At 33.8% G+C, this 57,220-nt stretch overlaps 1 protein-coding gene and 1 pseudogene across 1 annotated transcript; both read left to right on the top strand.

Moving 5' to 3' along the window:
• The first annotated feature begins 14,256 nt into the window (after positions 1-14,256).
• Positions 14,257-18,375, top strand: LOC107869810 (annotated as a pseudogene).
• Positions 18,376-24,350: 5,975 nt separating this feature from the next.
• On the top strand, positions 24,351-43,992 carry LOC107869094 (calmodulin-lysine N-methyltransferase-like). Its single transcript, XM_047411537.1, has 6 exons — positions 24,351-24,685; positions 25,617-25,812; positions 27,411-27,490; positions 42,815-42,875; positions 43,164-43,279; positions 43,898-43,992. The coding sequence occupies exons 1-6, from the start codon at positions 24,601-24,603 to the stop codon at positions 43,990-43,992; spliced, it is 633 nt and encodes a 210-aa protein (XP_047267493.1). The 5' UTR covers positions 24,351-24,600.
• The last annotated feature ends 13,228 nt before the right edge of the window (positions 43,993-57,220 follow it).

The following is a 57,220-nucleotide window of genomic DNA, read 5'->3' as shown; positions in this document are numbered from 1 at the left end:
CTTATGATGAGAGAGATACTAAAGAAGTATTAACTTAGTTGAGTAGCAACAAGCTTATATGTGTTAAAACCTTACTAAATGTTGTTCGATAACCAAGGTAACTATTATAGGATTCAAAATTTATATAAAAAAATTTCATTATATTTATTCATTTAACTATAAGTTAATTAATTTTTTGATACAAATATTTTATATAAATTAAAATAATTTTTATTTTTTAAAAAAAAATAATTTAAATTAAAAGAAAAAATTTCGAAAAAATTATTTTTTTAAAAATGATGTGGACCTCTAATATGCCGCCACGTGGCAAAGTGATTTTCTAAAAACCAGCGGTTAAAAGTAATGGCATAGATGAGCCAGTTTTGTAACGGCAATGACATGAATGAGCCCAACTTTTAACGGATGGCATAAATGAGTCATTTCTGATAGTTCAACAGCATATTTGAGCTTTTTCCCAGTAGGTTATGTGGTCTTTAGTACGTATATACTAACCCGGTGCTGGCTTAATCTTATTGTTGAAGTATTAGTATATATATATATATAAAAAAACTATTTGGGAGAGAAATAAAAATATATTTTTTAGTTAAAAAATAGTTACTAAAAGGAAAACAATTGATGCTGACGTGGCATAACATGTGGCGTCCACCTCACTCAAATGTCACACCATGTAACACTTAACTTGCCATGATGGAAAGGTGTTAAAATAAAGGATATTTTTAATTACTTTGATAACTGCAAGGGTAAATTTGATCCCATAATTTTACTAGGGACAAACTTGACCAATATATCAAAGTAGAGGGGTATTTTTAACCCTTTTCCCTTATTGTTACTAGTTTATTGGAACGTGAGTTGCATGTTTATTTTGAAATACATAATACAAATTTTTATTATAAATGATAATTTTAGATATATACGTACTGTCAATTATTCATATTCGAAAGAATATTTTTCTTAATCATTTTTAGGTAACGAACATATATAGTAACTTACATGCATAACAAGATTTGTATTCCTTACATTTAAAGTGGGTGTTTTGAGTAATTTAAATTGAGGAATTGTCATAAATTTTTAATGTTTTAAGCAACTTAATATTTAAATCAAATCCTATTGAGAATGATCTACAAATTCTTAATTTTATGTCAGAACACTTTTGCTTGCCTTATGTTGTTAACTCTTTCGTTCTAAACTCTATAAGCTAATGTATAACAATATCTTTTATACACCAACATGAGTGGTGGTGCAGTGGATGGGGCTGCTCCACCATTAATCAGAGGTCGAAGGTTATTCATCCCGCACCACTCCTAAATTAGACAAACACAATAACACATTCAATATTAGTTAATAAATAACTATATGAACAACTTATTTCATACACTACTATGAGATGATTATATTACATGCAATAAATTAAAGATATAAATAAAAGAAAATTAAAATTATAATAGTTGGAGTTGATAGTTAATGCATAAAAGGAGCTTCAAAAATTGAAAGCACTCAACAAAGCTAATAAGACCTAAGATGATGTCTTCATCTCATCAAATCATCAAACGTATACTAAGAATTAGAACTAATGAAATAATACCGTAGGGAAAAAAAAAAAAATTATCAATTTTTTCCATAACTCATATGATTTTTTGTACCCGAATTGAGAGTAGTCGACCTTTCACAGATAATTGTAAGGATTTCAAAATAGTTTGATCAAATTAGACAATCCATATTTATATCTATAATCTATATCTATAATTTATAATCTATAATCTATCTATATCTATAATCTATAATATATATCTATAATATATATATAATATATTAAAAGTGTGAAGAGCCTTATAAATGTTGTTTGAACTTTTGTACTTCATTAAAAGTCTTTGCTTTAGACAGAATCATTTTTTTACTATTTTTTCCTAATATTTATGAGTTGAAAATTAATTAAATATATTTATGATAAAACTTTTCTTTATTAGAAGGTCATCAGAATTAATTACAACTAATACTTTTTTCATTAGTTTAAGAATTCTAAATCAACTAAATTTGATTTTAAGAAGATTTGAAAAATCTAGAAATAAATATAAAAGCGTTAGACTAACAAAATTTTAAGAAGTATAAAATTTTAAAGTTTTACCTACGTAATAAGAATGTAATTAATGATTTTGTAAATATTTGATTTTAAAAACAAGAAAAAAAATTAAATATATATAAAAAGGAAAATAATTGTACCACAAATATGGCTTAAATTGATGAGTCTCTCTAAGATTCTGGCAGTAAGGGAAAGTGGTAATGCACAACAAACGCAAAAGTGATGATTCATCAACCACTTGAAACTTCTGATGGTAAAACATATATGTGCTTATACTAAAATATATATTTATGTTTACATTATTATATTAAAGTGTGAAGGATCTTTGAAAAGTGATTGGAACTTTTTACACTTCATTAAAAATTTCCGCAATAGACAAAATCATTTAATTTTAAATAATCAAACATTACACGTGCGATTAAACTAATGTTAAAAAAAAGGGTCCATCAATATTAATTCTACTTCTTATTTCTTGCCATATATTGTAGAAATATACATTAATTGTAATACCTCTTTCAATATATTTTAAAACTTCTTAATTTTTTTTAATTATTAAATATTAAATAATAATTTACTTAAGAAAAATAGTAAAAAGATCAAATAGTACTAACCTAAAAAACATTTTTTTTGAAAGTTCACCTACCATTTTTTTTTTGTATTAGAAAATAAGTCGCAATATTTTTTTATCTCTTTTTTTCTTTTTTTAGGAGTCTTAACCTATTCTATGTAAAATAATTTGATAAATTTTACTAAATATTTAGAACTTTATATTAGATAAGATTTTTTATATAATGATTCCTTTTTAAATTGGATCTTCTTTAAAAAATATTATCATAAATTTAGAAATTCAACTAAAAGTAGAAAACCTTTTTTATTTAATCTTTTTATATTTATTATAGTCAATATTTAATAATATGAATTGATGAAGAAAAAAGGTAAAAAATTGATTTTGTCTATTACGAAGTTTTTAATAAAGGGCGAAAAATTCAAACAATATTTCTAAGGGTCTAAAATTTTAACTATTAGAATAATTTTAACTTTGTTATAAAATTATATATAAGTAATCAATAATATAACAAAGTGGAAGAAATTGTAGTCTTCTCGTTCCATATCTTTGTACTAAGGTTATTTATAGTAGCAAAAAATACAAGATATATTCCACCTTAAGAGGAGGAGTATTACTTGGCAAGAAGCCAAAGCAAAGGAAGCCACATGGCTTACACATGACATCCATATATCTTAACACTCCCCCTTGGATGTTGATCTTGGGTGTATTTATACGCCTAAGCACCATAACTTATTCATATTTTAGCTAAGTATAGAGAACAAAGTGCCTAGTTTCTTATGTTTTTACTCTACTTCTATGTAATTGAGCTAATCGATGTGATTAGCATGATTTCAGGTATTAATGAGGTAGATGAAGACATTGTGGGACTATGGAATGCGGATGGCATATGAAACAAGAGAGAGTAGCAATCTGGACCAAATGTGGCACCTAAAAACTATGTCCAAGACTAGTTTGTCATTTATAATTAGTTCAGGGACTTAGAAGGCAATTATGAGAGAAAAGATTATTAAAAGGCTTAATGCTGAATTTTTATTAATTATTTATTATTCTGTATTATTTTGAGAGAGGAGAGAGGCAGCTTGCACCAAGGGAAACACGCCATTCATCTTCTCCACCAAGATTGTTCTAGTTTTTGGTATGATGAATATTTCTATTGTGATTTCCGTTTTACCCATGAGTAACTAAGTTTATTAGTTAGGGTTATGAAAGCCTTGTAGCATACAATCTATTACTTTGAGTTTTGAATTCATTATGCATTGATTTATTTTCATCATACTCTCTTCATTTATCTTGAATTCTCATGGTTGCAAACATAGAGGATATGCCTCAAAACGCAACTTGTTCGAAAGAAAGGTTGTTGTTCGAAAAAGAGAGTAATGACAATAAAATAGGATTACCAATCCCTATTTCATAAGTTAATGCCTTAGCAGGATTAACTACTTGGAGATTTCGTATTGTTTTTGGTAAACGTTTTTTATTCGAGAGAACTAAAGTGAATTAGTCCTTGATGGTTGAGAAACACTAGGATTATGTTATTAAATATAATATGTTTCTCTGTAAATACGATGAATGTGTGAATTCGTAAAGCCCATAGTTAGAAAGTATTGAAAACTATAAGGTGGACATAACCCTAGCTTGCTATTTCTCTGAATTTGAATACTGCTACACATATTTCATCTTGTTAAACTAAAACCATTAATTTGTGAACTAAATCAAATCCCCCTATTTATTTTACGGAAACGAATGATTAAAAGTCAACTAATCTGCATACAACTTAATTAACACCATATTTCCTGTGGGATTCGACCTCAACCTAGTTGGGTTATATATTTGACAATGACCGCTTACTCTCTCGTAAGAGAGGTGTAATTTGGGCGTATCAGATGTCCATGGAAAGAAAAATCTATTGAATACGCATTTGAGTGTTGTCTCATTAAGAACCTTATCAGGAAAAATCTAGTGGGATAAAAACTTTGGTTAAGGAAAAAAGAGTACAACGCGTATTCTTACTTCCCCTGATGAAGACCCTGATTCAACTGGTTCAGTCTTCGCATTCCAATATTATGTACCATTTTTTTGAGAGTTGAAGTTGGTAACGACTTGGTGCAAAAATCTGTTGGATTGTTACTTGAACGGATTTGTTGTACATCAATATCGTTATTTTTCTGGAGATCATGTGTGAAGAATAATTTTGGCGAGATGTGTTTCGTTCTATCTCCCTTTATAAAGCCTCTTTTTAGTTGAGCTATGCATGATGCATTGTCTTCAAATATGACTGTGGGTATTTTGATAACAAACTTCAAGCCACATTTCTCTTTGATGGAATGTATCACTGATCTCGGCCATATGAATTCTCTACTTGCCTCATGAATAACTATTATCTCAATATGACTTGAAGAAGTAGCAATGATAGACTCCTTGTAGATTGCCATAACATAGCAGTACCTCCGTATGTAAATACATTGCTTGTTTGAGATCTTGCTTTATGTGGTTCAGATAAATAACCTCCAGCTGCATAACTTACAAGATCTAAACTATCTTTATTAGTATAAAATAGACTCATATCAATAGGCCTCTTTAGATATCACAATATATGCTTACCTCCGTTTCAATGTCTACATGAAAGAAAACTATACCTGGCTAGCAAATTAGCAGAATGGGATATATGAAGCCTTGTGCTATTAGCAAAATGCATAAGTGTATCAATAACATTGAGATATAGTACTTCAGGACCAAAATCTCTTCACCCTCTTCTGGATGTCGGAATGAATCTTTACTCACTTCAAGTGATCGAACAATCATTAGATTATTTAATGAATGTGCTTTGTCAGTGTAAAATTGTTTCAAGACATTCTCAGTATAGGCAGATTGGTGGATAAAGATCCCGTCTGCTACATGTTCAATCTGCAGAGCAAGACAAAACTTTGTCTTTCCAAGATCTTTCATTTCAAATTCTTTCTTTAGATATTCAATTGCCTTTTGGACCTCTTCTGGAGTTCCAATGAGATTTATGTCATCCACATCAACAACGAGTATAACAAACTCTGATGCCATTTTCTTAATGAAAATATAAGGACAAATGACATCATTTATGTAACCCTCATTTATCAAGTACTCACTAAGGCGATTTAGCGTATACGCCCTGATTGTTTTAGATCGTATAACGATCTTTGTAATCCGATTGAAAATAATTTTCGAGATTTTGAACTCTATGCTTCAGGCATCTTTAATCCTTTTGGGATTTTTATGTAAATTTTATTATCAAGTGAACCATTCAATACATCTTCTAGTGTCAGGACTGCAGGCCAAATAAACCTTATGCTTACCAAGAAACATATTTCACTTCATGATTATTTCTACGTTAGCACGCTTAAATAAACATAGAATTCAGATACTCATAATATTATACATTATTGCGTGCTATTGTACTAAAGATATCGTTGACGATATATTATTTCTTTCGGTTCACATAATGACATTACTTATTGAGATCTCATCACTTTATTATTTTCTGGTAACTGAACCTCTTCTGGAGGTTTCATGAAGTGTTAGTTGTCGCTCTTCAAGAGCATATTGCCCCTTTATTATGATCATTTGCTCCATTTTCTTTTCAAGGATTGCTTTATTTGGAATCGATTGATCTACCATGCTTCATGCATGCTATAGACTCTGTCCTTCAGGGACTTATAGTAGGAGCATCTGCAGCTAAATATAAAATCAATTTTGATTCAGCAAATGCTTCTTGCACTTGACTAGAATTATCTTTTAAATGACGATCGTACTAACGATAATTCTCAACATATTTCTTAGCTACTTATTATCTCCTCCTTATGTTAGAAAAACTAATATATACTCCAATCGACTTTGGAGAATCCATATTTGTGAATCATGGTATATCTATTAATTACATACCGCACCTCTAAAAGCTATTAGATGGAAAATATATGGTTCCTGACCCTGAACCAATTGAGAGGGAAGAATTGATCATAATTTATTGGTCTAATGCATACAAGAACTATTGCATGAAATATATATTTCAAACCAATACTTTTTTATCTTTGTCTTTGCTCTCATAAGCAATGATTTAGATATATTATATGAGGCATTCAAAGCTAAACCAACTTGAATATAACCAACATTATCAAGATCAATTGTCTTGACTACATTATCTAAAAATTATGCTCTTGACTTAATTTAATTGAGAAGGCAACTTTATGAATGTCAAACTGCAGGTTGATAATAAACGTACATGTGACCATCTTATGGATGCATCATATTAAATGACGGGTGAATGGGCCCTTATTCACCTTTTACGTTTTTCAGAATTTAGAAAATTCAGTCCCAACATAAGCTGGTTCAATTAACTTATCATGAGAACAAGTAATATTTCTTGAAGAATATTCTACTTCTTCATTATATATCTAAAACTCAATATGCTCATCTTCAGAATGACAAAATCATTCACACAATAAATAGAATTATTTAAACTAGTAAACTCCAAATTTATTATGGCATGAATTATTTACTAGAGCAAAAGGTCTACTACTTCAAGAGTAGTTTGCAATACTTTACTATTGCACAATCTTACTACTTCGGAAGTAAATATCAGATTTACTACTTCAGGAGTAAATATCGGATTTACTACTTCAGGAGTAAATTTCAAGATTATATTATTTCAGGAGTAGATTTAAGATAAATTTCAAACTTACTACTTCGGGAGTAAATTTCAGAATAATTCATTCTACTCCTTCTGAATGTGATTTTCACAGTCAAGTGCACATTTATATATCTTACTAAATATCACATTCACCTCAGGGAATGGATCTGTAATTGTAACATTTATAAAAAATTCTCATTCCTTGAGAATGAAGGATAATTAACAATTTATCAAAAGTTTTCATTCTCTGAGAATGAAATATAATTATTACAACGTGCCTTTAGCATATCAAATTATGATACCTTAGGACTTCTGTCAATATTTTGCTACTTCAGAAGCAAATTGAGGTATACATATAATTATTACAACGTGCCTTAAGCATATCAAACCATGATACCTTAGGACTAATGTCAATATTTTGCTACTTCAGAAGCAAATTGAGGTATACATATAGCTGTAGAGAATTTTCTCTATCATATCTTTAATTTCAGATTTACTACTTCAGGAGTAAATTTTTGATTTTCTACTTCACGAGTATTCATATATTCTTCAAGATGAAAATATAAACAAAGTAAACATTATAGTATTACTAGCACATAATGTATTACACAAACTTTATTTATTTACAAGACTAGTGAGATACTATTAACAGAAATGTAAACTAATATAACTTAACAGGGAAGTAAAGCAATCGGACTATTTCATATTCATCATTTACAAGATGATTAATATATCCTTCGGGGATTGTAAGGAAATCTGAGGCATCTAAATTCGTGGGCTCAACATTATCTTCAGAGATAAAGTTTGCCTCAACGTCATTATCTTTTTCCTTAAGGGACGCCTGATGGAGTTTTACTAGATGCTTTGGCATACGACAGATACGTGATCAGTGCCAATTTCCTCCACATCTATAAAATTTGTTTTTAGTGTTCGTCCTTGGCGGCGTTTCAGGAACTTCACCCTTCTTTTTACACTGCTGGTGTTGCGGGTCATTGTTTAGTGCAAGGCGATCACCCAAATTAAAATATCTATCACGACCACGACTGGGGCCAGGACTTCTTTCACTCCTGGTTTGATGAAAATGTGCAGCATTCACTTCAGGAAATGAAGCAGTACCAGGAAGTCGACTTTTATGATTTCTCATTAAAAGATCATTATGTTGTTTAGCAACAAGAAGATGAGAAATTAATTCAGAATATTTCTTGAATCCCATTTCTCGATATTGCTGCCATAAGAGCATACTCGATGCGAAAAAAGTAGAGAATGTTTTCTCTAACATGTCGTGATCAGTTATATTTTCTCCTCATAAATTCAACTGCGATTTAATTCTAAACATCTCAGAATTATAATCAGTTATATTTTTAAAGTGTTGTAACCTCAAATGAGTCCACTCACAATGTGCCTGTGGAAGGACGACCATCTTCAGGTGGTCGTATCTTTCTTTTAAATTATTTCACAATATAAGTGAATTCTTAATTGTGAGGTATTTCATTTTTAAACCATCGTCAAGATGATGATGGAAAAATATCATGGCCTTGGTATGGTCCTGATTTGATGGTGACCCACCGCATCCAAATGTATTTCGACATTCAGTGTCCAGGACATGTAAGTTTTGTCCGATATATCTAGAGCAGTAAATTCATATTTGAATATATTTGATATTATTTAAGAAAAATAAATACTTACCTTTATTATCTGTATTTACTCGAAATGGTAGAAAATCATGTTGATAACGTCTTATAAAATTATATATAAGTAATCAATAATATAACAAAGTGGAAGAAATTGTAGTCTTCTCATTCTATTTCTTTGTAAACTAAGGCTATTTATAGTGGCCAAAAATACAAAATATATTCCACCTTAAGAGGCGGCGTATTACTTGGCAAGAAGCCAAAGCAAAGGAAGCCACATGGCTTACACATGGTATCCATATATCTTAACAAACTTGTTATAATTTATTTCTGCTACTTTGATCAATCTGACTTTTTTGATGTATCTACTATTTTTTAACCAATCAAGAACGCGATCTATTAATTAATAAAGTGTTTTAAAAATCATGACATTTTATGTATAAATCTCAAACAATATAGATACTATAAAATATAGAGAATTTCTATATTTAAAGAATACCAACGCGAACCAACAGCTTTATTTTTTATTTTAATATTTTATTATTATTTTATTTATATTTATATTTTCTTATTTCATAAAATAAATCCTTTTATTTTTTTGTATGCAATCACTCCGCAAAATGCTTATTTTTTTTTTTTTTAAAAAAATTCATTTAATACAAAGTTATTTTTTCCCCAAATTTTTAAATAACATAATTGCAAACAATTATTATATAGTCTTAATATTAATTGAAAATTCAAATAAAATTAAAATTATTAATTAAATATAATTAAATAAATATTACATCATGACAAAATTTATTTTAATTTTCACATAAATATTTAATTTTCAAGATTATTACGTTGCCCCCATAAATGCTCTATTAATGCATTACGAAGTTCAAAATAAACATTTTTATCCTTAATTTTTTTATGTCTAGCTAAAAATTTGTTCAAATTTTAAAAATAAAGAAAATATTAATATACTATTAAAAAGAAAAAATATTAATATAATAAAGATATTACATTAAAAAATAATTATAAATATTAGTAATTTAATTAATGATCTTATATAATTTATAATATATAAAATTAAAATGCTATATAATATATATAATAATCAAAAAGTAAATAGAAGGATGGACAACCTCCAAATTTGAAGAAACAATGAAACACTATTCGTTGAAATAAAGGGCAGCTGGGGATGGACAACCTCTGAATATAGAGTTTCAAGTATAATTTAAAGGGTGGTGGGAGATTGTCTAAGCGAAGTCTTTTATTTGAATCCTTGATAGATAAAATTACCTAATACTTATTAGGGGTGGGTGTTTGATACTTCGATTTGATTTTTTTATTTTAATTTTTTTAATTTTCGATTTTGAAATTATAAGAACTGAAAATCAAATCGAATTTGTTCGGTTCGGTTCGATTTATATAATTTTCGATTCGGTTTTATTATGATTTAATAATTTCAATTTTTTGGTTTTTGGCTTGTTTAATAGGCTACATTATATTTATAAATTGGGCTACTGGACAGCAAGTATAAAACTAATAAGTAATAACACTAGTTTACAAATTGAAGGAATGGAGATGATTAAATATATACAGAAAAGGAAATATGTACATGAATAAATCAGTGTAATATCTGTAAGTGACTAATGTCTAATTTCACTCCAAGTAAAGCCTTGAAGAAGTAAACAAACAGAGTTCTCTTACTTATTGCTTTGGACAGTAATCCTGCAAATATCATTTGACCGCTAGTATCACTCTAGAACCATTAAACCGCAACAGTTAACTGTGAAACAAAAACAAATAACAATTATATATTCAACAGCAAGCCATCATGCGTAAAACAACTTTAACACTTAACATATTATTATTATATATATATATATATATATATATATATATATATATATCATATAATTAAATATATAACACTTGACATTTATTCAACTCTTAAAAGTTAAATATATATTATTATATTATATATATTATATAATTAAAAAAAGTATATTAAAATTTTTAGTTTAAATCAAAAAATCGAATTATGTGAATTTAAAACCCGTAGCCTGAATCGAAATACCGAATTTAAAAAAACAAAAAACAAATTCGAACTGAAAAATCGAATTCGAAAAATCAAACTGATTCAGTTTAATTTGGTATTTTAATTTTTTGATATTTATGCTCACCTCTAATACTTGATGCTACTAGAAAATAATAAATATTTTATAAAATTAATTAAAATGCACATAAATTGAATTGATGAGAACATCATAATTAAAAAAAAAAAGAAAACTATATTTTTTTGTTTGATTTCATTAGTGGTGGACATCAAAGTGACTCACCCATCCTCTGACGCTTTATTGACATTCTCCCACGTTGCTTCTACTATAAAAAGTGGAACAAATAAAATATTTGTTTAAGTTACTCTTTTGATTCGTTCATACTCTTGTTGTTAACATTTTACTCAATTTGACTATTTGTTTTATTTCGGTGGACAGAATTATTAGATATTTATTTTTTATAAAAAGTGATAGATATTTCATGAAATTAATTAACGTGCATTCAAGCTGATATATCATGATTATAGAAGAAGAAGAAGTGGGAATAGTGTTAAAGTATGTGTTTATGCATTCAAGGATACTATGATCTAGTAATCAATGAAGAAAGTTGAGTATCATAACGTTTCAAATTTAAATTTCGATAAAGACAAAATGTTAAGGAATTGTTTGATTGGAAAATAAATTTTCGACAATTATAGTGGGATAAAAATAATACTATAATCTTTAAAAAATAAATCATAAGATGAGTTATCCCATACATTTTACCCTTGGAGTGCTTTGTTTTATCCTGGTATCAATATGATGGGAGCTGATAAATATTGCGTAAACTTAGTCAAAGGACACACAAATTATCCCGATATCCCTATTACTTTCTCCGTTTTATTTTAATTGGTCCCTTTTCTAAAAATATTTGTTTGAATTTAATTGTTCCTTTGATGAAATTAAGAGGATTTTAATCTGTTCTTTCAATAATACCCTCAATATTAAATAACTAAACAAGTTGTATATATTCTAATTTATATTTTAAAAGCATAATTAATAACGTTAATTTGATAAAATAGATCTCTAATAAATATTTTTCTTAATAAATGTACCAACTGGACCAACTATTATAAAACGGAGAGACTATAAAAAAAACAGGGGGTTGTGTGTGTGTTAAAACAGGTTAATCATATGTGGAAGAACACCAAAATGTATATGCACCAGCATGTAGCCCAAGTTCATTTTTCTTTTGTTTAGTACTACGATGTTTGTTTTCAAGTTGACAATTTAAGGATTTCATATGGTTGTGTAGCTTAAACAATCTAACATAAATAATCTTAGTAATTATTCAGGAACGTGGAACTACATGATTTTCACATCAATCTAATTACAATAATTTATGGAAGAATACATACCTGAATTCTTCATGGTTTTAGCGGAAGCACATCAAGAACAGAACGTATTGTTTCTCTCTCTTAACCTTATTTTACAAAATAAAATAAAGCACATCAAGAACAGAACGTATTGTTTCTCTCTCTTAACCTTATTTTACAAAATAAAATATGATGGAGCTTATTCTTGTTTTGACAGAGAGAGACCCCTTTTATAATAGGAAATAGTCAGTTATGTTTTCACGTTCCATCAACGTGATTAGTGGATATAATAATTATCCACTAACAGTCATTAATTATCCTATTAAGAGTCAGTAATTATCCTACTAACAGATTAATCAGTAGTTTAATCCTACTAGGTAACTTGGTTTTTGGATTTAACTTATTCAATAATTATTAAACCAACAAATAAATTAATTATGTCGGTCATAGAAAATTTACGTTCTCCCACTTGGCACACACAATGTTAATTTAATGGTTTAATAATTTAATGGCTTCCGCTCTTGTTTATCTGACTCTTCTCTTTTTGTGCAGCAAACTTCTAAGCACACAACATATGTTCTTGTCTATGTGGATGACCTTATTCTAACTGGCAGCAATTGTGATTTCATCACTGCATTTATTCGTTCTCTTGATCAACAGTTTTCTCTCAAAGATCTTGGTTCCTTAAATTATTTTCTTGGTATTGAAGTATCTCCAACGTCAAATGAGATCATTTTATCTCAAGACAGGTATATTTGAGACTTACTTCGTCGAACTAACATGGTTGATGCAAAGCCTATCTCTAGTCCGGCTGAACCTGGATCAAGACTTACTCTTTTTGGTGATCCCCTGCCTGGTGCACTTCAATATGTTACTATCACTAGGCCAGAAATATCCTATGCAGTCAATTGAGTATGCCAATTTATGCAAGCACCCACCACTGTTCATTGGTCAGCTGTCAAACGCATACTTCGATATCTAAAAGGATCCATCCATGATGGCCTCTTACTACGTCCTATGTCTGATTCTAGCCTCGTAGCCTTTTCGGATGCTGGTTGGATCTCGGACATTGATGATACTCGCTCCCAACATGGTTTTGCATTATTTTATGGAGGTAACCTGATCAGTTGGTCTTCTCGCAAACAAAAGGCTGTAGCCCGCTCAAGCACTGAAGCTAAGTATCGTGCTTTAGCTTTTGCAACTACTGAATTAATTTGGGTTCAGCAACTGCTCAGTGAGCTACGTGCTCCTCTCACTGCACCCCCTATTGTCCTTTGTGATAATCTTAGTGCACAGTTTTTTTCTCGAAATCCTGTCATCCATCAACGGTCGAAGCATATTCGTCTTGATTATCATTTTGTACGGGAGATGGTTGAAGATCAATCGTTAGTGGTTCGCTATGTTTCATCTCAAAATCAACTTGCAGATATATTTACTAAAGCAATTGGCACGAATCGGTTCCTCAATTTTCGATCCAAGCTCATGGTTCGATCACGAACATGATCTTGCAGGGGGCTATTGGAGTTTATTTTGAATTTGAATTGTTGTAGCTTTTTCTGTAACAAAAAGATTATCTTTCCTGTAAAAATAGGCATTAGATAAGACTCTTATAGTTATCTTCATCATGTACAAAATTTGTATAAAAAGAGATGTAACCAGCAGAGTAATAAAAAAAGCACTTACGTTCAAACCTTCTGGTGTGCTCAACTTTTCTATAACCTCCAACCAGTAATAATATATTGGCAGATTCTGTTCGAACTTAGCACATACGTTCGATCAGACTGCCATCATTTTTAATAGATTGGGAGCGTTCAAAGACTCAAATGAAGGTGAAAGTGTTATGTTTTTTTTTTTTTCTTATTCACGTTGAATCTGAATCTTAATACAAAATATTGAAGAATATATAGTGGATAGAGGTGAAACATGATTGACCATGAAGAAATCTCAGCTCCACTTAGTAAGCATTCACAAATTTTCTCCTTTTCCGCTCCCGTTTTATCGTAGATTTTGAAGTTGAAATTTGAGTTTTTCGAAAGTTGTGATTTTTGGAATTTGAAGTTGTGTTTGGACGTGCATCTTGCTTTGGAAAAATTTGAAGTTTTGATTTGATCCAATTTGAAGATAAATTTCAAAATGTATAGTCAAATGTTAGCTTAAATCCTCATGAAAAATCTTCTTATATCGATAGAGACCAATCCAATTTTTTGAGTTTATGGGTTCTAGATGAATTTTTTTAATGCAAATATGTAACATTGATCAAAGTTTTCAAGTTCTGTCGAACTAGTAACTAAAACTCTAGGCAGAATCGATTCAGGATTTAACTTTGATGGATATGAATCTATTACACTTTTGATAATTATGAATTCAAAGTTGATGATTCAGTTGAATAATCCATTGAGATGAATGCTTCATAGATATTATGTGATTTACTTTTTTCCCGAAATATATGCATAGCGAAAGCTTAGTACACTGAGCTACTATGTACATATATATGCATTTTTACTTGCTTACAACTTTGGATCTTTCTATGAAAATGTTGCAGTTGATAAGCAGAAGGAGAAATATTCACACTATAGTGATGATGTTTCGAGCAGTTCTCAGTCAGAAAATTCACCAATCGAACAAGTATCACTTACAGTTCCGATCATCAATGATCCAACACTTCCAGTAGTAACATTCAGAATGTGGATACTTGGAACACTAGCTTGTATTCTCCTTTCATTTCTCAACCAGTTCTTTTGGTTTCGTCGAGAGCCTCTTTCAATCAGTTCAATCTCAGCTCAAATTGCGGTAGTACCTCTAGGTCACCTCATGTCTATGATGATCACAAATAGAGTATTCTTTAAAGGAGGGAAGTTTGAATTTACGATGAATCCAGGAACGTTTAATGTGAAAGAGCATGTATTGATTACGATTTTCGCGAATTCAGGCGCTGGGAATCCTTACACGTTTCACATTGTTAGTGCGGTGAAGGTTTTTTATAAGAGAAATGTGACTTTTTGGGTTTCGTTGATTGTTGTCTTGACGACTCAGATATTGGCCTTTGGATGGGCCGGGCTTTTTCGGAAGTATTTGGTGGAGCCCGCCGCTATGTGGTGGCCCCACAATCTTGTTCAAGTTTCTCTTTTCAGGTACTTTACTATCCAGGTATCATAAGAACATGTCACGGTATTGAAAACTTTGGTTCGATAATTCTCATTTTTGGTTTTTAAAATGCTATACTATTATCATAACAAATTGATTCGGTATGGTTTGGTATCTTAAGGTTCAATCTCGGTATTTTGCAGTACGATAAATAACCATACCTTGTTCAGCTTCAACATTACTCCGGCTTTTCATAGAGCATCTGAATTATAGTATCATCCTCAGTCTAATGCGTTATACAAGTAGAAATATTGAAAAGAAAGTACAAACATGCAATTCTCTTTGTTAATCAATTACACAAAAGAGATATTTCTATCAAGATATGGTAATCAAAATTCCAATTTCATAAATGTTGTTTAGTGGTTGTTGTGATTAGTATGCTTACTGAGGTTTTCGCTTCTAAATGGCAGGGCGCTTCATGAAAAAGAAGAGAGAGCCAAGAATGAATTGACGCGAAACCAGTTCTTCCTCATTGCATTTTTATGTAGCTTTGCTTACTATGTCTTTCCAGGTTACCTTTTCCCGATGCTAAGTTCCCTTTCATGGCTATGTTGGATATTCCCAACTTCTGTCCTTGCTCAACAGTTGGGTTCGGGGCTTCATGGTCTTGGTATCGGTGCCATTGGACTCGATTGGTCTAGTATATCCTCTTATCTCGGAAGCCCACTAGCTAGTCCATGGTTCGCTACTGCAAACATTGCTGTTGGATATTTTCTCATAATGTATGTTGTTACACCTTTTATGTACTGGTCTAATGCGTACAAAGCCAAGACCTTTCCAATATTCTCAGACGGCCTCTTCACTCCAGATGGTCAAAAGTACAACATCTCAGCTATTATCGATCCAAATTTCCATATTGATTTCAATGCATATGACCGTGAGGGCCCTCTCTACCTCAGCACTTTCTTTTCAATGACATGCATTCAGCTTTGCTTGCCTCAGTGCCACAGTCGTTCATGTCTTCCTCTTCCATGGACGGTAAGTTGCAATCTTGGACAATTGATAATATTTGCAAGTTGAATGCCTATTTATGTGTATCTCTTTGTCTATATTCTATTCGATGTATCTGAGTCTAGACTCTGTGTCTATGTCTACAATATTATAATGTGCTTTTGGTGAAACTCGCTTCATATTAGTTTATAGGTTGTTATACACTTTAGAGCTAATATAACTCCAGATTTTTGCCAAAGATATAACGGAATATTGGTATTTTTGTCGATATAGTAATCTTTATGCTGAAATATCAAAAAGGATCAGATAAGTTATATAACTTGTAAGCAACATTCCAATCAAAAAGTAATTTCTACTAGTTTTAGCTTTGGTACATGCGGCAGCAAATATCAACTCATCGAGTTTTGAAATGTAGAGATAAATGGCAGCTGAGCAAGTCGGCTTTCCAAGAGAAGAAAATGGATATACACACAAAACTCATGAGAAAATACAAGCCTGTTCCTGAGTGGTGGTTCTTAAGCATTCTTCTTGTAAATATTGCTGCAACAGTATTTATATGTGAATATTACAAATCGCAGCTCCAATTACCATGGTGGGGTGTCTTGCTGGCGTGTGGTCTTGCTTTCTTTTTCACCCTTCCGGTTGGAGTCATCACTGCTACTACAAACCAACTAATGTGCTATATTCTATTTAATAGCTGTTTCAATCATCCATAGCTTTTGTTGATCGAGTCCTACCCTATTATTTATTCCTTTTTTGGTAACCAAGTTTATTCCGTTACTGATACGGATATGTTGCCATACATAAGCTGAGACTAGTATTGTATTAGTATCTGTCTTGTACATTCTAGTTGATTTTGGATTTGGCATAATCTAGATGTAAGCATCGTGATTTTGCATTTGAAGATATACAAAGCTATCTTCGCTATTCAAACACCACATGAATTCATTGTGGTTCTAACCTTCCATTGTCTTTTTGGACAGACTCCTGGTTTGAATGTGATAACGGAGTACATAATAGGGTACTTGTATCCCGGTTATCCAGTAGCTAACATGTGCTTTAAGGTGTACGGATACATCAGCATGAAGCAGGGATTAACCTTTTTACAAGACTTAAAGCTTGGACATTACTTGAAGATTCCTCCTAGAGCTATGTTTATGGCTCAGGTTGGCTTTTCTTTTCCTTCTTCCATCTGTAAATCCGTACATGTTGGCACGTGAAACTATCTCGGGTGCCTGGTTGACTGAATAGTCCTACAAGTTGTAATCGTTGTGCTTTGAACTCTTTAATCAGGTTGTTGGAACGTTGATATCGGCTTTAGTGCATCTTGGAACAGCATGGTGGCTCATAGAAACTGTCCCAAATATTTGTGACAGAGCTTTGCTTCCTCCTGGCAGCCCGTGGACCTGCCCAGGCGATCACGTATTTTATGATGCCTCAGTCATCTGGGGTTTGATTGGTCCGAAAAGAATTTTTGGAAACCTTGGGCATTACTCTGCCCTAAACTGGGCCTTCTTATTTGGAGCTATAGCTCCTGTCATTGTTTGGATCGCGCACAAGAGTTTTCCTAACCAGCAGTGGATCAGGTTAATCACAGTGCCTGTGTTATTAGCTGGAATAATACAGACGCCACCAGCTACTTCTGTAAACTACAACAATTGGATCATCATAGCTTTTCTTTCTGGATTTGTTGTTTATAGATACAATCGGAAATTGTGGAGTCATCACAATTATGTTTTATCTGGGGCGTTAGATGCTGGATTAGCGTTTATGGGAGTATTATTGTATTTATGCTTGGGAATGGAGCATGTTAGGCTTGACTGGTGGGGAAGTGATGCAGATCGATGCCCATTGGCTAAATGTCCGACTGCTGAGGGGGTTGTGGTTAAAGGATGCCCAGTTTTTTAAGTGATCAGTGAAAAGATGTGCGTGCACTTATTCGAGTTGTTTGATCATTCTTTCAGTGTATTATGTTTAGATTTTTGATGCAGATGCCTACGTTTCTCTTTATTGAAAGGGAATAGTACAACATGGATGGACACAACAGTTCGATGACTTACATATACTTTTCAAGAAGAGCCATCATCATGGACCAGTTTCTGGGATGTGTATCCTCTATCCTCAAAACTCGGTAAACATGAGACGCGCACGTGGCTCCCTTGTTGTGTTGATTGTCATTTCTCGAACTGCATTTCAGGCTTATTCTGGTGCAAATGTTTGGTATTCTTGAGTGAACTTGTCCTAATATTCGTGGGATTCGTTTATCATTTGAAAGGAGCTTGAAATGCCAAAGGCCTATTAGGAATGGTGTGGATCAAATCGTAGTGCAGTGATTCAGGAAAATGCCATGTAAATTTGTTTCAGTTGCTCGGACTCGAAGTGTTGCTGCACCCGTGTCTAGGCATCCAAAAATGCACTTCTTTTGAAGGATCTAGGATCCGACACGCACCGAATGACATTTTTAAAGAGTCCGAGCAACATAGATCGGTAGAGCATTGTAAAATGTGCCAATGAAAGAGCGATTCTTCTTGTCATTCTATTTTGGTCGTCTTTGTACAAGTGCTAGTAACTACAGACATTTCACCACCTTTCAGACTTTCTAATAAATCTTTTTTTTCCTTTAGACATCGTGATCCGGTCATTTCCCAGATCCCCACATAACGAGAGTTTTAGTGAATCAGACAAGTTTTTAAAATAATTATGGTAGCCTGACCTGTTTGTGCAGACTTGAATAAAATTTGACAAAATACCTGCTACCTTCCACCAACATAGATACTGATAACTTCGCAGGCTTAGAAAATGAAAAAAAGTCATCTAATATTTTTGCCTTTGCTAATATGACTTTCTTAATGTTCTCTCATCTGTAGTAAGTAATTGAGCAAAGCAATTTACAATGAGTTAGCTTAACTTATTTCTTTTTTTTTTACTTGAAATAAAGTTTAACAAGGTAAAAATAGGCGTTTGACCATGAAAATTAAAGAAAAATTTACTTTATTTGAAATTTTCAAAGTTGAAATTGGAGTAATGAACCATAGTTATTGCAATAAATATTTGGAATTTGTTAAGAAACAAGCTTTTGGATGTCTTCCTCCTCTTTGATTTCAACTTTGTACCAATAGCAATTGTCAATTTTGTACAAAAGTAGCAATTGTCAACTTTGTACAAAAGTTGTTGTAGGCAAAAATTGCCTATATAAGGATACAATATTTTCACTTTGAAGAAATAATACAACAAGATATATACAAAACAATACATAATATACTCTTTGCTATTTCTTTTCTTTGTTTCTTCCGTTATTTTATAACAGAATTTAAATTTATTTTTTTTTAAAAACACATTCTTTTTTTTTTTTAACAGATTAAAAAAGTAAGCAATACAAACAAATTGAAACGGCTACAAGCTACATATTTTAAACTGAATTTTAAATCAGTGTGATGTTCTCTAATTTTTACTCCCTCTATACCATATTAGTTGCCCATGATCAAAAATAGTTGTTCCATTTTATTGTCCACCTTACTAAATCAAAAGAGACTTAATTGGATTTTTATCATATTATTCTAACAATTTAAAAAAAAAATGTGAAAGCACCTATTTGTAAACTTTCAAAAAAGTTTTTAAGGGTAAATTAGTAAAACTATCTTTTTATTTATTATAATTTCGTAAGATGCGTGTAAAAAAAAAAAAAACAACTAATACGAGACCGATAACTAGAAAGCAGTGTTTTAAACGTCAGTCCCGAGCTCGCCTTGAGGCTTGCCCCCAGGCGAGGCATAGTCAAAAAACGCTCTGAGGCGTTGTGGGAAGGAGAAAGCATCGAAAGGCGAACGCCTCAAAATTTGAGGTGCTCCCCTAAACATTAGAGTGTTCGCCTGTGAGATGCAAATTAGGCGTAAGCCTAGAAAGTTTACAAAGTAGAATGATTTTATTTATTGTTTTGCGAAAACATCAAAAGGTGAACGCCTCAAAATTTGAGGTGCTCCCCTAAACATTGAAGCATTTGAGGTTCAAATTAGGCATAAGCCTAGAAAGTTTACGAAGTCAAATAATTTTTTTTCTTATTAAATCTCTAATTTAAACTTAATACTAAAATATATGGTTGGCAAATACTTATATACTCATCAAAAATAAAAGAAAACAACTTAAAAGTCACACTTTCAAACGTATTTATTGGTGGTGTCAACGACGATGCTATTCAAGAAGATACTCGGTGCACTTTCTTCATCGTAATTCTTTTTTTTTTTTAAGTTCTTTTCAAGTTGCATAGTGATGAGCTTTTAAGTAATCTACTTTTTATTTTACTCTCTTTTAAAATACAATATATGTATATGAGTGCATAAATATATTGATCGACTAATGGGTAGGTGAGGGTTGATTAATTATGTACTATTTTTTTATACAAACTTGTGTTTTTGAGGACATATAATAGTTTATTATATGAAAGATAACGTCATCTATTAGTTGTATTACGTGGCTTTGGTTAGTTTTTGTTTTGCTGGATCAGTTTTAGATACATACTTTACTTATTCTTTTATAATTTTGATGTAGCTTTATTTTTTTGGGTGATTTATCTCTTTTAGAAAATATTTATTTTTAGTTATATTAACTTATAAAATATTAAAATTAAAGGATTTGTATAACTTACGTCCCAATACCTCGGAACTTAAGCATCGCCTCATATTAGGTAAAACACCTAGGGATCATTTGGTAGAGTGTATTAGGAGAAATTATTCGTGTATTTAGTGTAGTATTATTGAAACGCCTCGGACTTTGGTCTTTGCAATTTTTTTGAGCTTTATGCTCTCTGTCCTTCTTACGACTCACACCATGAGTGGTATGGTGTGATTACAGGTCAGGTGACCCTAGTCATAACTTAACCAGTGTGTTATTGGCCAAATTCTCTCCTGGTTACGAGAGACTCCTCACGAATTGTATAACCATGTGACGAGTAGTTAGGGTCCTGTCGTCCAGTGTCCAAGTCCTTGGCGTTCTGTGTTGGTCACGACTAAAACATACGAGTCGTATGGTCTAGTGACGAGTGGGACTAGAAAGTCGTAAGTTGGACAGTGTGTGGTATTTAATTCTCTGTCTTGGTGACGACTTAATGGTACGAGTCGTAAGTTGTAGTGAAGAGTCAATGGCTAGACTCGTAACTAAAGGTGGGATTTTACAACTTTAAGTTGGTGGTACTTTGGACATTTCTCACCTCAAGCCCTTAAGACCCGGCGTCTTATAACACCTTTTGGTCAATCATTATACCCTTTACAAGATCAAACTCTCTCTAAAACCTCTCAAGAAAGATTGGGGTAGGGTTTCTTCAAAGTGGTCATTTAAGAGCTTAAGAATCAAATTCTCTTCGTGAATCTTCGTAACTCAGGCATGTGAATCTTCCCTCATTGTTAGTTTACTAAAAGCATATGTTTAAAGCATTATTCATGAATCATTAATGGTGATTTTGAAACCAAGGTTGAGGGTTTGAATGGATATTATTAGGTATTGCTTCCTTATGATTTAATTTATGATTATGCATGTTTTAATAATGGTTTTGCACATGTGGGTGAATTGGGAATTGTGGTTTAACTAAATAGTTATGTTTAACCCTAAATATGATGGTTTTGGTTTTGACAATGGTATGACCTTAACCTGTTTGTGAAATTGTCAATGAGAATGATCTTGTCACGTGATGAATTGTATTTTGAACTAAGGCATTGACCTAAGGATGTTAATGTTTGATAAATGATTTTATGAAGGCCTTGTTGGCCATAAATTGATTTGAAACACTAAATAGGTTCGAGTCCCTAAATGTTGAATTGAATTGACGTCTTTGTTAGACAATGGGTTCAAGTCCCAAGATGATTAATAATGGTTATAACATGTTGTACGCTTGCAAGTGGAGTTGGTATGACGATACCAACGGGATGCCTTTGGTAATTAATTGGATTAATGATTGTTTATGTGCAATGAATGTTTTAATTGGTCTTTAAATCGGGATGTGTAGCCGAGCTGTGAAAGTGGAGTTCGAAGGACTGACATTGAAAATCGCGCTAGCGGGTGCGAGTGTCTATATGACCGGGAGGTTCGAGTCCCCCAAACTGAATATATGAATGGGAGGTTCGAGTCCCCATATTGTATACATTGGTGCTTAAGTCACCTGGACTATGCCGGAAGATTCGAGTCCCCCATAAAGGTATATACGAATATGGATATTCTCTGGTTCGTGCGGCTACACGCACTGATGCCTTGCCAGCTAGGGGAGAGTTGGGCCGATATAGCCCGTGGGTACCTTGTCATATGACGGTTATGGTACACAATCCAGGTTAAGATTTTTTAGAGTTCATGCTAAGCTTTGTTCCCTACCCCGACATGTAATATTATATTTATATATATGTATAAGTACTTCATATGATATTATGCTTTGGATGTTGTGCTGGTTTTGAACTGTGATCGTGGCATTAATTTATTCCTCTATCCAAAAGTTACATGCTAGCGCCCCAACCGCTAGCTGTCTCCGGACGTTGTATCCCTATGCAATGTAGGCACCAGAACTTTTTCTACTTTTTCTGCGCAGTGATCAGGTGCTCGAGTTAATTAACATTGAAGTAGTGAACTTTCATACTTTGGAACGCTTTATTTTATGGTCCTTATTTCCTATGTCTTAGACCTTTTTTAGACTTTGATTTGACTATTGTCGGGGGCATGTCCTAATATTTTATTGACATTCAGTTTTGTAGAGGCTTTGTTGGATTACTGTGGACTTAGGTGTTTTGGTTTGGTTGATTATTCGATGACGGACGATTGTCCGGTTACCGGTGGATGGTATAGACATATGATGAATCATTATTAGTTTTATTTTACATTATCTTGTTATATGTTCGAAATTTATCCGACACTTGAAGTTGTTATGCTGGTTAGGTGAGGTGAAGAGGGTGATCTTCGATCCACGTGAAACTTGAGATACCCGCCACGACCAGGCCCTGGTTCGGATCGTGATAATTATTTAGTACTATGTTTGGTAAGATTTTGGCCCAATATATATCTAATACATGTATTAGTTATATATCCTACATGGTATTATAGGGTGTATAACTAGTACATCCCATTTGGTGGTATTAGTAATACATGAATTTTAATATCATGAGACTAATATGTGTAAAGACAAAAATATCCCTTAATTTTTTTTAAGCATTTTTTTATTTTCTTGGTTACTTTTTATATTTGTACGAATAAATTTATTTAAATAAATTAGTTTACAAATTTTATTATTTAGAGAAAGTTGTTCGTCGCTAAATAAAATCCAATATCAATCGATACAATAGTTGAAATAAGAGTTGTTTAGCTTCTTTCTTTTTTATGGCTGAGGGTTACTATCGACTTTTATTTCATCACCAAAAGTAAAAATTACAAAGCAGTAAAGTTAACAAAACTTGCTTAAGCTAGGAGGGATCGCCCGATGAAACTCTATGTAATAACTCTATCGATTCTTATTTTTAATTGAAATTTACGTTTTGTGAGTAAATTAATTTATTAAAGTGACAATTGTTTATCCTCAAATAATTTAAGTGAGGATATAAAAAAATCTTTTTTAAAAATAAATAATAGATCTTGAAAAAAAATACACAAAGGTATAAAATATGAAGAGTAAACCATGCTATCAAAGGATTTTCATAGTGGCACATTACATCTAAAAATTAGTAATAAATTTTTAGTCATATTTTAATCTTTAACTTGACTAATTTAATAAAATAAAAAATCATACAAAATTTCAAGGATATAATTATAAAGAAGATTTTTATAGCATTTTAAATCAAACACAATATATAATATATTTATTTTTTTATATAATAAATTAAATACTTGATAAAAAATAATCTAAATATTACAAATTTCTTCATTACTAATCTTTTGCATTACTTATCTTCCTGCCAAACAATCCCTAGGCTTACACCTCGAAGCCTGCATTAAAATTCAGTGAGTGCTTAAACTACGTCGTATTAGTGCTCAAATTCAACACAATTCAAACGCCCCCTGTTAATTTTTTTTTTTGTTCCGATCTGACGTGCGTGCGGTATTCGCATTGAAGTCCATTAATTTGACTCGCGCGTTGCATGCCATTTAACGTGGCGGCTCCCCTGTTAATTAACAGTCAGTAAAACACAAATCTGAACAAGTGCAAAAATGGAGGCAAAATCAACAAGTGCATCGTCACTTCGATGGAAAATCCTTCGTCGTTCTCTTGTTCGTCCTCCTTCATCTAATTCAGGTCTAAAATCTTTTTTTTTTTTCCACTTACGTTGCAAAAATATATGTATAATACACACATACTCATATAATCAAATTTGTGAGATTTTTTGATAAGTTTGGACTGAATTATTGTGTTTCACGTGATTTAACATGTAGGACGTGCGTGTTTCATTATTAAATTTTATTGCTCCCTTCGTCTGATTTTATGTGATTATTTGACTTGACATAGTGTTTAAAAAAAAAAAAAAAGACTTTTGACATCTGGTTTAATGCATTCCTTAAATATTTATGTGCCTATAAATTATTTCATTAAGAATAAAATAGGAATTTTAAAATAAAATGTTTTCAATTATAGCAAGGTGACATTCTTTTGGGATGAACTAAAAAGGAAAGGGTATCATATAAATGAATGAAGTATTGTTTAAGTACCTACTTGTGCACAACTATAGTTGAAGGGAATAAATGTCAGTTGAGGCCAAGTTAAATGACACGTTTATGTATTATGCCTGTGTGAAAACTACGAAACTTTGAGTTCTTTTACAGATAGAGCACTGTTAAGTATTTCTGTTACGAAAAAAGATTACCTTTTTACTCAATTTATGGGTAATAAGAACTTTATTTTCTGGTTTTGATAATTTGGATTGAATTTTGTGTTTCAAAAGATAAACTTGGAATGGGTTCTCAGGAAAATTGCGTGATATGCGTATGTGTCCTACGTGTCAAACCGTGATACGTGTCAAATCATCATACATATGATTATCTAAGTGCCTACCTATGCATACGTAAAGTTGAAGGGCATAACTCAGCTGATGCTGAGTTAAAGGGCACGTTTACTTTGAGGTCTTTTTCAGATATAGCATTGTTAAGTATTTCTGTTACAAAAAAAGACTTGTAATAAGAAACTTTATTTTCTGGTTTTTGATAATTTGGATTGAATTGTTGTGTTTTAGAAGATAAATCTGAAATGAGCATTCAGCGAATATCAATGAAAGCAACCCATGGATTTAATTTGATACCATTTCATCTGGTGAAGGATAGCGTTGAAGAAAATGTGAACTCATCGAAGAAAAATGTGATTGATAGCTCGCGCGATGCTACTTTATACTATATATTGCCTGTTTCTAATGCTCCCTCACTTATTCTACAGTTAGTTTCTATTCCTAAGTTCATTTTCCTCGTGTTGTATTGTACTTAATTGTTTTAGTGAATACAATGTTTGTATAGATTGTATCCTTTTTCTGTTGTTACATTATGTTACACATTAGTAATTTGAAGGGCAAACCTGCAAGAAAAGAAGGTACATGCCTATGAGATAGAGCAACTATAAATAGGTAGGGTAAATGATAAACTAATAAGTAAAGATGAAATAAGAAAAAAGGTAACAACACGATCACACCAAATCAGTCTTTATAGAAAATGAGACGTTTTGTTGTTACCTAACTATGGATTTAATGATGCGCAATAAAATTAACTAACAATTAAAACGGATATTGTATTTAAACTAACAACATAGTATAATATAATAGATAACAACCATCCAAACAAGGTGTAAGCATTCATTCCTTTTTATGTACTGCATTGGGTCTCAACTAAATCCGGATTTGTCCCGGAAAGTTCCACATCGCGGGAGATAATGTTTTCTAACAAAGACAATACTCCGGGATAGAATCTGGAACTTCTGTATTTTTTTTTTTTGAAGGAAGAAGAAAATTAGTCATATAATGCAAATCCAAAGAAGTAGATTTGCGCAAAGACGAAGAAATTCATAAAACATTCACAGATATCCTTTAAGACAGAGTACAAAGTAATGGAGCACCAGTGTATGCTTTCACTACAAGTATATTAGGATCTCTCGACCAGTGTCTTAAGCAGATTTTTCTTAGTGAGTGTTTATCCTTGTGCATTCCAAGATTGTCTTGTCAGCTGTAATGAAGTATGCAGCAATAGAAGCAGCAGATATGATGAGTCCTTGAGCAGCATAATCGAGATTCGCCTTTGCCCAAGGAATTGTCCATATAGCAACCAACGTAGGAATTGCACTTGCAACACATGCAACTGCAGCTGCTTTAGTTCCTGCGGGGCACCCTCTTGAGTACATTCCCTAGACTTGCGAATTCTGTCCTCCACAAATGCAGAAGCAATCAACAAAAACTCTTCGTTTTGCCCATGATACCCTCATCTATGCTGAAATTCCCATCTAGAAGACTCTCTCTAACTGGGGTGGGGGGTGGGGGTGTAGAATTAGCAGATTCAGTTGAGACGAATGATATTATTATGATGGAGAAAGCAAAACTAAAATTGATGTGGAACCTCTGGATAAGTATGAAGGAGTAGTTATAGCTCCGTCACAACCCTTGTTGGTCATTTCCTCCTTTTCACTTCACTTGGGGGCAGAAATAGTATGAGGGTATTGGGTACCAACCATCACCTTGAGTCGAATCATACTACACAAACACACATATGCCATCACAGTGTAAAAGTCTGTGCAGCAGTGATCCGCTTCACTGACCTTGACATTGGCATCTTTATTTTGATTGATGGATTTGCTCAGTTTTTTTCCCTTTTTTGCATTGTGGTAAAATATTTCTGTATTTTTTGTTCTTAATTCCACCCTGCATTGCTTGTTTTTTCTTTTTTCTTTTTAACCCCGAAGAGTAGAAATTAAAGGAATATGGAGGATAATAGCTTCATTAGAACCAACTGGTTGATGGTGTTCCCTGATTTTATTTTAGGCTTTAATATAGTCAGAGAGTGCGCGATATGGCACATCTTGATGATTTTGAGGTCTGCAATAGATATGATATTGACAACACCGGACTTGTTTGTAAGTATTTGTGTTCTTACATATTCTTTTTTGTTTTGTGGAAAAGTATGTAAATTTGTCCTGGGTCTGCTGTAAAATAAGCTGCTTTATTTGTTCTGAGTTGCATCCGAGGGTGTGGCCTAGTGGTTAATGAAGTAGGTGCAGGTTTAAGAGATGATAGGGGTTCAAATCCTAACAGGGACAAAAAAACGCTAGGTGATTTCTTCCTATTTGGCTAATCCTTGTGGACAGAGTTGTCCAATACTTATGTTGGTGGGAAGTAGTAGGTAGCCTATGGATTAGTCGAAGTGCACGCAATAGGAAAAGAATACCTAAGTTGAAAATGTAAATTGCTGCGTCTTAATTCCTTAGATAGCTGCATGGTGTTGGATGGTATTTATTGCCTGTGTGAATCGTAGCCTTGTCAATCTCACTACATTTACTGATCAAAAAATAAAAAGAATCTCACTGCTTAGGTAAGGTACACCATAGTCTAAATGCAGACTGGTATCTTAGACACTGAGAATAAAAAATGCATTTATTAAGGGTTACACTATAAGAGAGACCTGTACCTTCATGTAGGGGAACATGTTGCGTCAATGTAGGAGTAGTGGCGAAGGCAGGATTTCTATCAAGGGGGTTCAAAGAAAAAAACTACGGACGCTAATAGTGTTGACAAATGAGCGGGATCAAATATGAGTGGATCATTTTAGATATGAGTGGGCCAGACAAAGTTCAACTCTAACTTGACACGAAAAACAAAACTGGAGACTCAAAGAAAAAAAGGAACTACCTCTAATCATCAAATTGTGATCAGAATCAAAGAATGTACACTTTGTACATGGAACACAGCTGCATTGCATGAACTTGTTCAACTTTGTACATGATAAGTTGTGTAAAGTAGGATTTTCAACTTTCCAAATATACAGATTCCAAAACCAGAAGCCCATAAACCCATATAAATATGTCTAAAGTTTTAAATTTTGGTTAGAATTGATACTTCCATAATTACAACAACAACATACTCGGTCAATTCCCACAGAGTGGAGTTTGGGGAGGGTGGAGTGAACACAAACCTTACCTCTACCTTAGAATGAGTACCATATAACTTGGGCGAGAAGGGTAAGGAAAACATATATCATCCAGTTCAACGTCTCCATCAGGGTCAGTGCACCAACAATCGAGATGTTATAAGAAATATCTCTATTGGTTTTCACTTTAACAAAATAAGTAATCGTCAGTGGAATACAAGCTTCTTACTATCAGCACCCCATAAGAGGATGTTTGTGAGTGAAAAAGGATAGACTAACCTTATAGGGCACTTATCTCCTGATGTAGACATGCTTGAGACGCAATCCAGAAGCCGAAACACTCTCCCACTTGCTCCTTCGGCTTTCATGGCTGTTGTATGTAAACATTGAGATGATATTGATGGACCAACTGCAAGGAATTCAGTTGTTAATTAGTCCTTTATACATTCAAGGAATGATTTCTCTAGATTCCATTTCAATAATATCCTATTCTTAATAAGATTCTCTCTCTTGGAAAACTCGATTTCCATTATAAAAGAAAAGAAAAAATCACGATATAATTTACCCGTGCCGCTATAAAGAATGAAGGATGTAAGAGATCCTGCGGTCATGGAGCCTCTAATAGCCAAATAAGCTCCATAAATCACCACAACAATAATCGATAAAGTTGATGCTGCACTTAGCCCTCCGGAAAATAGACCAACTACTTCCTGTGACCGAAACATAGTGATAAGTGAAATTCACTAATTAATTTAGTCTCTTTATATCTTGTAAGATGTAAGAAAAAGAGAACCAACTCATGAGTATGCTTACTGCTACTGCAGCAGGCTTACTGCTAGCAAAAAACATATTGAATCGCTAAGTTACTCGGACTCTTCACTTTTGGTGCCGCACCCGTGTCGACACGACATGGGTGTGGAATCCGTACCCAATCTGGTCAACCGATTTTGGGTACTTTCACCAAAATCGACTGGAAAAGTCTGAACAGATTTAATAAATTCTGTAATAAAAACTAAAGCTAAGGTGAAATTGAAGAAAATGGAATACCTTGTATATAGAAATTTCTATGTTATTGCTTTTCTTTTTATCTCCTTTCGGGATTTTCTTCATAAACAATATTTTCTCCTCAAGTTCTCCACATAATATCTCATAGTTTATGTTTTATCACTCTTTTTTTAGCTATTTAAATTATTTTTCGCCGAATCCCCGCACCCGTATCTATCCCTAGATCCATATCCCTGAATCTTTACATTGTGACTGTGAAGGATCTGACCTCTAGATTCGTACCCGTATCGGATACCCGCAACCGAGTTCGAGCAACTTAGCTGAATCGCGTATGTTATCTACCAAAATATAGGGAAAGTTTAATCTCACTACAACAAATACTTCTCAATAGATGTCATAGTGGTTAAACTAGGTGCTATTAAGCAAAACCAGAAAAACTATATGTCAAATATTTATACACATGATAACAGTTCAGAAGTTATAAACTACTAAAATTAAAGCATACAAATAGAGTTTAGTCCATTACCATAAATCTCCAAACAACTTATTAATAAATTACTTATTAACAACTAGCAAGTACTCAACTAACTCATATAGGTAACAGATACTCACATTATTGGTTTGGTTGTTTTAGGTTTAAGGAAACAAGTTCAATTCCAGCGGAAATGAAACAAGCTTGTCAACCTTCCGAACAACAAAACCATCATTTTGGAACCTCTTCAAATGGAAGACAACAACTGAAGGGGCAGTATCTAGCATCAACTGCTTCTCAATTGAGACTTGCGAGTTACATTGTTCACAAGTAAATCGGATCTCGGGATCATCAAGTTCTCAACTCTTGTGAATAAATCCAATGCTGAATGTAAGCTGTCAGCTTCTTTGATCTCCAAGCTCGCGTCAATAAGAGGCTCGTAACTAGCAGCTGCTTGAGTTTCGTATGACAACTCCCTTAGATAGCGCCCAAATTTACGGACACCAATGCAAATGATAGGAATAACAACCAGAGACGACACTAACCAAGTAAAAGAACACTAATGAGGAGAACTGGCATATGTAGGCAATTAATGTGGGCTTGGAAACTGGATTATGAGATACTCACATGTCAACTTCTAGGATGATGAGCTTTTGATAGGTTGGTAGTTACGACATTTTTAATGATTTGAGTTTCTTCTGATAGCCTGCTTAACAGTTTCTCCCATTCAAGTCACATCAAAGAAAGCTGTTTCCTATAAAAACTATAATTTGTCAAGAAGAAATGTAGCTCAACTCTTAACCTAGGCATTTTGCTGTATCTGTTGCCTTAGTCATGTCAAGTTTTTGGTAGAGCCGTCAATATGGGCTAGGCCTGTTGGGCCGGCCTGACCCGGTCTGTAATTTGATGGAGTTGGGCTTTAGTTTTTGTAGCCCATTTAAGAACATGACTTTTTAGCCTGGCCCGGATAAGCACGTTGCCCGTGGGGCTTGAGCAATGTGGGTTGAGCTAACCCGCGGGCCGGCTCGTAAGCCAAATACATGCAACTATTTAGACTGTTTATTACTATTTTTATTTGGTTCGAAGGATATCATGTGAAAAGTTATTTAATTTCTCTATTAGGAGTATTTTTTGGGTGGTTAGAGACTTGATTAACAAATATTAACACTATGTAATATTGTCTGGTAATATTTATTAACATTGTAAAATTAAATTGTAAAATATTATTTTTTAAAAAGTGGGATGGCCCGTGAGGCTCGCAGCCCATAGAGTAATGGTGTGGGCTTGGTGTTTTTTGTGATGGGCCAGCCCGGCTTCGCCCGTCAAACTCAAAGTCCGTGTGGGCTAGCCTGAATGGGCTGGGCCGACCCATATCGACAGCTCAAGTTTTTGGCAACCAAAACAATTGTATGCAATAATTTAGAAGATCAAAGAGACGTGAAATAGGAGGAGAGAGGGAGAATTTTACTTGCTTGATAAGGTGACTAAACAAATTCTTTCTCAGTCGAACAACGACCCTTTCACTGACTGAAGAAAACAACCATGTCCGAAATGCAGTGAACAGAGAGCTAAAAAAGATATTTTCAAGGCTGAAAAATACAAACTAAAGTATGCAGAAATCAAGTTAAGGTATCATGTAATTTTTAGAGGTAGAGACTCAAAACATAGCTTTACTATTGAAAATGCAACTACATACATTATTACAATTGTACTCTACGAGGTTTCATATCTTGAAATGTCTTAATAATAGCATCATTAGAAATATTTATCAAATATATCTTTTTCTAAATAAGGCACCAAACAACCACTAAAAAAATCATCACTCATTCGGCTCCGCAAGTCATTCTTGATAAATTTCATTGCCAAAAAAGCTCTTTCAATAGATGCAGTGGCAACGGGTAGAAGTATAGCAAGTTTCACTAAGCAGAATACTAGAGAATAATTTGAATGTTTCTTTGTTTGCACTAATCTTTTGGAAAGATCACATAGCCCCTTGAGATCGGAAAATCTTTAATCAACATCACAACCATCAACAATGTATCTTGCAAGTTGATTCTCAAGAGTACCCATATTGGATTCAATAAACTCATCTGGATATAACTCCGCCATTCTCATTATTTTTTTGATGTCAAAACTTGAAAATGAGTTAATTGGATTCAAACAAGCAATTCCATAGAGCAAATCCGTCGTTATCTCATCAAAACGATCATTCAGTTCTTGAAGTTGCCAAACAATAATATTGCAAAACACTTCAACATGATAATGATGTAAGAGTGTATAGCTAGCAAGTTTACGTCAGGATCTTAAAGATCTAGCATATGGTTCTTGAAAGTTAGGTATCAAATGTCATGTTTAGTACAAAATGTAGACACCTTATCAATAAGAGAATCCCATTCATTCTCTCTTAAAACTTGCAACCTTCTCGATGCTACTTCAACAAGTAGCATGACATTTGCAATATCTTGCTCCTTTTTTGTAAGCATTTATTAAGCTCATTTGTGATAGCCAAAATATCTCTCATCAAATGCAACATGAAAGCAACCTCAAATGTTCGACAAGCTTCAAGATGTCCCATTGCCTTGGCTCTTTCATCCATATTTCGTGCATCAAGAACAAGTGATTCAAAAACATTAAGAATAGAGCCAAACATCAAAATAAAATTACTAAAGGATTTATAATGGGATCCCCAACGAGTATCACAAGCTCTTGAAAGACCAAGTTGTTGATTCAAGCCCTTACTAGTAGTAACTTCACCTATATCTAATGCCTCTTGAATTTTCTTTTTGAGAATCTCGAAGTTCATCCATATGCTTAAAAGAAGGCCCCAACACATTTAAAATATTTGAAACCAACACTACAAGCTTTCCCACTTCAATACACTTTTTTGAGACTCCGACAAAGGTTAGTTGAAGTTGATGAGCAGAACAATGGATAGAATGAGCCGATTTGCTTTTTTGCCTAATCGACATCTTAAAACCATTGATGTCACCTTGCATATTACTTGCCCCATCATAAAATTGTTCACGCACGGATGATAGAATCAAGGAATGTTGGGCAAGTAAATTAATAATTGCCCCCTTTAGAGATAAAACACTAGTATCTTGAACATGAACAATGTCAATAAGTCGCTCCATCACAAATCCCATTCTATTAATATATCGCAATACAATAGCCATTTGCTCTTTACGGGACACATCAAAAGATTCATCAACTAGTAAAGCAAATTAATCACCATTTAATTCCTGAAGAATAGCTTTAATTGTCTCTATTTTACATGCAGTCACAATATTTTACTAAATCATTGGAGAAGTCACTTGATCATTTAGAGGAGCATGTTCTAGCACATAGTCACAAATTTTATCACACTTTTTTGCATACCATAAGAATATTTGAAGAAAGTTACCCTTACTAAGTGATGATTTAGATTCATTATGACCTCGAAATGCAAACCCTTGAGTTATGAGAAGTCTTACTACATCAACCGAAGTAGTTAAGCGAATCATATCTCTTTTTAATTTGATTCTGTTGCCTATCAAATTCAAATTAAATTGATTGTTGTTGTCGTAATAAATCTTGACATTTCTTTTTTGATTGTTTATGTATGCTATTTGGTGGACCAATATGTTTTCCAAGACTCTTCTTTTTATGCCAATTTCTAAATCTTGTAGTTGAAATACTTCACCTCCACCTTGATGAATGTTATTGTCTTTAAAAAGATAACAATACAAACAATAGATTGCATCTTTACTAACACTATAATCCAACCAATCATGATATACATCATCAAACCTTTCATGATCGAAACGACGCATTGATCTGGAAATATTTGTTTGAGGATACTCGTGAAGCTTCAAACGAGGTTGGCAAGGACCATTCAAGAGATATGCTATTCTAATAAGTAGGGGAGGAGCTACGTGGACTCCAGGGGTTCATCTGAACCCCCTTCGTCGAAAAATTATACTGTTTATATATACTGAAGTTTTTTTTGTGTGTATGTATATTAAGTTGAACCCCCTTGACATAAGAAAAAAATTGGTTCAGTGGCAAAGGAGGTTCAAACTTTTCGGGCAGAGGGTCTCATGGTCTCGAGTTCAAGACCCATTCACGACACTTTTTTTTTTTTACTTCAGACGTTTTAATATTAAAAAGAAAGTTGGGCTTCTTTTTCCTTATTTAAAGAATCAAAACGGTGTCGTTCTGGTTTTAAAAAAGGGACAATTTGAATTAAAAGAAATCCCTAATTCAATGTCAAATAAAAAATATTCAAAAACCCTATCTATTTCTCTCTCTAAGAAATTCAGCTCTTTCTCTCCCAGCTGAGCTTGCTGTCTGTTGCTCATCTTTCGGATTTCACTTCTTCTTTCGATTATCATCATCATTTGTCGGACGTCGGTCATCTTCCTCCAACCTACATTTGTCTCCGATCTTTTCAATCTCTATTATGGCTTCCTCAGTGTGTTTTCAGTTCTTTCTTTTTTGATTTTATTTTTTCAGAATTCAGTTTTTGTTGTTCTATATATGTGTGCTACTTGGATTTTTATTTTTATTTGTGTAAATCTCTTTTTTTATTTTATGATTTATGGTGTAAAAAATGGTTGATTTTAGTTTCATTGCTTTCAAGGGTCACTGCCGCAGTCTGCCACCATCTTAGAACTTAGAAATAGAAACATTAGTTGAGGAAACTAAAAAAAGAGTTCCATTGTTTCAAATTTCAATTTTTAATTCCTACTAGTTATGTTGTGACTTGTGAACCAAATTATAAATGCAAACAACTAAAACAAAATAACGTGCCTGCTTTCTATGTCTAGTGCTTGCTGGTTCTAAATTCCACCATCTTCTCTGTTGATAATGTGCCTACTTTACTACTTGTTCAATTGTACAACCTATTTGGAATTTCGAGTGTTAAACAAGAAAATATGTCATTGCTTTATTTTTATAAGTTCTAACTAGGTTATTACTTTACGACAATCGCAACATTCGGTGAAGATATATTTTACCACAATACTAAAACCAAATTTAATCTTCACGATACATAAATCCAATTTAGTCTCTCATAATCATAGTCAATCTCACCAAGAAGAAAATGCCAATCATTCTGAAATACCATCATCTCTTTCTCAAGAATTTGATTTTAGTTCTTTAAAGTTTAATCCTAGAGAAAGAATCTCAATATTGAAGTATCCTTCAAAACATCGTGGTCTTATTAGAAGAACATATCTCTTGAATCGTCCTTACCAACCTCGTCTGAAGCTTCATGAGTATCCTAAAACAAATATTTCTAGATCAATGCGTTGTTTCAATCATGAATGGTTTGATGATGTATATCATTATTGGTGGAGTATAGTGTTAGTAAAGATGCAATCTATTGTTTGTATTGTTATTTTTTTTAAAAGAGAATAGCATTCATCAAGGTGGAGATGAAGTATTTTCAACTACAGGATTTAGAAGTTGGCATAAAACAAAGAGTCTTGGAAAACATATTGGTCCACCAAATAGCATACACAATCAATCAAAGAGGAAATATCAAGATTTACTACGACAACGTCAATCGACTCAACTGGGATTTGATAGGCAATTGAACCAAATTAAAAAGTGTTACTTGATTCGCTTAACTACTTCGGTTGATGTAGTAAAACTTCTCATAACTCAGGGGTTTGCATTTCGAGGTCATGATGAATCTAAATCATCACTTGGTAGGGGTAACTTTCTTCAAATATTCTCATGGTATACAAAAAAGTGTGATAAAATTCGTGACTATGTGCTAGAACATGCTCCTCTAAATGATCAAGTGATTTCTCCAATAAGTCAGAAAGATATTGTGACTGGATGTAAAATAGAGACAATTAAAGCTATTCTTAAAGAATTAAATAGTGATTACTTTGCTTTACTAGTTGATGAATCTTTTGATGTGTCACGTAAAGAGCAAATGGTTGTTGTATTGTGATATATTGATAGAATGGGATTTGTAATGGAGCGACTTATTGACCTTGTTCAAGATATTAGTGCTTTATCTCTAAAGGGGGCGATTGTTAATTTACTTGCTCAACATTCCTTGAATCTATCATCCGTGCGTGGATAATGTTATGATGGGGCAAGTAATATAATTGGCTCATTCTATCCATTGTTTTGCTCATCAATATCAACTAACTCTTGTTGGAGTCTCAAAAAAGTATATTGAAGTGGGAAAGCTTGTAGTATTGGTTTAAGATATTTTAAATATGTTGGGATCTTCTTTTAAGCGTATAGATAAACTTCGAGATTTTCAAAAAGAAAAAAATCAAAAGGCATTAGAAATGGGTGAAGTTACTACTGGTAGGGGCTTGAATTAACAACTTGGTTTTTTAAGATCTTGTGATACTCGTTGCAGATCCCATTATAAATCCTTTAGTAATTTTATTTTGATGTTTGGCTCTATTTTTGATGTTCTCGAATCACTTGTTCTTGATGCACGAAATATGGATGAAAGAGCCAAGGCAATGGGACATCTTGAAGCTTGTCGAACGTTTGAACTTGCTTTCATGTTGCATTTGATGAGAGATATTTTGGCTATCACAAATGAGCATTAATAAATGCTTACAAAAAAGGAGCAAGAAATTGTAAATGTCATGCTACTTGTTTAAGTACCACCCAAGCTTAAAGGCAAATTCTTCAGGGTGACAGTCTGCCCGACCATGTTGTATGGAGCAGAATGTTGGCCAGTCAAGAATTCTCATATTCTACAATTGAAGGTGGCAGAAATGCGGATGTTGCATTGGATGTGTGGGCTTACTAGGGGTGATAGAGTTCGGAATGAGACTATCCGGGAAAAGGTTGGAGTGGCTTCAGTGGAGGACAAGATACGGAAAGTCCGATTGAGATGGTTCGGACACATGATGAGAAGGGGCACGGATGCTCCAGTTCGTAGGTGTGAGAGGTTAGCTTTGGATGGTTTCAGACGGGGCAGGGGCAGGCCAAAGAAATATTGGAGAGAGGTGATTAGGCGGGACATGGAGCAATTACAGCTCAATGAGGACATGACCCTAGATAGAAAGATTTGGAGAAAGCGTATTAGGATAGAAGGCTAGGGCCAGTTTTGGGTCGGTAGGGTAGGGTATTACTTAGTGGGTGTTTATTCTTGTTATGTTGCCTTGTTTCATGCTATATTACGATTGCTTACTATTCTTTATTTACTATCCCTTGTGGGTGGCGTATTTATGTCTTATCATTTTTTTTATTTTTTTTAAAATTACTATTCCTTATCTTGAGCCGGGGGTCTATCGAAAACAACCTTGCTACTTCTCCGGGGTAGTGGTATGGACTGCGTACATCTTACCCTCCCCAGACCCCACTATGTGGGAATACACTGGGTTTGTTGTTGTTGTTGTTGATACCCAACTTTGAAGAACCATATGTTAGCTCTTTAAGATCCCGACGTAGACTTGCTAGCTATACAGTCTTACATCATTATCGTGTTGAAGTATTTTCCAATATTATTGGTTGACAACTTCAAGAACTCAATGATCGTTTTGATGAGGTGAGGACTGATTTGCTCCATGGAATTACTCTTTTGAACCCAATTAACTCATTTTCAAGTTTTGACATCAAAAAAATAATGAGAATGACGGAGTTATATCCAGATGGCTTTGTTCAATCTAATATGGGTACTCTTGAGAATCAACTTGCAAGTTACATTGTTGATGTTCGAGATGTTGATGAAAGGTTTTTCGATCTCAATGGGCTATGTGATTTTTCTAAAAGATTAGTGCATACAAATAAACATTCAAATTATCCTCTAGTATTTCGCTTAGTGAAACTTGCTCTACTTCTACCCGTTGCCACTACATCCGTTGAAAGAGCTTTTTCGGCAATGAAGTTTCTTAAGAATGACTGGCGGAGTCGAATGAGTGATGATTTTGGTAGTGGTTGTTTGGTACCTTATTTAGAAAAAGATGTATTTGATAATATTTCTAATGATGCTATTATTAATACATTTCAAGATATGAAACCTCATAGAGTACAATTGTAATAATGTATGTAGTTGCATTTTCAGTAGTAAAGCTATGTTTTGAGTCTCTGCCTCTAATAATTACTTGGTTTCTGCATACGTTAGTTTGTATTTTTCAGCCATGAAAATATCCTTTTCAGCTCTCTGTTCACTGCATTTCGAACATGGCTGTTTTCTTCAGTCAGTGAAACGGTCGTTGTTCGACTGAGAAAGAATTTGTTTAGTCACCTTATCCAACAAAATTCTTCCTCTCTCCTCCTTTTTCACGTCTTTTTTATCCTCTAAATTATTGCATACAATTTTTTTGTTTGCCAAAAACTTGACATGACTAAGGCCACAGAGACAACAAAATGCCTAGGTTAAGAGTTGAGCCACATTTTTCTTGACAAATTATAGTTCTTATAGGACATAGCCTTCTTTGATGCGACCTGAATGGGAGAACTGTTAAGTAGGCTATTAGAAGAAACTCAAATCTTTAAAAATGCTGCAACTACCGGTGTCCGTAAATTTGGGTGCTATCTAGGGGACACGAAACTCAAACAACTGCTATTTACGAGTCTCTTATTGACGTGAGCTTGGAGATCAAAGATGCTAACAACTTACATTCAACATTGGATTCATTCACAAGAGTTGAGAAACTTGATGATCCCGAGATCAGATTTACTTGTGAACAATGTAACTCGCAAGTCTCAATTGAGAAACAGTTGATGCTAGATACTGCCCCTTCCGGTGCTGTCTTCCATTTGAAGAGGTTCCAAAATGATGGTTCTGTTGTTCGGAAGGTTGACAAGCATGTTTCATTTTCGCTGGAATTGGACTTTCTTCTTTACACGGAAAACAACCAAACCAATAATATGAGTATCTGTTACCTATATGAGTTAGTTGAGTACTTGCTAGTTGTGAATAAGTAATTTATTAATAAGTTGTTTAGAGATTGATGGTAATGGACTAAACTTTATTTGTATGCCTCGATTTTAGTAGTTTATAACTTCTGAACAATTATCATGTGTATAAATATTTGACATATACTTTTTCTGGTTCTGCTTAATATCACTTGGTTTAGCTACTATGACATCTATTGAGAAGTATTTTTTGTAGTGCGATTAAACTCCCTATGTTTTGGTAGATAACATACGCGATTCAGTATGTCTTTTGTTAGCAGTAAGCCTGCTGCAGTAGCAGTAAGCATACTCATGAGTTGGTTATCTTTTTCTTACATCTTACAAGATATATAAAGACTAAATTAATTAGTGAATTTCATTTATCACCATGTTTCTGTCACAGGAAGTGGTTGGTCTATTTTTCGGAGGGCTAAGTGCAACATCAACTTTATTGATTATTGTTGTGGTGATTTATGGAGCTTATGAAGGGGAGCCTTGGAGTAACTGGTAAAGTTGCTGCCATGTGACCCAGAGGTCACGGGTTCAAGCCTTGGAAACGGCCTCTAGTAGAAATGCAAGGTAAGGCTGCGTACGATACACCCTTATGGTGGGGCCCTTTCTCGGACACCGCGCATATCGGTAGCTTTAGTGCACCGGGATCCCTTTTTTTTCTTTTTGATTTATGGAGCTTATTTGGCTATTAGAGGCTCCATGACCGCAGGATCTCTTACGTCCTTCATTCTTTATGGCGTCACAGGTAAATTATATCGTGATTTTTTCTTTTCTTTTATAATGGAAATCGAGTTTTCCAAAAGAGAGAATCTTACTAAAAATAGGATATTATTGAAATGGAATCTAGGGAAGTCATTCCATGAATGTATAAAGGACTAATTCACAACTGAATTCCTTGCAGTTGGTTCATTGTTATAGTCTCTATGTTTATATACAACAACCATGAAAGCTGAAGGAGTAAGTAGGAGAGTGTTTCAGCTTCTGTGGATTGCGTCTCAAGCATGTAAACATCAGGAGATAAGTGCCCTATAAGGTTAGTCTGTCCTTTTTCAAGCACAAACATCCTCTTATGGGGTGCTGGTAGTAAGAAACTTGTATTTCACTGGTGATTACTTATTTTATTAAAGTGAAAACCAATGGAGATACTTCATACAACATCTCGGTTGTTGGTGCACCGACCCTAATGGTGATGGAGATGTTGAACTGGATGATATATGTTTTTCTTGCCCAAGTTATATGGTGCTCGTTCTAAGGTAGAGGTAAGGTTTGTGTTCACTCTACCCTCCCGAAACTCCACTTTGTGGGAATTGATCGGGTATGTTGTTGTATTTATAGAAGTGTCAATTGTGACCAAAGTTTAAAACTTTAGACATATTTATATGGGCTTCTGATTTTGGAATCTGTATATTTAGAAAGTTGAAAAATCCTACTTTCCACAACTTATCATAACTTATCATGTACAAAGTTGAACCTGTTCATGCAATGCAGCTGTGTGTTCCATGTACAAAGTGTACATTATTTGAGTCTGCTCGCAATTTTGATGATTAGAGGTAGTTCCTTTTTTCCTTTGAGTCTCCAGTTTTGTTTTTTTGTGTTGAGTTAGAGTTGAACTTTGTCTAGTTCACTCTATCTAAACTGATCCACTCATATTTGATCCCACTCATTTGTCAACACTATTTGTGTTCTTAGTTTTTTTTTGAACCCCTTTGATAGAAATCCTGCCTCCGCCACTGCTAATAAGATCACGATGTTTTGAAGGATATTTCAATAGTGGGATTCTTTCTTCAGGATCAAACTTTAAAGAACTCAAATCAAATTCTTGAGAAGAAGGTAATGGTATTTCAGAATGGTTGGCATTTTCTTCTTGGTGAGATTGACTATGATTATGAGAGACTAAATTGGATCTCGGTATCGTGGAGACTAAATTTGATTTTGGTATTGTGATAAAATATTTCTTCACCGATTGTTAAAACTATCGTAAAGACATAACTTAGTTAGAACTTATAAAAATCAAGCAATGGCATATTTTCTTGTTTAACTCTCGAAATTCAAAATAGGTTGTACAATTGAACAAAAAGTCAAGTAGGCACATTATCAACAGAGAAGATGGTGGAACGTAGAACCAACAAGCACTAGATATAGAAAGAAGGCACGTCATTTTATTTTTGTCGTTTGAATTTTTAATTTGGTTCAAATAGATGCACAAGTCGCTACATAACTAGTAGGAATTAAAAATTGAAATTTGGAACAATGGAACTCTTTTTTTATTTTCCTCAACTAATGTTTCTATTTCTAAGTTCTAAGATGGTGGTAGACTGGCAGTGGCCCTTAAAAGCAATGAAAACTAAAATCGGCCATGGCAATGAAAACTAAAATCGACCATCTTTTACACCATAAATCATATGATAAAAAAAGTGATTTACGTAAATAAAAATCAAAATCCAAGTAGCACACACATATATAGCACAACAGAAATAGAATTCTGAAAAAATAAATAAAAAAAGAAGGAATTGAAAACACACTGGGGAAGCCATAATAGAGATTGAGAAGACCGGAGCCAAGTGGAGGTCGGAGGGAGATGCTCGACGTTTGGCAAATGACAATGATAATCAAAAGAAGAAGTGAAAGCCGAAAGGCGAGCAGCAGCCAGCAAGCTCAGCGTGGAGAGAAAGAGCTGACTTTCTTAGAGAGAGAAATAGATAGGGTTTTGATTTTTATTGTTTGACGTTGAATTAGGGATTTCTTTTAATTCAATTTCTCCCCTTTTTTAAAAACAGAATAGACACCATTTTGATTCTTTAAATAAGGAAAAAGAAGCCCAACTTTCTTTTTAATATCTAAAACGCCTGAAGAAAAAAAAAATTTAAAAGTGTCGTGAATGGGTGTCAAACCCGAGACCATGAGGCCCTTTGCGTGAAAAGTTTGAACCCTCTTTGCCACTAAACCATGAAGCCCAACTTTCTTTTTAATAGCTAAAACGCCTGAAGCAAAAAAAAAAATCAAAAAGTGTCGTGAATGGGTGTCGAACCCGAAACCATGAGGCCCTTTGCGTGAAAAGTTTGAACCCCCTTTGCCACTGAACCATTTTTTTTGCTTGTGTCAAGGGGGTTCTACTTAGTATATATACACATAGAAAAAAAACTTCAGCATATATATACATACAGTATAATTTTTCGACGAAGGGAGTTTGGGTGAACCCTCTGGAGTCAACGTAGCTCCGCCCCTGTGTAGGAGACCCCTTTTCTTCCTTAACTGAGGAAGTCTGAAAATAAATGTGAAATGAAGAAACAATATACTCTAAAATTATTATTGTGATTTGTTGATTGAATTCACTAGCGTATAACCAAACACTCTTGGCCACTGCTTTAGGTGCCATTCTGAACATAACATTCTTTGCAGAAGTTCGGATAAAAGATAATCCATATTGCAGGAAATTTTGTTTCTTATTGCTTACCAATTTGAATCCCTCAGTGAATTGATGACGAGGAAATAGAGTTGGCTAGTTTTTTGAATTTAATACGATGAGACTGAATATAATTTATCCTTTCTCAAAAAATATACTAATTTTGTTTGCTACTATAGAAGATAAAAGACAAAAGCAAACATCGTGATAGTAACCAAATTTTTTGGAGGTACTGCACGAATGGAACTTCTGAAAACTAAGAAGCTGATCACTTTACAAACTTCTACATTGTGATGGAGTATTTCCTTGACTGGAGTTTGATGCTGTGCTATTAATCCTCTACTTAATAGCATTTACAGATTAAGTTCTTTTAGCTTTGGTTTAAAAGATCAATTTCTTCTATCTGGGAATCAAGTTTCTTTATAAAAAATTGGGTCTTCACGGAATATTTTATTTTCTAGAAGTTGCATATTATTTTAGTCAACCTTAATGGTCCATGTCACATTTGCTTTCTTTGCTACTATGCCTTATAATTTATAGGTTTTCTTGTTGAGCAGGTCAATGGCCATCAGAGGATGTCGTTGCCCACTATTGCTTGTCACATACAAACATTTTAAGGTGTTAACAAATGTTATATTTCACATTGTATTATACCATTTTTTGTTGTATCTTCAACTTGAAGGGGAGCCTTGGAGTAACTGGTAAAGTTGTTGCCATGTGACCAGAAGGTCACGGGTTCAAGCCTTGTAAACAGTCTCTGGCAGAAATGCAAGGTAAGGCTGCGTACAATACACCCTTGTGGTGGGGCCCTTTCCCGGACACCGCACATAGCGGTAGCTTTAGTGCACCGGACTGCCCTTTTGGTTGTATCTTCAACTGATTTCACTTGATTTTCAACCCATCCAGGCAAAAAAGAGTCATTGAGCTTGGATCTGGCTATGGCTTAGCTGGATTGATCGTTGCAATGACCACAGAAGCACGGGAAGTTTTCATATCTGATGGAAATCCCCAGGTTGTTGATTGTATCCTATTGATTTAGTAGGGGTATGAGCTCTGTAGTTTGTTCCACTGATTTTAGCCAATTTCTGGTACTTATAGGTAAACGACAATGCACTCTGCTTCTGAGCTTCTTTCTTTACTTTGTGGATTCATTAGTATCCATTGCATTGAGCCCTTGCCTTTTTATTTCCTGGGAACAAACCTGTATCGGTTAGGATAAATAAGCACAAAGGTTGGTAATCGCTGAACCATGACACCTAATCATAGTTGTGTGGGAGGGAGTGTTGGGCATTTTATTGTGTGCATATTGTTTTTGATCTAATTTGGAAAATTGTATTCTTCAATTTTCACTTTACTGATCGTACCACTTATTTTTGCATGTCAACTCCAATGATAACGTAGTAATTAGGTTTGTAATTCATCAGTAGTGTGTTGAAGAACGTCAAGATCTTGTTTTATTCATCTGTCCATTAATTTGCAGTAACCTTAATATTACTCTGAGATATAAATTGATAGCCATGCATTGAATCAAATTTAACGTTAACCCTTGTTGGAGTTGTCAGTTTTCTATTTCCTTTCCATTACACTAACAGTGATTGATCTCGAAGCTTCTTTATTATCCCAGTTGGTTTAAACTATGACTTGTGCCTATCAAACGCTGCGTAACAGTGATGATTCCTGGCTGAATTATGAGATGGATCATTGCTATCCTTTACTGGTCAGAATCACGCGATGAAGATTTACAGTGAATTACTGTGTCCAGTATGCTTATTTTGTACATATAGAACTATAAAAGCTTGCTCAGATCTTATATACTAAGAAATATGGACTGATTCCACTATTGACAAGTTACTGATTATTACTATTTATTAAGATTTTCATATTCAACTGCAAACTGTGACACTATTACTTTCAACAAATTAGTTGGTAGTTTAACAAGTCATATGAAAAATAATAATGCAATAGTAAATGCACACATGGTTGACATGAAATATTGTTCTTGAACAGTCACCTGTGTTGGTGCGAGGTAGTAGATACTTGGCGGAATAGTTGAGGTGCACACAAGCAATGGTGGAGGGAGAGTGCCAAGTACGGGTCGACTGAACTCAATAACTTTAGTTCAAACGCCGTATTTGTTTTAAGAATCCATTGAATGTGAATATATTATTAACTTAGAACTCCATAACTCGAAAAAAATTAGAATTCAGAATCCATAAACTTTAGTTCTTTCACTTTATATTTTCAACTCTTGTTTGGGTGAGTTTCCACCTCAATACTATCTTGGAGCAAAATTTGCAAACTTACATCATTCATGTAAGTTGGCTAGCTGTCGAAAATATCCATCTCGAGAGCTACTGTCGCTCCTGCATACTGGGAGAGGATGATCAACTGTCCGCGAATTATTCACTCCTACCACCACGTGGCTTCTGGCTTTGCATCTAGATTGTCATCCGATAAAGTGAAGGAAATAAAAAAAGGTCGAGTTTATCTCAGCGACGCCACAAAAGATGATGGCCTTAAACACCACAGTACTCATGGGTGGCTCAATGAAATTGATGACTTAAAGTCAAATTGTAATTAGAAATCTCAAATATATTTAATAAAACTAGTTTTTATGTGCGTCACAAGTGCATCTCATGCGACGTACGTACATCCAGTGTGATGCACACATCTAGTGCTATGTCGTGCATCTCGTGCGACGTGTGCATCCTTTGTGACATATGTGCATCTTTTGTGTAACACACATCTCGTGCATTGTACTTCCATCTCATGCTCGTACGTGCGTCTCGTGCGCCATACATACATCTTGAGCGTTGCATATGCATCTTCATTGCATCTTATGTGAAGATTTTTCTGGTTTGGGAGTCAAACTATTTTTCTTTAAATAAATTTTTTGATTTTTAAAATAAGTATTTTAATGAAACACACTGAGTTTTGACCCTTAGAAATTTCTTAGTTTGAGCTTCTGGACATCATACGACTTGAGGGTACTTGTCGTATGATGAGGGTACGATTTAGGGTCCTCAACTAGTATGATAATCAGTGTAGTTTGGTTGGTTTCTGTCCAGGGTACGAATGGACATCATACTAGTCGTATGTTAGGGTGCGAGAAGTATAGTGCCAAACCGTATGATTTCCTATGTCTAGCCTAGATTCTGCCTAGGATACAGTTCTAGGGTACTAATCGTAAGTTATGGGTACGAGTTGGTCCTTAGGTCGTATGTTGGACAGGATTGGAGTCCAACATTCTATCTAGGGTACGAGTGGTGGGTACCACTCGTATGTTGTGTGTACGAGGTAGGGGATGGGGGAGGTCGTACCCTCTTGTACACATTTTCAGCTTTTAAGTTGAGGGTATTCTGGACATTTCTCCCCTTAACCTCTCATGACCCCATGGCTTAAAACACTATTGGGACTTCATATACCCTATTATTCTCAATCAAAAACACTTTAAGTGCTCTCAAATCTCTCTCAAGGCTCTTGGTTCAAGAAAGGTCAGGGCTTCCTTCAAGGTGGTCGATTAGGGCTTTCAAGGGTGGTTTCTCTCCGTACTCCTTGGTATCTAAGGCATGTTACTCCTCCCTCATTGTTAATTCAACTAAATTCATGTTCTAATGAATAGTTTCCATGATTTAACTTTGGATATTATTTGGTTTTGAAATATATGTTGGGAGTTTTGGTTACAGTTTTCCCATGCTTTACTTATGGTTTCTCATATTATAATGTTGATTTGAACATTGTGGAATGCGTGGTAATGGTAAATGGGTTTAGGGGTACTTTGGATTTCCTAAATTACTTGAATTTGGCTTTGGAAGCAATATGCCCTCAACATATTTTTTAAAATGCCTATAAGAATGGTTTTGTCACATAGTTTGACTTTTATTAAAACTATTGCATTGCATAATAACCTAAATTGGTTTAAATGGTTTTAAATGATTTGGTAAGGCCTCGGTGTCCATGGTTTTGGCAAATTGGAAATTATGTAGGGTACATGGGAATCCCCTAAGTGTTGGCTAATGATGTTGCGTGCAAGTTATAGTCGGTATGATGACACCATTAAATAATGCCATAGTAATTAACACATGGAATTGGTGGTTTGGTTGTGTGCTAATGATTTTAATTGGGCAATAATGAAGGGTTGTAATAGCTAACCGTGAAGGTGTGAGTCCAATGGACGGCCACAGGAAACTCATGTTTGCCAACATGAGGGTTGGTCATGGTGACCATATACTTGTGGGGTATACGGGAATCCCCTTAGTTTATACTAGGGTGAAGGGTACACGGGAATCCCCGACCTATGATATCTCCAGTTCATGCGGCTACACGCACTAGGGCCCGTTTAGGGGGTAACACTAGACCCATATAGCCCGTGGGTGGTTTTAGGACGATTGAGCTATAAGGCCCAAGTTAAAGTTTTAAGTGTATGCTAAACCCGGTTCCCTTTCCCCGACATGGTATACATGTATATATATGTATGTGATTGCATATGGTTGATTACTTTGGTTTTAAATGATGACATTATTTTATCCTTATTCCTAAGTATGTGCTAGCGTTCACCCGCTAACCCATCTTCAGACGTTGTATCCCCATGCGATGGAAGAATCGTCCATACTACTCCTCCAGCTTAGTGATCAGATTCGGGGACAACATTTGCTTCAGACTGAAGTGGTGCCATACTCTTGGAGACTCCATTTCAAGCTATGGATATCTTTTCATACTATTTGTTATTTCTTGGATTTTGGTTTTGGCTATGGTCGGGAATGTCCCGACCGGATGTTCTTTATTTTCGGTTAGAGGCTTTGTGAGACTACTTTGGGTTGGCATGGACAGTGTCGGTATTGGTGTTAGCCTTGACATTGGTATTGGTATTGGGACTGACACCGTTTGACTATATTTGATTTATGATTGTTTCATTTTATTATGTTATATAATAGGAAAATTATTCGACATATGATGTAGGGTGGTTATGGGTAATGGGGGTGGTCTCCGATCCCGATTGGACTTGAGGCACCTGACAAACTAGGCTCTGATTTGGATCGTGTCATTTAAATTATTAGTGATATTGAAAAATAGTAGAAAAATCTGTGCTAGAAAATAAAGAAACATACGATGGCAATTCATTTTTTTAAGCCTAAAGACATTACCTATTAAAACCTTACATAATCGACCGTGGATCGAATATTCTTGTTGCATGACCTTTGTCAATGGAGAACATAAATTCTACGTCTAACATTATTTCTAACGTCTCAATGTCTTGCCCTCACCTAATCGGTATTGCGACTTTGCTCAAAATGCCCGGTCAGATTGGTCTTCAATTGCAATTAAATATGAAATTATGACTACAATTGCTCAATTTAACCCCGAGCTGATGTGCCCATCATTGATGAAAGAAAACTTCGAGCTGATGTGCCCATCATTGATGAAAGAAAACTTCGAGATGATGTGTTTGTCTAGGTACTAACCACGTGATTCAAATAATAGGGATAATATATGATATTCACTCCATAAATACCTTCAATATTTATGCGGCTTGAATACACGATGTCTCAATAAAATTAATGGTTTAAAACAAAATTTTAATAAGAGACATTAAATATATATATGCAATACAAAAAAAAAAAATAGAGTCTTTTGTTAAAAAAATTACATGTTATTTTTAATGTATTATTTTTAAACGATATAAAATCTTTAGTTTACCTGACGCAGTAATATAAAATCAAAAAGTAATTTTAGTTAATATGATATTAGTCATGTGTTGCAACACTTGCCTTGGATGTTTTTATAAATTTTTTATTTTTTAATATGAAGATTTGAGTTAATTAGTTTAAAGTTCTAATATATTTTTGATAAAAGGTAGATAGTTAATAGTTTTTCTTTCTTTTTTATTTAACTTTTGAACTTTTATTTTACAATCTCAATATTATTTTAAGTGAAAATAAAATCACAAAATTTGTCATCAAATATCTTTAGGGCTCAATATTTTGAGAAAAATGAGCTCATAGACCCTCTCAAGTCTTTAATTAAAAAAAGGGGACAAGTGAGTCCCACAAACAACTAGGACAAGTATTAGTTGTTCGACAACTGCATTAGTTGTCTCAACAACTATCAACGTTCTCCAATAACTTTGCACAGTTGTCGAACAACTTTGCAAAGCTGTCGAACAACTTTGATAGTCATTGAGACAACTTTTATAGTTGTTGAGATAACCTCTTTAGTTGAAGCGAAAATGTTAAGAAAAAAAAGTGATTTTTTTTGGTCCCTTTTACCTAATTTTTAAAACTTGAAGGACCCTCTTGTTTGTCCCTTTTAATTCAACCTCCCTGCGAGGGCCTAAAGCAAATGTTTATTAGCTTCACCATTGAGCCACACGTGCTGCACAAACATGGACAATGGGCTCATCGTGCATCAAAATATAAATCGTTCATTAATATCGAGTATATCAATGGCAGAGCTGAACTATATATTTTTTTTTCATTATACTTGGAGCATGCAAAGATAGTTACAATTGGTGATGAAAACTCTAGTTATGTTGTTAGCATCCCTCAAATTCCAAGAATTCATATGGTGATTGAGTCTATGGAGCTTGTCTTCACCAAGGAGAATCAACAAGCCACATATATAATATCCTTCACCCAAAAAGGTGAAATTTATTTAGGGATCAATATCATGGATTTTCAATAATCATGTTGTTAGGAGTTCGAGATCTATCAAATTACTATTTTTGAGCACCTAGAACAATAATTTGTCAACAAGAGCCAATAGAAGTTCACTTTGACTTTGTACTTTCCTCACACACTACTTGTTTTGTTTCATTGTATTTTGAGTTGTCTTGAAAAGTTATTGAGTCTAAAATTGCTCTTTATCAGTGTCATTTTTTTTTTGGTAAACAAACATTTATTTATTACCAATTGAATAATTATTTCCCAAATAAAAAGAATCAGCATTCATCAAAAACATATCCCACTGATGCTTCTAACATCTATTGCTTTATGACTACCATCCTTCTATATTGCTGGTGGATAAAAATTGAGATGCTGCATATAATCAATTTTGCACTAAACTAATTACTTCTTGTATAAGTAATCTAACAATAGTCACTGAGGGTTACTTCTATGCTGAAAAACCGTTTGAATCTTTCTCTGCCCCTGATAAGTTGTAATAGCCAGTCATGAGTAGGGGTGGACATGATATAGTTCGATAGGGTATATGAAATTTTGGTACGGTAATTTCAGTATTCGATTTCTAAAAATATTATATTATTACCATACCGTATTAATTCGGTATAGTTTGATATTTTGATGTTCGATTTTGATATTTGTGGTATGGTAATCGGTAAGCATAGTTTATTCAACTTCGACAATATATACATAATAGAGTATTATTACTTTGACTTTTCAAAAGCATGTCTCAATTGTATCATAATTACACATCACACATGTAGAAATATACATTCAAATTGTTAATCAATTACACAAAAACAAACATTACAATCAAGATAGAGTAGCTAAAGTTCAAATATATACTTTGATATGGTATTCAATATTTCGGTATGCCATTTATAAATACCAAATACCATGCCATATATAAAAAAAAAATTAAAATATACACCATATACCTGTGAAAATATTAAAGTAGATTTTTTGAAATCATAGATTTCTAGTAAAGTTTCTAGAATAGTCTAGTGTAGTATTGAGGATAATCATCTTGAGGAAATATCTATTTATTCCAGGTAATTCTTGATAGAAAAATCTAAAAAGTTATAGTGTAATATCTTCGATATTTGTACTTAGAACAAGTCTAGATATTCTAGAGTGTTAGATATTTGATATGATATTTGTAGAAGATGATAGAATATTCTAGATTTGTAGTAGCTAGAATCATCCCTACACAAGTATAAATAGGGGATGACATTAGACATTTGTAACCATCCAAAAGCAAATCCAATACAAACAAATTCAAGTAGTGTTCTTCCAAAGCTAAGTTCTTCCTTCTCCTTTCTAGCTTCCTATTCTTAGTTAAATCTTCCGATCTTATTTATAAATCTTGAGCTAGCAGAAGGTCTCTCCAATTACACCTTTCTTCTGCTATACTCTATATGATATAAGAACCATAGACACACATTGACTTCTGAATTCTATTCAAGATTGGGTTAGTGATAGATTCAACTAATTTCTCTCTATGGATTTTAACTGTAACGCCCTGAAATCTAATTCCGTGATGTCACACGGTGCTTAAGACTATAAGTAGCCTTAAGCTAACCCTGTCTGCCTGTCACTAAATCTGAATCTCATAACAATGGAAATATAGATATAAAGGTCATGCTAAATGCGAAAAACTGTCTGAGATAGCTGAGAACAATCTAAATGTGATGTCTGAAAATCAATTTTAAAAATCTGAAACAAAACTAGCAGTCTGACAAGCCTCTACTACTAAAACTAGAGAGTCACTAGCAAACCCCCAGCTAACTCGAACTGTCTAAAAATAATACTGAAATCATATAAACTAATAAGCTGCAAAATCTGAATGAATAAGTCCCCGAAATATGTGGACTTACCAACTGTCGGATGTAGATGGAGATGCTCGAACTACTCACGCTGCTGATATACTAAGCATCTGAACCTATATTATGAGACAATGTAGCACCTAGATGTATATGTGGATCAGTACTTTGATGATGTACTGAGTATATGGGGGTGAAATGCATAATTAAAATATCATCTCATCATCATAATTTGTAAAACAATGCATGCTAAATGTAAATGACTCACATAAGCTGGAATATCTGAAATGCTAAAAATCTGAAATCATGAATAACAATCATACTTTGTAAATCTAGTGAGTCGTAACATTTAGTTCTGAAAGTTGTACTAATGTTCTGTCTATAAATCATAATGTCTAAGTGTAAAAAGAGCTCACTTCTGAATCTAAAAACTAAAATCTGAAGCTAACATCATTCTGTAAAGCATAATCTGAATAAAGTTGTGAGCTTTTACACTTAGTTTTCTAAAAGCTTTTCTGTTATTCTTTTCTGTTAGGGAGGTTCTTCTAACCGACATAAACCATGTGAGCTAACATGGAGTCCAACGTCTCGTTCCTCTAAGGGGAAAACCTCATGATGGGGAGAGGTGTCATACTCTTGCCAAGGAGTATAACCTATTGTCCATGTGATCGATCACAAGCTAAATCTGTCATCCATATAGAAATGGGAATAATCTCATAATTTGTACCTACGTTGGCTATGTAGTTTTGTGGAATATAGGGCACCTAATCTCATCTTCCCGCTCGGTGCTAAATACTACTCCCTTTTTAAATCTGTATGTTCACTCTGTTGGAAATCCACTTTAAAAACTAACATAAGGGTTTATTCTGAAACCAATTATGCATTTATCTAATTAAATCTGTAAATAAAGCTATTCTAAATTTTGTAAACTGTAGAAAATCTATAAAGTGGATTCCATAGCTAAATTGAGGATCAAAAGATCAAAGCTTTATTGTAATTCTGTAAATAATCTGATCATAAGATGATTAGAGCATTATCTTTCTTGAAATATCAATACTCAAAATAGGGCTTAATAACCCATGCATTAAAAATACATGTCAAAACATCATAATACTCATGCTTGATAATGAAAAACAATGATAATTCATCTCAAAATCTGGAAATTACTACAATAGGCATGAAAACATGAAAATAGCATGCAATTCATCTTTAAAATCACTCAAAACTCATAATCTTGCAAATAACAATAATGAGTATGAACCCTAATTTAAAACTCATGAAATCTCATATAAAATCATATAAATTTGTAACTAAAAACTTGGTTTTGGGCACTAGGATGAAAGAAGATCCTTGTTCATAAATCCCACATACCTTGGTAGATGATTAGATGAAGAATCTTGAATTATTGATTCCTAATTGAGTTCTTGGAGATGAGTTTTTGATTATCTTGTCTTGGGAATCCTCAATTTAGAGCTTTCTTGGAGAAACTATGGAGGATTTTGATTTCTCGGAGAAAAACCTTTGGAGCTCTAGGGTTTTGTTTTGAGAGAGAATAGATGAAATTGGGCATGAAGTGCTTTGAATATGTTTAATTCCTTATTTTGGACGAATTGAGGCCTTGGAGATTGCCCAAAATACCCCATTTAAACTTTAAAACGGAACTGAAAAAGTAATATTTTTCCGAACTGGTAGGCCACCGCGATGCGCCACTATCGCGGTGGCTCATTGGAAATAGTAAAATTGGGAACTGGAGGTTCAACATGACGCGGGGTAATCGCGGTGCTCCTTTGGAATTCCATTTTGGCCATTGGCGCGATGCGGTACAATCGCGTTGGCCAACTGGAAATTGACAAATAGGAAATTGGAACTCTTCGCGATGCACCACTATCACAGAGGTCCACTGGAATTTGACAATTATTAGTCCTAGTTGACACACTGCCTTACTAAAAATGCTCTAACTTCATCACCGAGTGTCGGATTTGGAAGAATTTGGTATCGATGGAAAGCTTATTCAATTTCCCACACAATTAAAGGTCTAAATCTGGAAAATTTCACATGTGACAAAAGATATTCATTTTTGAAGAAACTCTTTGATATTCTAGGGATGAATTTATCTAGGAAAAGTATGGGGTTGTGTTACAATATCTTCCCCTTGGGAACATCCGTCCTCGAATATGGCTAGTTAATTTGAGAATACTGAGGAATCTGAGGCTATAATGTATCATGAACAACTGAGATAAACTTTATGACTGAATCTCAAATAAAATAAGCTACTGAACTGATCTGTGAGTGCATAAGATGACATGAACATAACTATATAGTTGAATCTGAGTCTGAAAAAGAGTTGAATGAAGGAAAATTATTACCTTCAACTAAATATGCGCTCATGGAGAAAAGATGAGGATACTTGGTACGCATGTCTGCTTCTGCTCCCCAAGTAGCACCCTCAACGAACTGATTTTGCCACAGAACTTTGACCAAGGGAACTTCTTTGTTCCTTAGTCTATGGATCTGATGATCAAGAATCTCTACTGGAACTTCTTCGTATGAAGGGCTATTCTAAATATCTATACTTTCTAGAGGAAATATAAAAGCTGAATCGTCTATGCATTTCTTCAACAAGGACACATGGAACACTGGATGAACTAAGGATAAATCTGCGGGTAACTCAAGCTCATACGCCACCTTCCCAACACGACTCAAAATTCGGAAGGGACCTACATAACGGGGACTAAGCTTTCCCTTTTTTCCAAATCTTTTCACCCCCTTCATGGGTGAAACTCTCAAATACACAAGATCATCAATCTCAAACTCAAGATCTCTTTTTCTTACGTCTGCATAAGATTTCTGACGGTTCTAGGCTATATATATATATTGAATCAACTGAACTTTCTCCATGGCCTTAAACACCATGTCTGGCCCAATCAAAGCGGCCTCACCCACTTCGAACCAACCAACTGGCTATCTATATCTTTGTACATAAAGAGCCTCAAATGGGGCCATCTGAATACTAGCATGATAACTGTTATTATAGGCAAACTCAATCAACGATAAATGCTCATACCAACTTCTTTTGAAATCAAGAACACATGCCCTCAACATGTCCTCTAAAGTCTAAATGGTCCTCTCTGCCTGACCATCCGTCTGCGGATGAAAAACTGAACTAAGATGAACTTGGGTACCAAGACCTTTCTGTAAGGCTCTCCAAAACTGAGAGTTAAAATGAGTACCCCTATAAACCTGTCAAACGGGTTAGGCTGATCCGGCTTGACCCGGCCCAGCTCGACCCACTAAGCAAACCCGACCCGATATGACTCGGTTCGATCAGCCCATGGGTTGTAGGGTATCGGGTCCCGGGATGGGCTATTTTTTGGTTTGGGCCCGGTCAACCCATCCCAGACCAGGCCGGGTCCAAGCCCGCCGGTTAACCGGCTCGGCCCGACCCGATTGAGAATTTTTTTTTAATTTTTTTTAGAATTTCACAAAAATGGCCGTTGGGCCATTATAGTCCTTGGGAGCCCAAAACGGTTATAATGGATTTTTTATTAAAAATTAAAAAACATTCAATCAAATTATTTTTTTAACCTCCCAAAATTTCCTATAAATAACCTACACTTTCAAATCATTTTCCACATAATTTTTCATTCTCTTAGATCTCAATTCTCAATTCTCAAATATTCCATATATTTAAATTCCTAAAGTTCTCACTTTAATTTTTAATTTTGCGATTACAAAGTGTGAGTGGAAGTTTCTAAAGTCGCAACCTTCAGATACTTTCAAAATTTGATATTGTCGTTCCATCTCTTGCGTTTAATTTTTAATTAGTGTATTAATTGTTGAATATTTAATTTATTATATTTGTGTATTTTAAAATTTTTGTTTGATTTTTATTATGGATAGATTAAGAAATCTTGCCTCTAAAAGTGTAAATTTTTTTGTCCCGGAAGTGGTAGTAAAAAATGAATTATTAGCGGTAGAGGTAGTTTAAGTACTAGATATACCCGTGTGCCTCCGGTACCACTTAGTCAACCTTTTGAGGAAGAAGTAGGTGTACCTTTAGGTGTAGGTGCCCACGACATGAATTATGTAGAAGCTCAGGAAAATTACGGTATAGAAGTAGAAAATGAAGTAGATGCGGTTAATTTAGATAAAGATGATGAAGATATTGGTGAAACACCCACAGTAGGAAATGCTAACATTAGATCTGAGTCGGTTAATCGCCCTCCCCGTCCTCCTCATGCCCCAAGAGCTTGTCAAATAACTAGTATTGCATGACAATTTGCATGACAATTTTTTAACGTATATCAGATACTGAGGTGCAATGCAATATTTGTCAAAAAATATATAAGCATAAAAGAGGAAGCAAGCAAAGGGGTACGTTAATGAGACATATAAAGGATCTTCACGAAAGAGAGTTACAAATTGCAAAATGAGGTGAGGCTGTTGGTGGGCCCACACAAACTAGAATGGACCAACAACCGGTCAGATAATTAAGAAGTAGAATAAATTGAGGGACCGGGAAGAAATAGCAAAAATGGTAGCTGTGGGTTGTTTTTGCCTTTTAGTTTTCCTTCTTCTGATGCCTTTATTCATTTTATTCAAGCAATTTATAATCCTATGTTTAATGGTATTCCTAGAAGTACTTGTCGGTCCGATATTTTTAGACTTCATTCACAATATTTTTTTTATTTATCAACATTGTTAAAAAATATTCAATGTAGAGTGTCCCTAACTTCTGATCTTGGTCGTGCTGTAAATAAAAATAATTATTTAACCGTTACTTGTCACTGGATGGATAGTAATTTTTGTATGCAAAAACGTATTCTTGATATTTTATATGATGAAGATCGTAAACATACTGAAGATTTTATTGTTGATTCGATTGTTAAAGTTGCAGAATTTTATGGTATCGAAAATAAAATCTTATGTATTGCTTTTGATAATGCTTCTAACAACAAGACTGCTATAACAAAATTAAAATTTAAGCTATCTCCGCCGTTACCTGAAATTTTTCATGTTAAGTGTGCTTGTCGTATATATAATTTAATTGAAAAAGATGGTCCTGAGTTTTTTGAGTTTTATATTAAAAAAATCCATCTTGCTGTTGGTTTTATTCAATGAAATAATCGTAGATCGAGAATTAAAGAATTTAAAGTTAAATGTCAACAAAATGGACTTGCACCGATATTGATGCCTGAAGAATGTGATATTAGAAGGAATTCTACGTATGATTTTTTAAAAAACTTATTATAAATATAGAGTTCCTATTACACTAACTTTTAACCAACATTGTGGTTCATTTACTGATTCTACTGATTGCATGCTACATGATTCTGATTGGACTGTAATTGATGATTTTGTTAAGTTTTTAGAAAAAAATTATATAGCTACGGTTGAATCTTCCGGTCCTTATTAACCTACTGTTTGTAATATTTTGGTATATATAGCCGATATTTCTGGTTTGCTCAAAGAATATAAAAATAAAGTAGGTTACAAAGAAGCTGTTGGTGCTATGTTTGCAAATTTTAAAAAATATTTTTTTTCGATTTTCCCTATTTACTTGGTTGGTGCTATGCTAAATCCGTGCATGAAAAATACTACTATGTGCCACTTTAGTGCTCTTATTTATACTAACGTAGAGATAAATACTAACAATGATTCTGAACAAGTACAACCTGATTTGTGGATGGCTATGGGTGATGCGAACGCTTACATAGATGAATTATATAATCACTGTCGCACCCTATTTCGAACCGATTGAAACAACACACAACGTATGGTGACATTTATGACACTTGGGATTTAAAAATTTATCGCCACCTAACTTTTAAGGAAAAACTAGAAAAACCATTTGTAATGTTGAAAACATTATTTTAGTCTGCGAAAATCAGTGAGATTTTGAGTAAGGATTTTGGTTACTCGAGGGGAAGGTGTGAGGCACCCCCAGAGCCTATCCGAAGATAGTCCTTACGCTTAGTTTAGAAAAAATCATTGCTTTTATTTATTTGCGAAAATGGTGAAAAGAAAGCTTTCATTATTATTTTCTACTTGCTATTTTATATAAAAGAGAGAAAACTTAAAGTATAACAAACATAATGCTACCATGTACAAGGAAATAATGCAATCATCCATGTGTATGAATATTTTAAGATATGAAAATAACTTTTTATTTTTTATGATTTGGATAAGATAAAGGAAAAACTTTATTATCTTTATATGTATAAAATTAAATAAGAGAATAAAATTTATAAAAATCTTTTAAAGCGTGGAATAATTTAAGACAAAAGGCCAATATGAATAATATTTGAAAGTATGAAAAAAGATGTAAAATTTTACTTTGACTTGTGAATCATGAAAAGATTTAGATTAGAAATAAAAATTGTGATGATATAAAATATAAGCGTAACAAAATTGAGATAATAATAATAATAATAATAATAATAATAATAATAATAATAATAAT

Source organism: Capsicum annuum, chromosome 4 (assembly GCF_002878395.1).
Source record: "Capsicum annuum cultivar UCD-10X-F1 chromosome 4, UCD10Xv1.1, whole genome shotgun sequence".
NCBI lineage: Eukaryota > Viridiplantae > Streptophyta > Magnoliopsida > Solanales > Solanaceae > Capsicum > Capsicum annuum.
Note: the sequence above shows the minus strand (reverse complement) of the source record. Positions and strands in the feature narration are given on the sequence as shown.

Excerpts from the sequence above, each read along its gene's own strand:
- LOC107869094 (XM_047411537.1), top strand. The coding sequence starts at position 24,601 with ATGGAGGCAAAATCAACAAGTGCATCGTCACTTCGATGGAAAATCCTT. Across the intron at positions 27,491-42,814 it reads TGACAACACCGGACTTGTTT|GTCAATGGCCATCAGAGGAT; the intron begins GTAAGTATTTGT and ends CTTGTTGAGCAG. Across the intron at positions 43,280-43,897 it reads AAATCCCCAGGTTGTTGATT|CTTGTGCCTATCAAACGCTG; the intron begins GTATCCTATTGA and ends TTTAAACTATGA.